Genomic DNA, 72,089 nt, shown 5'->3' with positions numbered 1-72,089 from the left:
CTGTGCCCTGGCAAGGCTTCACCCCACAGGGAGAGGTGATCAGAGAGCCAGCCACTGAGTTCATGCCAGAGAAAGCCCCTGCTCCCCTTAATAGAGACCCCACTTAGAGACTGAGTCTATGGGCTATATCTGAGCAGGGATTTTAGGTCCTCTCCATTCATTGTCCTTGGTTAGGGTATCAGTCTCTTCAGGGTCCCCAGGGACCAGTTTTTTTTTTTTTTTTTTTACTCTATTGGTCTCCTTTTGGAGCTCCTGTCCCCTCCAAGTCTTTCTATCTTCCCCTTCTTTCATAACATTCCATGCACTCTGTCTCAGCCTCTGCTTTGATACCTCGATCAGCAGAGTCTTTCAGAGGCCATCTGTGCAGCAGGACAGGAGCCTACCACAGAGGGCCTTTTGGTTTTCTTAATGGGAGTTTCCTGACTGATTCAGCTAGAGTTATGTCATTATTAGGTAAATGAAATAAGGGCCATAGTGTGAAATTATTATTGGTAAAGGTCCAAAGATATGTTGGAGGATATTCTAGAAAAAAAGAGATTCTTCTTAAAGAACCCACCTCCTTGAGTTTAGTTAATATTCTCAGAAATCCATCACTTCAGTATGATCCTTGTCTGTTTCCTGAGGTCTCAGTTAATCATTAGTGTATGTGCTCACAGATATAAGAGAAAAACAACAAAGCCTCACTGGCTGGGGGTTGAGAGAAAATGAAGAATGTCTTGGTCTTCTGAAGAGTCTTTCCCTTCATCTCCAAATACAGGAATGTCTTTTTTCTTCAGGGATTGTAGTTGGGAAAGAAAATGAGCAGTTCTGGCCCTAGAATGGAATCACCTGGTAGAATGGCTTGTCATCAATGGCCGAGGCCCTGGGTTCTCCTGTTTAACCTCGCTGGCACCAACACCTGACAAGGTCACTCTGTGACTAAAAGAAGAGATAAACCAAGATCAGTACCCGATCATGCTTGTAAATGTTTACAAACCTCAGAACTGAATGGACAGATCTCTGCACAGCCAGCTAGCAAATACATCTTGAGGTTCACATTTGGTCCTTCAAAGAGAAGGGCTACTACTTAAAATTTGAATTACCAACACTTTTTGTTTGACATGCATCTAATATGTTTTAGTCAAATCCATCCCACATTTCTTCACCTTCAGGCTCCCTCTTGAATATTCTCTTGAAATTTCATTTTTCTCTTTCTTTCTCTCTCTTCTCTGTCTCTATCTTTATATGTCTCTTAATCTCTCTGTCTCTCTCTTGGTCTCTCCATCGTTCTCTGTGTGTCTCTGTCTCTTTCTTTCTCTGAGCCCAAGTATATGTGAGTACAGAACATTCTTTTGGACTATGGGTAGCCTTTCAAAGGCTGAAGCAGCCGACTCTTTTTTTTTTTTTTTTTTTTTTGATCCCTCCTTAGCCAGGAGTGAGATGCTAACCACTCTCCCATCCACACAGGGATTTTTGTCTGGCCTGATTTTTGCACTGGTTTTGCACATGTCACAGGTCTTGTGCGTGTAGTCACAGCTGCTGTGAGTACTTGTGTGCAACCACCCTGTTGTGTCCAGGAAAGAGTGTTAAACTGTACCTGTCTACCACCTCTGGCTCTTAAAATCTTTCTTCCTTCTTTCTCTTGATGACACCGAAGCCTTGGGAGGAGGGGGTGTGTTGATTCAGGTGTCCCATTCAGGGCTGATTACTCACTTCCACTAAGTCGCATTCCTTTGGCGTCATAGTTAGAGGTCTCTGCATCTAGCAATGCCCACTGCCTGAAGAAGCTACTCAGTGGTACTAAGTGTGGGTCAGGCTAGTGTTCTGACTTGTATAAACCATAACTAAACAAACACATTATAACTTGAACACCTCCATTGTTCATTGCGAAAAAAAAATGTAGTTACAGCTATTGCCCTAAAAAACAAAACAAAACAAAAACCTTAGTTCTTAAAAATTATTTAATATTTGGAAAAAATCTTGCATAAAGTTCATTATTATTTACTGCATTAAAACAACAATGAGAATATAGTAGTTTAAACTGTTAGAACTCTTTTCATCATATTGGATATTTAAAGTTGATCAGGCAATTTAAGTTGAGAAATTGTATATTTTTTTACCTTTATTGGCTATATCCCGCCTTACCGATTGGTTCTTCCTGTGAAAGCCTGGACCAGCTAGCTCCTACAGCAATGATTTCTGGAGCATGCATTATTCATTAACTATATGTGTCTGTTTGTATGCCTCTGTAATTCACATGGATTGTAAATGACTAGAGGGTTTGAATCATGTAACAGGTTTTTTTTTTTTTTTTTTTTTCAAGCCTCCTACAGGGTTGATACTCCATACAACGAAATTGTTTTTAAAATGAATGGCTGCCCTCTGGAGGGGGAAAATTCGGTGACAGCCCAGAAGGGACACTGACTGCTGGCTTATATCTCCAGTTGATGCGATAGTGCGTTGGGGGCACTCAATAAATATTTCTTGGGTAATAAAAAGGTCGAAGTGCCAGGGCCGCCAGAATGCAGAGCACCTGCAGAAGGCTCTGAATGGGAACAGAGATAGAGAATAGTTTTCATCTGCCTTATTACTTCAGCTCTAAGCCCCACCTGTGGACTGTTAGATGGATTTAAGAAGTGTGTTTGTGTCTGTCCTGGAGTCTTGTGTAGTGCTGCCCTTCTGGATTGTTGCTTTGCTTATATAGAGTATCTCTTTCTGTGTTATTAATTTTAAGGTAATGCTTTGAAAGTATGTAGACTTTGTCCATAGAAGGAGCTTCGAATTTGATACAGAACCTGTTACTTACGTGGGTTTATCCTAGGCTTCCTCAACAGTACTGAAGGAGTGTTCTGGGAGGGAGTTACTAGAGAGGCAAACTGATCAAAATGGGTTAGTAATTCTGTGGTATACTAACAGAACATACACACACACGTATGTACGTGTGTGCGTGTATGAATTGGCCCTCCTCTCTAGCAGAGACTGTTCAGTTATAGGATCTAATCAAGGGGTAGTGAGCTACTTTCCCTGCCTGATCCATGACTCCCATCTTTTTCCCTTTGCACTATGTTTACTTAGTAAATTTGCCTCTTTTCCTGTGGTTCCTGGTTCTTTGTCTCGGTCGTTCTCACCACATTGTTTAAACAGGCATGGCTTTCTAGCACTCTTTTACCTCTCACGGCGAGATTAGCGGGTCCTCTTCCCAAGCCATCTGCTGCACCTAACTTGCTATGCTTATGTTTCTAGAACAGTCGCTCCATTGCTTCAAGTCGGGCATAAAATGCCCTTGCATAAAGTACTCCTGCAGATTCTGTTTGGACCATCACCCCTTGGATCTTTTTTGACCTAGTGCTGCTGAGACCCTGGGACCCTCACCCCATACAGCTAGCTGGCTCCTACCTTTGCTTTAGGCATGCTCTAAAGCCTATCTGCCTCTTCTCACCTGGAGAGTGCCCTGTGGCCTCTCATTTGCCTTCCATCACCTGCCCGCTTCTGCACTTCTTCAGTGTTTTGGTGTGTGTGTGTCTACTACTAGCTTCATATCCTGTATAAAACCTTCCTAATAGGGTGAAAATATCCACAATGTATTAACTCAGTTGTTGCTAAGACTCCATAATTTATCATTAAAGTGTTTTCTAGTGGTTCCTTAACATAGAAATGACTTTCCTCACCTGGATTATAAACTAAAGAAATGTAAGATTCGGCGATTTAAGCTTTATTTAAAAATTAGCTTTATTCTTGACACGATAAATAATAAAAATAAGACACTGGTGGGATGAAAGATGCTCTTTAATCAAAGGACTCTGAAAGGGAAGAGGCTCTCAACGAAGGAGGCTTGTTGAAAGGCCAGGACGGGTTGGGAAGCTGTGAGAAAGGCCCATTGTTCCTGCACAGGGCGGTGAATGGAGGCTTCAACTCTGGTTGGACGCTGCCATTGTTCCTGGATGCCCGCATTAACTCGGAGTAAGAGAGGATTCATCAGAAGGCTCTTGGATTTTATTTCTTCCCTTGCTCTGGGGCAGAAACTGTTGTACTTCACAGGGTGAACTTGTTACCTCTTGCCCTGAGAGGCAGAGCCGCACTGCCTGAGCTCTCCCATTTTGAGACACCTTGCAGGGATCCTCCAATTTCTTTAGAGGAGGAAGCTCTCAGCAGTCAGCCGCGCGCACCGTCGCCACAGAAGCCGGAGGACGCTATTTTTCAGGCAGAGGTGGAACTCTTCCATACTATGGACCCAATAGGATTTTTTCTGAGGTGGGAAAAAGACAGCATTTTGCAAGCATAGCTCTCACCGAACATCCCGTGTAGCAATTATTGTATTTCAGTCTCGCAGCCTTCGCTTTTTGTGTGATTTAGGAAAGGAAACGTTAGGTGACCCTTTAAGCAACAAACCTTTAATTTATTAAAGTTCAAATTAAACAAATCTCCTGCTGTTACTAAAGTTTTCTGAGCTGTTTCATGTAAACGTTACTCATTCTTTGAAATCAGTACAATTAAAAGTTGTGTTAAGAGTAACCCCTTTCAAGGCTATGAACTTTTTCTCTAAGGATTTTTTACCTCATTTCAGCTCTTTGATTTCTTAACTGTGTCTTAGAAAAGAAGATACACATATTCTTTAATTGCTTCTTAAACCTGCAAAGTTGTACTCTGTCTCCCAGACTCTTCCCCCCCCCCCCCATATTTAAATGATCGCATTTCTCCCTAGATTAGTAGCTTGCTAATTTGGAGGTTGACATGAACTCAGGAATAAAAATTGTTTGACGAGGTATCCCAGGATTCACTTCAAAAGGAGGCAGCGGCTTCTTAACGAGGCCCTGTCTGAGACGCGCTCTTCTGTGTGACATACTGGGGACATCTAGTGGCCGGAAGTCAGAACGGGCTAGAGGAGGGTACGAACAGGCATTGTGCTTTTAATAGGTGTTCTCCGTCTCCCCAGTACCCTCACTGAGAAGCTCATGTATGTTTAAATATGGTTATCTTTTCAACTTGTTATTTTTAACTAGTTGTGAATCGTATTTTATTAAATAAACGACCTCAGCACAGTTTGCAGCAGTGTTAGCTTTTAATTAAAGACGTCCTATACAAAGTAGGAGGTATCGCGTTATCAACCGTATTGAGCAGATTTACATAGCATGAAGGAAGAATAATGTATTTAGCTAGTTATTTGAACCTGGTGAATATATTTCTAATCTCCCTTTTTTAGCATGAAAAGTTCAGGGCTATAAAAATGACAGTTCTTCATGTCTCAGAATCTAGAATCATATCTGTGATAGTATGACCATTTTCTACAGTATTTATATTATTTAAGCATTTTTCATAACTGTCATATAGAGTAATTCTTCATACAGTAGGACTTAAAATTTAGTTTATATATGAATTTATAGGAAGGTAAGATAACTTGAGAGATGAAGAAGGAGCCCAGGTTTCATTGACAGAATGCCACCCAGGCTCTAAGATCACCATCCTCTTTACCTTGTAGCTTTTCTATCATTCAGTAACCTCATATGATAGATCCTTAAACTGATCTATCTTTATGCTTGGAAACCTTAAGACTCAAGAGTTTGGATTTACTCGCTCAGGATTACAAAGACTCAGAAGCAGGGCCTATATTCACATCCAGGTCAATCTAGACTCATTTCACAAAGCTGAAAATTTTCAGTTGAGTAAGCCAGGAACCCCAGGGGGATGATGCTGTGTGATTATTTTCTTTGGGGCCAGAGAAACCCATTGGGAAGTGTCCTCTGACTACAAGACAAAACAAAACAAGACACAAAACCATAAATACAACTCAGAGTTGAATATCTCAAAAATTGTGTGTGTGTGTGTAGAGATATATTAGAATAACTGGAAAAATTCTTCAAGTTTGGAGTAACAACCATCAAGAAATTTCCTGATAATTGCTGGTCACTCTAAGGTCTGTGTTTATGAAAAATGATGTTTTAGAGGCAATACAGGCACAATAGGACATATAGTTAATCATTTTAAAGATTAAGTTAGCTAAGGACAACTTTACGGAAAAAGCAATTGTAAAGAGCAAAACCGATTAAGCTTTGATGACTATTACATGAAATTAAAAATTTTACTAATTCTAATTTGCTACTGGAGTGGATGATTGAATGAAAAAGATTAATTATTAGTGCTCTGAAACTGAGAGCTGGATCAAGTAACTACACGTAGTAGTGAGTTGAAAACTTCCACTTGACTTATTTGGCAATATTTATTGATTTTACTTGGAAAATTTTAAATTGAGTTTGCTACACTTGAATATTCATGATATCATTATATAGACGGTCTTTAGCCATTTATTTAAGCTACTGTTCAGTGTCACAAAGAAATTGAAAAGCTGCTTGAATGGGTTGTAATGTTTATGTAAAACAATGCTCAAGAATCAATTGATTTTTGAAAAGTTGACCGCTGGTGAGAAAACATTTTAAACAACTTAACATGATGTTGAAATTTCTATTAAGACTGAACACATATTAGGATTATTTAATGGGAAAGGGTTTCCATTAGTATCTTCAATATGTTTAAAAAGAAATCCAATGCATAAGTACATTCTACAAGAATAAATCATAGTGACATAAGAGCTATGACGTAAAAGCCCATTTATTAGTATATGATTGCAGATTTTTCCTTAAGTAGATATTCAGGTTGTTGCAGGTATTCTATTTATAGCTGTCCATTGGCTTCATGAAATAGCTTTATTTTATTCAGTTGTAAACATATTTTCATATATGAGTTTTCTACAACTCCAATTAACGTACATTTAAGACAATGCTTTTGAATCATTAAATTGCTGTCTTTGCTGTCATTATTGAGGTTTAAAATACCACTATTTAAGAAGTCATGACATTACCAATGTTATTTTGTTATAGTTTCCTTCCTTTTTTTCCTCACTAAATTAAATATATGTCTCCCAATAGAGACAAACTCCTACACATTGCCTGAAATATTCTCCATACACCTTAGTCATACAGAGACACCTATACAAAAGACTGGTGTCTCTGTGCCAAAAAGAATGCCACAGTGCAGAAAATAAGCCAGTGGATCGGGTAGTTATAAATAAGCTTTAAGCAAAATCTTCTAAACTTCACTGCAGGAAACTTTAAAAAAAAACTAGTTTTCCTAAGCAATATATATTTTATACGGTTTTAGTGGTCATGCCTATTACAGAAAGGTAGCAACTAAATAAATATTATTTTAGTTGAATAGGATTAAAAATTAGAAATGCAAATTGGCCTCCAACTCTATCTATAAACCCTCATCTCTGTTTTTATGGAAATACCCTTTTTAGTGGTTTAAGCCTATGAAGAAAAAACACTGAAGATTTTTAACCAGCCGCTTTTCAAGGGACAGAAAGGAGCAAAGAAGATTTAGCCGTGAAAAGAGCAAATAAATAGGTGCTCCGAGATTAAAAAGAGGGTGGAAGTACATGCTGAGCCGTTGAAAGGACTTCTCTGTGTTTAAAGGAAAATATTGTTTGGGGCTTTCACCAGCGCATGATCAAAATAAGAGGTACAAATTAGTTCATGGCTGCCGAAGCCACAAAACGTCATGCAGAGCGCTATCTTTGGGAACGTTTTAATGAGGAGAGGAGGTCATCAGAGTGTGACATTGCTTTTCAGAATTCTTCAAGAACAACACAGACTTCCTGTTCCAGATGTGGGAGAGAATAAAACAACCTTAGTAGTAATCGTACAACTTTTGAACCGTGTTCCTTGGAAATGTTGGAGCGCGTTCATTTTGTAGCTTTAGTTAGCGATCTCAAAGGAAACGCTTCCATATTTTTCCATGTGCCCTTATTTCAAACGTGCAGTGAGACGGCAGGGCTTTAACATGGATTATATTTATAAAATAAAGTTTTATTCAGGCTTCTAAAGAGATTTTAATGTTTTCATTGCTCCAGGTGAAATGGTACACCGTGCCTCCGCTCATTAACATTTCATATCAGCGAAGAGGAAAAAAAAAAAAAATCCAGGATCACCACAGACAGCATAAAAGGAGGGACAGTCTGACTTTGAAATTAAATTCACTACAATCTTAGTTTTGGTGCATTTCAAAACGTGATTTTAAAATGTATAAGTTGTTAATGACATCCTAGGTCAAATATTCACAGTCCAGCCTTGCGTCCTACAGAGACCGCCGTTATTTAAATATGCGACATATCTGAACCGGAGCGTTGAAGAGGTTCCCTGATATTTAATAAATAAGACATTTATTTTTGTTTCAGATGTCAATTTTTAGAAATGTAAGTACACATTGGTGCATTTTATCGCCACTAGACTGCAAACCAAATGCACGCCTCTGCTTTTCATTAATATAACTGCAGTTAGAGAAAATCATTATGTCCATATATTTACTGCAAGTATATTTTTCAAAAAAGCGATAAGGCTTTTAATTTTTCACATAGCAATACTTTACCGTCTTCAAGTTTACTTGTGTTTTTTTTTTTCCACTTTCGAAGAAGTGATTCACAAATAACGCACTTCCTCTTATGTGTGAAATTAATTGTCAAAGGCATGAAAATAATTCCAGAGAGCTACAGATAGAATATGAGCAGGGATTGAGATGGAAGACCTCATTTCACTGCCGCATTTACAATGACTTTGATTAACCTGTAAGAAAAAGGTGACTCAATTTGTATACACTTAATTAGCATAGAGACAGACCATACCTAGTGCATTTCTTTTCCTTCCCTCTTTTAAAAAAAAAATCTTATAATTTTTTTTATTTCTGGTATGAGAACAGTCAAGCACAGACTCCCTGCCTTACAGATGACAAAGGATAAAAGCGGTCACTCCAGTTTAAGCGCTTTTCAACTATTTAATCAAAAAAGTTCTGAACTTGCCATAGATCATTTACTTAACTCAAACCTTTATATTAATTTTATTTTTTTTCTAATCTATGCAGGCTTTGTTCTGAAATCTTCTTATTCATAAACCTGACACAGTTAAGTTGCCAGCTTGAAGATGTAGAATTTTTCTACAGAGACCTAACATGGTAGTTATTTTTAGCTTAGACTTTAGTATGGTTTGGTTTGCTACCTTTTGGGTGGGATTGCAGTCTTCTGTGAATGGTTACATATTAGTATGGTGTGTTGATTTGTTTTATTGTGGGTTTTTTTTTTACATGATTGCTGTTTATGACCTGTCTTCTTGTTCAGCTGTTCTGTGAATCTCACTGTATTCTGGTTCATAAAAATGACCCTGAAATCCCTATGATGCCTTAGGCATCTGAAAGCAGCATTCAGGCTTGAATTTTATCATAGCACCAAAAGGTAAGTCCCAGAAACTAACAGAAGAACAAAAGAATAAAAAGGTCAAAAATATCTACTTTTTCCCCTTCTCTTATTTCAAAATATACCCAGCTGAGTGGGAAAAAAGTGTACATCGTTTGGTACAGTATTAAAAAAAAAAGGCATCATGGAAAGTTCTAGTTTAAGTATAAAAAACGTATTTTTCAGCAAATATTTATTGGCAAGTAAAGTGTTTTAATTAAAGAATTGTGGTTTTTTTGGTCACTAACTAATATTTGTAGTTTTTGTTGTCAAGAGCCTAAAAATGAGTCATTGTGACTCTATCGAAAATTAAACCTCTCTTTATATCACTTTTGACAGTTGTTAAAAACTTTGAAATTATGATCACCTAAAATTTTGTGAAGATTTTGTTTTATAAATTGGTTTTCCTTTAGTTACTACAATAATGGGATTGTTTGTCTCCTAGTATAAGTTGAAAGTTTTTTGAAGAAAAGTTTAAAAAGAAAGTGGTTAAATCAGTTACATTAAAATCATAACCACAAAGATGAGATGAAAGTCAAGAAATAAAATGTTTAGTAATAGCAAATATTTGATTATTTTTATATGAACATCCATTAAATATTTACTGTAAATACATAAAAATGTAATAGTTTACCATTTAAGGAAGAATTTTCATTTTTTTTTTTTCTAGCTACTAGTATTCTGTACCTTATTTAAATGCTGACTTAATGCTATGGTCTCCTGAGTGTCTCCAAGACCATTTTAAGAGATGTACATCTCAACTTACTGTCATGTTAATTAAAAACATTTTTAGTCATTTTCACCGTCTTCGTGTTCGTGTTTGCACTGACTGTGCCAGAATAACGATGAGTAAATTGCTAATTCTATTCATGGATCGGGCAGTGGCCCAAACAGGTGGCATTGCTGCCTCCCTCCTTGCTCTGACGGACAACGGTGCAGGAAGTGCCCAGGAGGGCAGGAGGACTCAACTGTATAAAATATTGACCCTGGAGCTCTTTCAGGTTTTTGAGTGTTATTGCCAGGTGGGGTTGCAGCTTTGACCTTTTCTACATTGCATTTTTCACTCAGTGAAAGTAAGAATGAGCAAGTACTTCACCGGACACTCACATTGAAGCAACAAAAATTCACTCAAATACTTTTAAAAAAGCATAGATGTATAGTAATTTCTAAATGACACTAAGGAATGTATGTTACGGATGATTTAAGTCATGAGTAGTTTTGGTTATGTGCAATGTTTTGATCGACGCACCAGTTTTATGTACTAACTTAGAAATGACGGCCTCAGCCTCTCCGCGATGCATCGTTAGCACCTGTTTTCCACGCTCTCCTGATGCATACTGAACAATGCCAACAACTTTTAAAGTTTTTTTTTCTTTTTGGTTCTCTAGTCTCTCTCTCTCTCTCCCTTCTCCCCCTCTCCTCTTCCCCCTCCTCTGTGTGTATGTGCACGCACTCACATTTATGTGTGGACACTCACAGAGACCAGAAGAGGGTGTCGGATCCCCCTCAAGTTATAATGACAGGCAGCTGGGAGCTTCCTTAGCATAAGGAAGTATGGTAACCGAACTTGGGTATTTTCCAAGAGCAATACATGCTCTTAACTGTTGGCTCACCTCTGTAGCCCCAGCAATATTAATTTTTATTTAAATTATATTATAATCTAAACATAAAGAAATTATTTAAAAAATGAAGATCAACTCTTTTCACATACCCATTAATGAAGCATGGTGATCATGCATGATTATAGGCAAGAGTAAGAGTGAAAAAGCACAATTCATGGTTGAATTACCATCATTTATTTTGTCCACATAGAGAGAAGCTTTTCCACTTATTTCATGTTTAACATGTCCATGGTCTTAGACACTGTAAATTAGCATTAACACTAAACGCCTCTCAGAACAGAATGTAGTTCAGAGCAAGATCTTAGTGGAAGATTGACGTAAAGTTACTGACAGAAGAAACAATGTATGTAGATATCTTTAAAAAAGGTTATCACGAATTGTTAGAAAAGCATTTTAAACTATAATATTTAAATTCCTAATTAGGATTTTTTTGCATCTTTTTTTATTTTATTTTTTATTTTTTTTTATTAATTACACTTTATTCATTTTGTATCCCCCCATAAGCCCCTCCTTCCTCCCCTCCTGATCCCACCCTCCCTCCCCTTTCTGCATGCATGCCACTCCCCAAGTCCACTGATAGGGGAGGTTCTCCTCTCCTTTCTGGTGTTAGTCTATCAGTTCTCATCAAAAGTGGCTGCATTGTCCTCTACCATGGCCTGTTAAGGCTGCTCCCCCCTCAGGGGGAGGTGATCAACGAGCAGGCCAATCAGATTATGGCAGAGGCAGTCCCTCTTCCCATTACTATGTAACCCACTTGGACACTGAACTGCCATGGGCTACATCTGTGCAGGGGTTCTAGGTTATCTCCACGAATAGTCCTTGGTTGGAGTATGAGTCTCTGGGAAGTTTCCTAATTAAAATAATTAATATTTTTATACTTTGGGTGGGCTTTTTCTATTAGGGAGCATTTTGTATGCAATTAGTTAAAATGGTATTAAATACACTTACTGTTGTGATTGTGTACATGCATGTATACATATATGAATGATACACGTATGTATTGGGTTGTGAAAGGGGAAGCCTATTGTAGAGTTTCTTTTCATAATATGTTTGTGACCAAAGTAATGATCTGATTTCAGAATAGTGGGATTTTCAGTGAATCTTAACTGATTAACAGGAAAATCCCAACAAATGGGTCCAGGTTACTGATTCCAGACTGAAATCTGTAGTGGATGTAACTCATGCATTGTTCTTATTGTTACTCTATTTGCATGAGAATGTGAATGAAGCTAACGACATATTGACGCATTTTGCAAATAGAGCCACAATGGACTTGGCGTCTAGATTGTATATTTAAGATTTTTAAAAAACAAATCAACTTGTTTTTTTAAAACTGTTCTCAAATTGTGGCCATTAATATGCTATGTACAATTTGGTGTTTGTGTTCACTCATGGAAACTGTAAAAATAGATAAAACAAAAGAAAATTCATTGCTATAATGATATACAAATAAGTTTGTGAGAAGCACCACCTAATTTACAAATAAAGATGAGATGCTTCAAGAGCAAAACTATTTTGAGCACAGATATGAAGTGGAAAATTCCACATGTGACTTTTTGGAGTGGATCATAGTAAATGCAGACATTTATAAAATGCTAGTTAGCTCTGTGCTTAAATTTTTTATCTCTGAAGTATATTTATGTGTATGTGTGGGTGTTTCAAAATGTAATACATTAAACTCCCAAACACTGTTATTTCCAGGTACTTCAGAAGTTGGACACTTCCTGAAGTACAATTTGAGAAGTTATGGTCTAGGCAAATGGTTTGCGATAGGCATGAAAGTGACGTAACATCCTTGAACGTAATATGCTGAGTGAGAACAGCAGGACTAGAGTAGCCCTGATGTACAGTTGCTAGAATGTCAAGCCTAGCACCTGCATTGCACAGGTGGGGTTAGTCTCCATTTAGTTGGAAAGATGGCTTCAGAGAGTCAATTACAGCTCGCCTGAAAATTATTTCCCTTATCTCCCATATATCATTACACGATATTAACTCTTTGGTTAAGTACTCATTCTTATGTTATAAGTCTATTTATTAATTTATGTGACAAGTGTTTATTAAAAGTCTATCTATGATAAATCGGTTGTATGGTATTTGAGGGGAAGGAGAGGAGAAAAAAAGGATAAGGAAGAACAAGAAGAGATAGGAAGAGAAAGGGAGGGAGAAAGAGAGGGGAAAGGGAGGGAGAAGAGAAGAAGGTTAGAGAGAAAGGAGAGAAGGTTAGGGTTAGAGAGAAAGAAAGGGGAAGAAGAGGATGAAGGAGAGGGAAGAAATTGCATCATTAATAATTTTCATATTAATGTATGTGATATATAGAATTAGAGAAAGCTAGGAATGGTGATACACTCATGCTAATATCAGCACTTGGAGGGCACGGACAGAAAAGCCAGCTTGGTCTACATAGCAAGGGAATTCTAGTCTAGCCAGAGCCACACAATGAGACTCTGCTTAAAATAAAAGCAGCAGGGACAGTGGAGGAGAGTTGCGTATTTACTACAATTAAAGCAGGTTCCTGCATGTTGAACATATGATATTAAATTCTGAGCAGTACAATGATTCTTATGAAGTTTCTAGAAAAGATACTGTGTATAACAAACACAAAGAACTAAGGCCACACATGAAGAATGGTTTGGACTTTACATGGAGAAACACACACATAAGAAAGCCTTGGTGACTGATTTTATGTGGGTTTGTAAAGGATCATGATTGACCTGAGAGCAGTATGAATATGGAGATGGGTTTTACATGATGACACTTCCCAAGCTTTTTTTTTTTTGTGTGAAAATGTTGCTTGATTGTATGAGTCTCACCTGGGCTTCTGAGCCTCAGTCTCATGTATGAAATCTTCAGTGACACGAGAACTCAAATATACTTGTTTCTTTATGGCTTTCCATTGTGTTCCATCGTAAGTTAAAATTGGCCATGTAGACTTTTCAGTGACAGAGATTTACAAGCACTCTGTTTCTGCCTTCTCTAAGTATCAGCTTAGACTTCCTGGGCCGGTACTGTCTCAAGATGCTTATGCCTCACTAATTTAAATTGACAAAAATTTCATAACTTCGTGTTATACAACAGATGTTTTGATACATGTGTATATTGTAGACTAAATACAGCCACCAACATATCCAATGTCTTACATACTTTTTCTCTCATGATGAACACATTCAAATATATTGTATGTGTTTAAATCTAGCTTATTATAGCTTGTATGTGTGTTCATGTCTGTTGGTGTGCACATGTATGCTGATGCTCGTGGAGACAGGAGAATAAACTCAGGTGGCAGTCAAAGGGCATCGTGACACTGTTTTCAAGACAGTCACTTTCCCTGACCTGGAACTCACAGAATAGGCTATGCAGGCTGGCCAGCAGATCCCAGGGACCCTCCTGTCCCTGCTCCCCAGAGCCATCCTTGTTTTGTTTTTAATGGGAATTTTTGGAGTTGAACACAAGTCCTTGTTTTCTGACTAGGTATCCTGGCCCTTACTGTTGCTTTTTTATTTACTTTGTTATGTGGAAATGAATATGAATAAAATGTATGATCAATTTGAGATCGTTTCCTGGAAATTTAAATATTTGACATTTGGTATTCTAACCTCCTTTCTCTCACGCGATTCTCTACCAGGCCTTCAGGAAGGCCTTCCCCGTGTAGTTTACCATTTTCAGTTCTTTTCCTCTGCTTTAGAGACAATCCTTTTCCTTCACTTTCACATTTGCCCACATATTCCTGCGCTGTCTTAGAAAGCTGTCTAGAGCATCAAGGAAAAAAGAAAGTTCAGTCTTCTGGAATGCACAGACCAGCTAGTGAGGAGGTAAGAAAAGAGACTGCTAGCAACATGTGTTAAGTGTGGCCTCAATGAAGTGACAGGAAACACACACACACACACATACACACACATGCACACACACACAATGATACAATACAAATGCATGGTTTGACACAGTAGGTATGTGGCAAGTGAATGCGCCTGTGAGGTAGCAGGAATACTGTGCCAGAGGCAGAAAGGCAGGAAAAACTGAGACAGTAACTTCATGCCTATGATGCTGGAAAGAACTGCACGGGAAGAGGAAAGGAAATGCTAGTGGAGGGAAGGGAACATTAGCTGAGGTCAAGGTAATGGTGGGGGAGGGGAGGGGAGGGGCATGCCCTTTGAATTTAGCTAAGACCTTGCCTCAGAAATTATGAAATGTAGGAATATTAGGAACCACAACATAACAGGAAAACAATCATTCGAGGAGATCATTCATTCAGTCTTCAAGACCGGTCTTGGTCCTTTACCACTGTATTGATGAGTTATGAGAAAAAAATTTCTTTTCTTAATCTTTCCGCGTCTGCGTGTTTGCGTGGGCACATGCCCATGTATGAACACGGGTTCACACATGTCATGGCACACAAGAGGAGGTTAGAGAACAACTTTGTGTGCCAGCCTTCACTTTCCATCTTGTTTGAGATGTGGTCTTGGTGGATGCCATTGCACGCCATCTCACTAGGAGCTTTCCCCATTGCCACCTCCTGTCTTGGTGTGGGGTGCTGGGAGTAAGGATTCATGCTGTTACACATCTGTTGGTTTGGGGCATCTAAACTGGGCTCTTCATGCTGGTGGAGTCAGTGGTTTGCTGGCTGAGCCACCCCCTCAGCCTAGTTTCTATTATCGTTACTTACATTATTCACACTCGGCGTTCTCAGCTGCTGAAATGGGGTGATGTGTCCTCATAAAGGCAACCGCGAAGAATCTGAGCTAGGCCTGTTCCACTTCTGACTCTCCAGGGCCTAATACATACATGTCCACGGCACACTGTGGCTTGCGTACATACAACTGTTTCTTCACCCCAACATATTTTTCTGTTATCATTTACCCACTCAAGAAGTCTTTTAACAGAATGCCAGTGCTTATCCGAACAGTCAGGATTTATCCAACCTCCCTAAATAAAATCAAAGCCAGCCAGAGCCACACAAAAATCAGTACGTTAACTACTGAAAACGAAGTAACTCAGAGGATGTAAGTTCTCTTAAGCACAAGCTACGCATGTGCTTTTAACACGCAAAGTCAATACAACTAAAGCGCACGCTGGCTCATTTGTAGTCACAGTCCACAAACCTAGGATGTTAAACCATGTCAAATCCATACCCCGCAGCACATCACATATGCGGCAAAATATTGAAAGCTCATAGAGAGGAAATGGTGATGAGATTAAAAGGTTTGAACCTATGAAGAGCTGAAGACATCTCACGCGACAAGGCGTGATGGAGTAGCCAAAGGAAAATAACTATTAGTCCAGAATTTTATACCCACCTAAACAATTACTTCAGGGGTGAGGCAAAATAAATTCACTTTAAAAATATAAAATGACTAATTTTTTTTTAATAATGCAATGCAAAAATCTAAAATTCCAGATCAATGCTGTAAAAAGAGGAGCATCTGAGCTCTATTACTGTTTGAACTTCTTGTAATGGGCACACAGTAAAAACCTGAGAGTAATCGTGGAAATTGATTTAGACAGTGGTCTTTGCCTGAGCACTACAGACTGGGGAAAACCAAAGTTTTACTAGTGCTAGTTTGAGAGGCACTTCTGTGTGCTAACAGAGGAATGAGACCAGAAGGGAATGAGGCTGAAGGCGTAGTTGGATATGCAATAGTCTTAAGTACTAGAAGGGAAGGCAAGAACAATGAGAGCGACAGAGATCTGTGAGCAACGCCATCGAGAAATACTTTTATTAAACACAGAAAACCGCAGTAGGATTCTTAAGCTTCTAATTCAGCTGATGAGAAATGTTGTAGCTTAGGAAATAATAATACCTGGCAGGATGTTGAAAAGAAGAGAAGAAGAAGAGGGGGAGGAGAAGGGAGGGGAGGAGGAGGAGGAGGAGGAGGAGGAGGAGGAGGAGGAGGAGGAGGAGGAGACAAAGAGGCAGGTAGGGAATGCAGCAGAGACAGTAGGAGTAATTGAAGATTTACCAATACAGCGACAGTATCTGCTGACATAGTGGTAGCTAATCTTTGGGGGGTAGGCAATGTTCGAGTGATCTTTTCAGGTCTGTCTCCCTCTAGGCTGATGCTGCCATGTCCCAGTTGGAATGCCTCTGTCTAGAGTCTTGGTCGTTTGCTTGCTGAAGTCACAGTTTGAATCCCACACACCTCTCTTTTTGAGTTTTAATTTCCACACTTGACCAAGTACAGTATGAAGTAGTGGATCAGAGGGATATGACAGGAAGATAACTTTCTAATGCTCAGCTGCTTAAATGTCTTTTTTTTTTTCACCTTACAACTCTTTTTGCCTCATAATTAATCTGATAAGAATCCTATGTCAAAAACAATGTTTCTCAGTTTTTCCACTGTGGTCCAGGCTCCAGGATTGGAGCATTATTGTCACTTTGTTGTTGTTGTTTTTTTTTTTTTTTTTTTTTTTTTTTTTTAAAGACAGGTTCTTCTTATATAGTCCAGACTAACCTCATTCTTGACTTTCCTAGTGCTGGAATTACTTGCCTGCAGCATCACAGCTAGCCCACCCAGAGCTCGGACCCTGTAATAACATGCCTTTGATACTTCTTGGTACCTGGTAGACTTTCAGTGTGGAAATTCGTACTTGAGTTCTAGAAAATTTTACAAATGAATTCTGTAACCATTCTCTTCATTTACTTTCTGGCTTCCTAATTTGCTTAATTGTTATCCTATAAATGAACACTTGTTCATGTTTTCCTTCCTTCCATTTCTGCCACTCTGTTTAACTTTTGCATTTTGAAATAACCTTCATGCTTTCTTTCTTGCTCTTTTCTTATTTCAGTGTATCCTGATGTTGGTCTCTTCAAACACAGCCTTTCCTATCTGAATACATTCATCCTACCTGAATAAATTTCTGTAGGGTACACATCCCTCTTGTGAGGAAGAGGTGTAAATGCTAAGGAGCATCAAGGGACTTCTGACAACACCGAAGTGTGTCTTCAGCTCTGCCCCGAGGCTATACAGTGGTTCTTGTTCTGCATCAGCCCCAGGAGTCCATTTTCCTTAAGTTTATTTGTGCTCACTTTAGGTAGTTTCCAAAGCTACAGCCTTAGGTTTGGTGGTAATCGCTCCATCTTGTTAAGGGCCAACTGACTGTTTAGTTCTGAAAAGTATCGATGACATCACCAATACCCTGAAGACATGTCTTTTATCTTTGGCTTCTCTAGATAGGATCATCTTTGAGTTTGTCTTGGTTTCATTTTACATTTCATAACACCCAACAAATCTCAGCCATTCTTTTTCTTTACAGGATCTTCTGGAATTGTCTTTTCTATTATGTCCTGGACACTCACTTGTGTAAATCCCACTCTTGGTATAACGTGCTTTCTTAATAGACCCAAACCCCTCCATTAACCATGCCATGCCATGCACTCCACCTAAATAACTGTCACAAAGCACACTTACAATTACACTACTCAGCCACTCAAAAAATGTCAGGTCCGTCCTTCCTTCTTTCCTTCCTTCTTTCTTTCTTTCTTTCTTTCTTTCTTTCTTTCTTTCTTTCTTTCTTTCCTTCCTTCCTTCCTTCCTTCCTTCCTTCCTTCCTTCCCCCCTTTTTTCTCTTTTGTTCTAAATTAAAGACAATTTGTTCAGTTTGGTATTTCATATCCTTTCCTGTCTGGTCCCAGTCTAGCTTTCTAATATCATTCCCAATGGTCTTTTTTTTTTTTTTTTTGCATATTCCACTGGAAAGAATTTTCATATTTATTTTTTCTTTAATAGCTTTATATCAAAATTATAGCTCTTCAATCAAGAAACCTTGGGCTATTGAATCGGTTTTTCTTACATTTTGTGGACTTGTTCCCTTTTTATCTTTTAAATTATGGGCATGCATTGTGTAGGCCTATGTGCACACAAGGAAGAGCAGTTTCCCTTGGAGGCCAGTGTCTGGCATTACATCCTCTGCAGCTGGAGTTGCAGGCACTTGTGGTGAACTGAATGGAGTGGGTGCTGAGAGCCAAACATAAACAGTGTGCAGGAGCAGTACAAACTCTCACCACTGAGCCATTTCTCTAGCCCTAGGGCTTGCTGCTCTTTAGCGCAGCCAAGTAATTGACTTATCTGTATTCCCAACATGTCTGGAATAACGTCTTTGCCATTGTGGGCCTTCAGTATTCCTCAAGGTGTGACACTAAGAATGAACTGCATAATGCCCAGTATACATATTTAGGAATTACCACAAGATCCTCGATTATTTGCTGTTCACATTCCTGTTTGTATTCCTGTATACAACAAACAGTGATTAATATCTGGTATATCTCATCTTTGTTTACCTCCACAAGGCCTTGCAGATATCCTGCTCTTCTGTTGTGAAACAGTAATATATGTACATATATATTATATAAATTAATAATTATTCTTCTATGACTCCCTTAAAAATGTCAGAAAAGTCGGGGAAAACTTTTCCATTGGTAATAGATCTTTTCTCTCCTCAAGACAGAATCAGTTGCTCCCCTTAAAAATAGTCTAATTATTTTACTGGAGACATACTTATAAAGCTACTTACAGTTGCACTAGAAATAGAATTCTGGCGTCACTTAATGAGACTTTTTTCCCAAATTCACATTACTTATTCTGCAGACTTTTTCACTTAAGCAGATTATTTAATATTTTATTTGTTTTATTATTCACATTTTGGGGGTAAAATATTTCCATTCATATTCCAAGTTGCCTGACTTATATAGCAGAGTTGGAGTGCACAGACGTTTCTGAGAGGGCAGCTGCCTAATGTGTGTGTAATTCACAGCGCTCACCGTGCTTGCGGCTGCTTCCCAGGAAGGCAAGTTAACAACTCACCAGTTGTCTAGTGACAAGGCCAAAGCCCAACCAGCTTCCCCCCCACCCCCGTCTCTGCACCTAAAGCAAATATATCCCTTGAAAGCTTTTCTAATTGTGTTCTATGATACATTCTGAAATTCACTTAAATGTATCTTAGCACTTGGGAGATGCTTTTCTATTTAATTTGCCAAAAGTATCTTACATGGTACTGTACTTTACCATTTCCATAGTTTTCTTCTTTCCTTGTTAGTCACCAATCTGAACTGGAGAATAGTTATGGTTAAGAGCAGTGAGACGGCAATTAAAAAACTAGTAATAGAGTTGGTCAATATACTAGCAACTGTGAAGCATGGGGTTATATCAGCTAAGAGCAGGCTTAAGGCAGGTGATGCAGGCTTTCCACTTAAGCCTTCACGGGGAATTGATATAATGAAAATGATGCTTGAAAACACTTATGTCAGGCAAGACACATAAAGGCTATTCTAAAAGATGAATAAACTCAGAATGGCCGAGCAGACAGCCAATTGAAAGCATTAAAATAAAGGTAAGTACAGACAAAATGCATTTGTGAAAATTTGAAAATAGAAAGGAGGAGACACTAAGATTAAAGGCAAAAGAAAGGAGAACTTGAAACCAAGGGATGAAAATAGAAGCTTTACCTTCCTTTTTGTGGAACAAGCCCCAACTCTGAATTTTAATACTCGGTCAAGTGCAGTTCTCCTGCCGAGACCACTAGGTGGGGATCTTCGTCAGTCATTAATGTGAATTTTTCAAAGATAAATTCAGCAATAGTAAAGGGGGAAAAACTCCTTAAGTTTTTGTTTCATGCAATCCTGGAAATTTAACATCCAGGGCTATGGCTATGTATCTGTAAACATTTCCCCATCTCTTTTTTTATTCCTTAGGGTAGGACTCACAGGTAAGAGAGAAGAAGAAGAGAAACACCCAGACATTTAGATGTTAGTTATTGCGTTTTTTTTTTTTTTTTTTTTCTCATTGACATTTCCAAGCCTGGTCAAGGCTGGCCTTAATACATGATATTGACTAGGAATACCCTGTACTCGCTCCAGTGTTGACCATGATGAGCTGACTAGGAGAGAGGGCCACAGGCAGTGTGGCTGAAGGATCAGTAAGTGCAGTCACCTGAGATTACTGAGGCACCGAGTACCTCAGCCACACTCCAGGACAGGCTATGTGCTCCCGTAGTTGATCAACACAAAATGGACCCTACAATATTCTGTGCGCCCTTTGCTGTTGTTTTGTATTGTTGGCTTTTAGAGAGAGAGAGAGAGAGAGACAGAGAAAGGGAGAGAGAGAGATGGAGAGACAGAGGGAGGAAGGGAGAGAAAGAGAGAGAACATGAAGGTGGGCAGAGAGATGGGGAGGAGGACCTGGGAGGACTTGGAGGGGAAAGAATAGGATTAAAATATATTGTATGAAAAAATAAAAAATGTAGAAAGCATAACTGGAATGCTATACTTTTTAAAGAGTTTTATTTGTGCTTACTCCTGCTTTCAGTGCTGTTGCTTATGTCTCCCATCTCTTGCCACACATTATTGATCTCATGTACTTGTCACTTCCCTTCGCCCCAGAACTGCGTCTTCTACTTTGAGCTGTACTGAGTACAAAGCAAAGCCTCAAATTACTTCCTTTGCATTCAGCAAACCTACCTGGCAGATGGGAAGGGAAAATTCATGAAAGGACCTGCCTACAAATATTTGAAGAAATGACTAAGGAATAAATGAGTGAGCATCTTACTTTAATTCAGGTCTTTGTCCCAGAATATTGAACGACTGTTTCCATAGCAATGTTTTAAACATATAGCAGGCATGCTGGCTCATATGGTCCCTTGAGCCCCATTGGGAAGAAATAAAAGACACCTCAACCAACTTGGCTCAGGATGATCTGTAGAGAAATGCTTTCTGAGTTCCAAACATTTAACTTACCAATGAACTTTTGTTAACCTGTGATGTTAGGAAAAGTTCTTTTAACGTGAACTAATAGCAAGTTCATAAAAGTCATCTTTGAGGTGCCTAGTCACACAACATGTAATTAACAGCAGAAGCTTACAGCACAAACAGGGTTCTGATCTATCCAAATAGTTTTTAATGCTAAGCTTCTTAATGATCTTTAATAAACCCCTGCAATTGTAACAACAATTACAACTTCAAGGGCTTCAGCAAGGCTGGAGGTTCCTTCTTAATTTATTTCCAACAGCTCCCTTTAGAGAAGAAATTGTGAGTACCTTGATATAGCTATACATTTGTTACCTGTTCGGAAAATTAGATTGTCAATTCTTTCTTTAATAGAAGAAAGGGAGGTTATTTCCTTTCCTCCCAATAGCTACATTTTAATGAATTTTTTATTTTACTGATTTATTCTTGACTGTCTTTTCCTTTCCATTTGACCTTTTGGGCCAATCAGGGCTTTTAGCCAAGGATCAAAGAAATCTGAGTCCTGGCTTAGGCAAATCCCAGACTCATTTCTTTTACCTGATTTCCCTGCCTTATCTTTGCCTGACAAAGATAATCATCACATAATATTAATCATTTGGAACCCTGACCTCTGAAATAGTTTGTAAAGCAAAATTTCTCAGCAGCAAGTCAATACATTTTAATGCTGAATGCTACTACCTCCTAAAACAGCAAAGTGCTTTTATTTATTTTCTTAAAGTGAAATCCACATAACGTGAAATGTCACAATCTTAATCATCCTAAATTGTGTAATTCATTCACTTCCAGCACATTCATATGGAAGCACAACTATGAAATAGGATCACTATCTATCTATATGTCTGCCTATCCATCTATCTATCTATCTATCTATCTATCTATCTATCTATCTATCTATCTATCTATCTATCTCTATTTCACCTATATTTATAATATGTATTAATTATGTATTGATTATGGATGAGTGATGAGAAGTGTATCTTTAGGCAATCTTGTTATTGTGTGAACATTACAATGTATACTCTCCCAAAATAAGATTTCTATATAGGCTTCTAGTTGGATTATTATCATATAAGTGGTCCACCACTGACTGAGACATCAGTGTGCAACATACACTATAATTCTAGAGCATTTCCATCACCAGAAAAGGAACCTGTGTGCCCATTAGCAGACATTCCCCATTTCTCCCTCCTCCTGGCTCCTGACAATTACTAACCTGATCTTTTCCTCTGTGTTTGCATATTCTCATTATTTTGGATATGTGGTGTTTTTTGCAATATGAGGTCACAGATGGCTTCTGTGTCTGGTTTCTTTCACTTCATATAATCTCTTCAAGCTCCATTTATGGTACAACATATGTCCTTACTTTGTTCTTTGTTATATTTAATAATAGCCATTACAAGTATACACTATATTTGCTTGTCTGTCCATCTGTTGCTGGAGCTTCTGGGATTATTTCAACTGTTGGCCATTATGAATATTGTTGCTATGAACATTTGCATCTGAGCTCTTGTTTGAATACTTAGTGCCAATTTTATTTGTTATACACCTCAAAAGGGAATTTTTGAGTCATATGGTAATTCTCTCAGTTTTTGAGAAAACATGTTTTCACATTTGCTAATATGGAAAAATGGCATCATCATGAAGCTTATTTATTAGGTAAGAGCGAACAATTTAACGATATTTGTATGAAATACATTGGAGTGATACAGTAATCTATTATCTTATTTTCTTTTCATCAGCATTTACAGACCCTAAATAAGTTACTTAGACAATGCAGATAACATCAGTAGCGTTTCTTTAATCAAATTTATTAAAGCATGTCTCTCTACTCTGTGCTTACCTTTAAAATTATTCCTTGGACTCCAACCATGCATCAAGACTTATTATGGGGCCAGAAATATAGAGAAAAAGACAAAAAGGATTTTGCCAGAGTAAGACTGCATTTAGGAAAGGAAATTATTTTACATAGTGACAAAGCTGTGAAAAAAGGCACAAAAAGTTGGTGGATGGTTTTATCCTAGGGTAAAAGAGAATGCTCAAATTCTAGTGTGTGTATGTGATAAATACTGTTAAAATGAAGATTTGAATAAAAGCTCATGAGATTCATAAACATGAACATTCAGGAATGTGAGCTTCCATCTCACACAGAGCCATATTCCTCTTCCTGCTAAGGAGCCCCTACCTTGGCAAGGCTCACCCACTGTATCATGGTGCTCTGTGTGAGATGCAAGGAAATGTCCAAATAAGAAAGGTCCACAGAGGGAAAACAGAGGTTGTCAGGATTCTGTCGGAGACAAAGGTTTGATAATGGAAAAGCCATTGAATAGGAACTTGCTTTCCCTGACATTCAAGGTCATACGAATACAGCCCAAGGGAGACCTCCTTTGACTTCCCACCAGAACAAATGAGAGTTCATTTCTAGACCAGGCCCTTCACAGCCACACTTTTCCCACAAATAAATAGATGAATGTCATTTTTCAGAGCTCCATTTTTCCTTTAAGCTTTAGCTTCTTTTGTTTGTGAGCCTTACGGTTTTCACTTAACATTTGGAACATTTCTTATGGATTTAACCATGTTGAAAGCCAGAATAATATATCAACTTGTACTTAGAAGTTCCTGCATTTATATAATGCCTATTGTTTAAATTATTTGGAGGTAGCTTCTGTAAACAAGTCATAGATGTCTTTTCACAAATCTAATGTTAAAACACCAATTAACTCTTAAAAATAAAATTCAAAATATAGTGACATGGTTTGGATGACCAAACTTAAATTAACCTCTGGAAACATAAAATTGTATTTTAATTTGCATTAATACAATCAAGAAATAGCCCATATTTTCACCATTTTTTTCTTGCATCAACTGTACAATCATCAGTATTATTAGTTTTTAATTTTTAATGAAGTACATTTTAAATACCACATAATTCATTTGTAAAATGGACAATTGGCTGTTTTAAGAATAAAACACACTTTTAAGTTTCTTATGATTAAAATTTTTCAATCTTTCCTTAGTTTCAATCCTCTCTGTTTTTCTTATGCTATTGTTTGAATAATTTACAATCAATAATTGTATCCTTTTAATTTTTTCTCTATTTTAAACTAGTTTTAATTACTATTATTTTCCCTTACCTATTGCATTTTCCAAATTCATATTGCTTTTTTATGTTTGCTAATATTAATTTGCTATATTATTTAGAACATGTTTTGAGGTCAAGTTGCTCTGGATTTACTATTTCTATCTAATAAGTTAACTTTGATTATCGATTTTTTTTTTAGCTTTTTCACTTCATAACAATGAGAAGCATTAACATGCAGGATTTTTGAAGACGATAATACATGAAGTGCAGAGCAAAGTGTTCTATGTGTGGAAAATGTTGATGCTTTCCCACCACGCTCTGAAGCCCTGTGCTCGTCAGAAAGTAATAATGAGTTTTTCTGAAAGGAGATGGACAAATGGTGGCTCTGGGGGAAAGGGGATGTGTGTGGGGAGGGGAAGTGGTGGGGAACACTGGGATAAATGTAGGTACTGTGAGGGATAGAGGGAAGGGAAACTGTTCCGGGTGTATTCAACACAAAACGGAAAAGGAGTAATACATAGTAGTATACTTGTCCTGCTGTTTAGTTATTGTAGATAGTTTTCATTAAGCATTCTTTTCTAGAATCCTTGAACTAGATTTTACCTACCTTTCTTATACAAATTATTATTTTTTTTTGTGCTGTCTTCTGTACCTGACATCCCATTCATGTCAGCCCAGAAGTAAAGCTGTAGTATTAAGAACCTCCAGAGAATCTTTCTGAGTCTTCTCTGACATTCCCAACAATACTCCTTTTATTATATGGAGCCATAAATTCTTAATTTCAAATTAAGTTCCTCTTACAGTAGCTTTGGACATGAGGGCACTGCAGTCTTTTGGACTTGTGTTTGTTGGAGGAGAGTGCATACCTAATTTATTTTAGTCAAAACAGTAGAAAAACACTGGATAGTTATGGGCCAAATGTAGGCAGTAAACCCTGATGGTTTAAAGTAAACACAAAACAAACTCCATGTTTGTTGATGTTTTATATGTGTATGTGTGTATAACTTTTTTCATTTTGTTTTTTTTGACATATTTTATATTTTTTTGTTTGTTTGTTTTGGGTTTTGTAGAGGAATTTTAATCCAGCAACATGGCTACTCTAATCACATCCAGAGACTTTCTAGGTCTTTGTGATCTGATTGAAATGCCAACATGCCACAAACCTTGAATCCCTCTGGCTGGAATACAGACACACCCTTAGTATAAACCTTTAATCTCAAACAATGACACCTAAATGAGAGACAACGTGGCAAATCACAGAAAGATTTGAAAGAATGAGTCAGAGATAGGATACACCCAGCTCTTATAAGAACAAACAGGAAAGAGAGTCTACTTAAGCTCAGCAAGGAAGAGAAAATAAGTTCAGTCGGTTGGAAGTCAGTGCAGTGGAGTTGAATTCCTTCCTGAGTTCAGTTCAGAGAGGAGGCAGTTTTTTACCAGAACAGGTTTACAGACACAGGTTGCAGAAAGAACAAGCTAGACACAGGTGAAAACAGAATGAGCTAGAGAATGAGAAGGAGCCAGAAGCTTACAACAAATTGCCAGAATTAGTTTGAGGCCAACCAGAGCAATTCAGTCAGAAACTGAGAGAATCCATTTTGAATTAATCAGCTTGGCGAGGAGTTTAGGTCAGAATAGTTGAGTTGAACCAGCCAGCCAAAGTTCAGAAAGAGCTCGTTGATGACAATTTTATCAGGTGAATAAAAGTTACTTTTATAGGTTCCAGATGTGGAGATTGGGGGGGGGGGGGGGGGAGAAAAATGATCAAAATAAATTATATGAAAAAGAAATTAAAAAAAATTAAATACTTCATTAGGAAAATAAGCCAGCATGAAATTGATTGATCAAAGCAAATTCTTCTTGATGCATGCAAAATTCTATTTTTACAGATAAAATGGAGTACAGATGTTGAGCTGAAGACCTTAATAAAAACTGTGAGGGATCAGTTTAATTATTTTGATATTTGCAAACATTATACAGTTCGAAAAATTGAACACAAGGAAAAAATAATACAAAGGAAACTTTCAGTGTTTTAAAATATGTATACTTCTCTGTTAGAATAACCATCTGTACTGCCATAAAATGACTGCGTGGACTGGGTAAGCGAGATGTCTCTTTTTGTCCAAAATCTAAGCATTTGTTAAGTTTTTTCCCTTGGAGCTATGACTGGCATGCCATAGGTTAAAGTTCAGCTCCAAATAAAAAATAAAAATCAGTTGATCTTTTAGTGTTAAAGGGGCAAAATACTTATAATTTTAGATGCTTTTAGTACTCCAATAACTTTTTTTTTTTTTTTTTTTTTTTAGTTTTCTCTCAACTGAGAATTTTCATACCAGTGGTTCCCATAATATATACGAATGGCTTGGGGGCATTTTGAAGGGGAAAGGAAGAAAATTTAATGTATTTTAAGATACAACCTTGCCTTTATTGGGTCTTTCATGGTTCTTAGCAAAGGAGTGGTGTGGCTAACCACAAGATTGAGTTTTTCACATTTAATTTTTCAGCAGTCAGTTGTAGCAAAGTTTTCCTGCAAAGTAGGCCCTGATTCCGATGTTGGTTCATTCTTCACTTCGGTCTGAAAAACACAGACTTGTGATTATTTTACAGCATTCTTCTTTCTTCTTTCCTGGGGAAGGGTTAAAAGCTACCAAGACAGTTTGTCGGTCAGTTTGAGTTCAAGAGCTCCACATCTCTGGGAACCACCAACTTCTTTAGGTGGCTTCAAGGAGTGTTGGTTGAAAGGCTTGCCTGTGATGGTTGAGGCACTCAGTTCAATTCATACTTGAGCTGTTGCTACTCATGGTAAACATCTTCTGAGTTAAAAAGTATCACAAGCACCAACAATAAAACAGAAGATCACCCAATTAACTCAAACAAATATTAACAGGGGTGTAAAAAATATCATTGTTGGTTGAGTGATGAGATGGTATTATACCTGTGGGTGGTATAAACACTGGCTATGTTCTGTTAAGGGTGGAGACTCTTTTGAACATCCTGTGTAATTCTCCAAAAAACAATCTCCCATAGTCAAGAAGATTAGGTAAAGAGTAGGTGGACAACCTCTCAATAGTTCCTGGAACAAATTATATCCAACAGATTTCTTTGACATGTAATTTATTTATGGGTCCAAAAGGAAGGTAATTTCCTGCATACATTTTTGTCTTAGTTACTATTCTATCTCTGTGAAGAGACACTATGACTAAGGCTACTCTTAGAAAAGAATGCATTTAGTTGGGGGCTTGCTTACAGGTTTAGAGGGTTAGTCCAATTCATCATGGCAGCAAACAAACAGGTATGGTACTGAAGCAGAAATTAAGAGCTTTAGCTTTTGATCTGCAGGCAGCAGGAGAGAGACATACACACACAGGGTCTACCTTGGGCTTTTGAAAGCTCAAAGCTAGCCCCAGTGGCACACATCCTCCAACAAGGCCACACCTCCTAATCCTTCCCAAACAGTTCCATTAACTGGGGATCAAGTATTCAAATAGGTAAGCTTATAGAGACCATTCTCATGCAAACTACCACATCTTTGCTAGAGACAATAAAAGGCATAGATACCTCATGAAGTGCCATGTACTCCAGATTATGAAAAGGTGCTCATCTCCCTCCTCTTTGCATGAAAAGATGCCAATTGTATTTATTTGCATAGGCCAGAAAGAAACATTTTTTTACCATTGTGGTACGCAATTCTCTATTTTTAAGGAAACATGTTTCTTTGTGAATATATTAGTGGACAATTTTCCCCTGAGTTACAGAATCTTACTGGCAGAAAAATCTTCCTGTGATGAATGATAAACCTTTGTAAAAACAAAAGCTTATTGTCATCTGTACTGACCAAGCCAAAGGGCCTGGAGGGTGAAGAGTCAGTAGACCTTTCCAGTGCGATTCTGCCTGAGATTCCATACATTTGGAGGTATGTTCTTACTTGCTCGTCTATAGGATAGTGCATTCTGTTATTTTAGAGCTGTAAGGAGCCTTACTTACTACACAGGAAACAGTGAACTCTAAGGCCCCTTTCACTGTTGAAATTCTGTCTCTGCTTTACGTGCTTCAAAGTCACTGAGGCTGTGCTTGAACACTCCAACTTACCAAAAGCGTGCAGTCTGCATCAGCAACTTCCATTGGTGGATGACTCTAATTGTTAGATCTTTCTGCCTTTTCTCCAGTCTGAATTTTATCACCCTGTGATTTCTGCTCTTAGGTTTTAGGTTGGTTTTGTGGGGAAACGTTAAAATAAATCTACTTCCTCTTCATATAAAAGCTCACTATGTATTTCAAGACAGCTGTTACATCTCCCATCCAGTTCTTCTGTGCCATTTTCTAAGTGATGCTATTCTTAGTCTGCCCAGCTTGGTTCTCCTTTCCCATTTGTTTAACCAAATCTCTAGCATGTTTATTTCACAATCCTGAACGAGGAACTGAAATATTTTAAACATATTATTTTATTTAAATCCTAATGCTGACCTTGAAACATCCATTTTTTCCTTACTTGAAATATGGTGTCAATATCATGTTGTTGATAATTAATATTTATTATTGATTTATCTTTTAAACAGTGGTTATTCCTAAACCAGCTGTATACCCAAATCACTACACAGAGACTAGGATTTATTTGATTAACATACAGCTCAATGTTGGAAAATAGTTATTCCATCCTAAACCTCCAAGCCTATATAGTTTTCTCCCACTCAGATTTCCCACATTATACTTGCTTCTAGTCATATCTTAGGTCCGGTTCATCTTTCCTCTTGGTTCTAAGTCCTCTCCTGTCCATCTCCCTCTCAGACTCCTCCCACTCCCTTCCTTCTCCTCCCCTCTGGACAAGGATGTCCCACCCTAGTCTCTCCATTGCTTAGCTTTCATTGGTTGTTCTATTGACAATACAGAGAACAAATAGTAGCATGTTTACACAAACTTGAGACAGGTGATACTTAGAATAAACATCACAATGCAGTGTCTGGATGGAAACCGGATAGTGAGTAGAGAAATCAGCATTTGAATGAACAAGGGTAAATTGTATACATTCCACAAGAACATTATACCAATAATGCCACATAAGTGATAATCATAATTTATGTTCATCATGGCTCTAAATAATTGCAAATCTGTTTGAGTTACCCACCCAATGCTTCCCATGCCTGAGTTTTCCCAGTAAAATGGGAGATTTTAATTTGCTCTACCATTCAGGACTGTTGTCAGTGTTGAATAAATTAATGTATGTAAAGCCCCCAGCCAACCATCTGCCTAAGAAAGAGCATGATAGTTGTGTCTGAAGTGAACAAACCTGTGCCTGCTCTCACCTTGCTCTTTACTCCCTCCTTGTGATGTCTCCTTTAAGATGGAAGTGATGCTGAATAGCCTTATGTCTTTCTCATGTCTCAGTGAAGTTAAGACAACGGTGTGTGAGTGTTTTTCTTTTCTGATACATCTGCCTTTATCCCATTTCAAATATCCTTTCCCCCATTACATTTAGGTCCTCCTTAGGATCTTTGAAAGTGAGGACCTTAGTGTCTTCAACTCTGGCTATTTTGCCTATCACATAATTAACAGCAACTTACGGAGCATGTACTAAGTATCAAATATGATTGTGGGATTACAATATTCAAATGCTTTAAGAACAGGGATAGCCACATTGTGCTGGTATGATAATTCTTATTACGATAATAGGAATTCCCTATTTACATGTGTGAACTTTATTTTTCCAACTTTGTTTTGCCCTGTATTTTTGGATAGCATGTTCTACATATACTCTTCAGAGACCTTTGAACATGCTGAACAACACATGGTTGTTGAAACTTTGACTTCGTGTCCACACTTGGCAGGTACTAACTTCTTCAAGTCAGTTTTCCAACTTGGTGTACTTCAGGCAATTTTAAAAGACAAAAGGTTTGAGGCTGAGAATTGCTTTCAATATACCAATAAGTGAATTGTGAGAAAGATTGTGTTAAACTCTTTTTTCTTTTTCCATTATTATTATTTATTATAATTTATTCAATTTGTGTCCTGGCTGTAGCCCCCTCCCTCAGCTCCTCCCAATTCTACCCTCTCTCCCTCTTCTTCTTCTATGCCCCTCCCCTAGTCCATTGATAGGGGCGGTTCTCTTCCCCTTTTATTTGACCCTAGCCTATCAGATCTCATTAGGACTGGTTGCATCATCTTTCTCTGTGGACTGGTAAGGCTGCATCCCCCAGGGGTAGGTGATCAGACTCTTAATCTACTCTTTATGAGAATCAGTTTTAGCAACTTTGAACCTATTAGTTAATTTCACAAGAAGTTTTGAGAATTGCCTTTCAGTTCAATATTTCTGAAGACCATGTGAAGAAAATACACAACATACTCCACCTTATAAAATGATGCTCTAATGTTCTAATCAACTATCACAAACTGGGTGATTTAATGCAAAAGAAACACATTCTTTCTAGTTCTAAAGTCCAGAAATAAAAATCAAATAACTGAGGGTTTAGAGAGAGAAATGCAGACGTTTCTCCTAGAATAACTCTAATTTCCTACCTCAGGGGGGTTTTGTCAGTATCTGTGTTCTCTGCCTCCTCTTTTCCAGCAACAGAGGTTAAGGACTCTAGTATTCTAATACAACCCGATCTGAATCTGTGTAAATAGTACACTGAAAGGCTCTGTTTCAAAGAAGATAACATCTACAGCTATCAGGAGATAGGGCTTCCACATTCTTTGGGGGACAGGTAGGGAGGGTACAATTCAATCCACAAAAATACAGGAGAAAACATTAAAGTAAAAGGAAGTAAGCATTCAGAATGTAAACTTGGGACTTCCTGTATTTACATACTGTCCACTCCATTCACTCTTTTTTTTTTTTAAATTGAATTCTGTTCTGTTTTCATCCAGTCTTTTTCTGCCTTCCCCTCCTCCCACATAATCTCACTATGTAGTTTTGACTAGCCTGAAATTTAGTATACAGTCCAGGCTGCCCTGGAACTTGGGGATCTGCTGGAAATAAAGGAATGTCTCACCATTGTGTGGCCAGAATTCATTTTTAAAAATCTATCCATCTATTTGTCTGTCTATCCGTGGTCTGTCTTTGTATGTGCGTGCAGACATGCCATGGTACCTGTGTGGAGGTCAGGGGACCACGTGTGGGAGTAAGTTCTCTGTTTTTCAGCATGTGGGGCTGAGGAATGGAGTGTACTGTGAGCAGCACAGGCCCACATATGCAGATACACACCTCTGTACAAATAAATGTAATAAAAAATAAAGCTCTTTTTTTTTCTTGTAGTCTGCTTGGGGGAGGGGGATTGCAAAAGAGTAAACAGATCTGTAATGTGTTATGAGTGCTTATTGTTATGAGAATAACTTAACAAAGATGTCGCTAGTAACCAGACAGAAATATTTATTAGTACCTCACTGATAATTTCCATCTCTTGTTCCCTTACTATCTCACTCCCAGTTGGTTTTTCTCTGTTCTGTAGACCAGGGTGGCCTGGAACACATAAAGATCCACCTGCCTTTGTCTTGAAAGTGTCCTGGGATTAAAGATGTGTACCACCACTGCCCGGCTCATTTCTCTTTGAAGGTACATTTTTATTGTATAGATTGTGCTGAGTTTGGGTACAATCCCTGCCACAATGAGCATCTAATACAGTGCAGCCTTCTAATGATGCATCATGAGTTGAACAGCAATGACTTTTTCTCTTTTTTTTTTTTTTTTGTCTTTGCAGAGTCCTAATGGTGAAATAAATTTCTAGAGAAAAAAATTAGAAAAGGTGGAAAGGTGGGTACGACATATATAAAGCAGAGTTTAAACGTGAAGGGTTATTCAAAGATAGAACTTAACAGCATTCTGAATTCCCTAGGGTGTTGGATTAATCTGGTCACTTCACACTGTTACAGTGTCTTACATGGCCCAAGTTTATAAAGACCAGAAGGAAAAAGACGCCTTCTGTATGGAGTGGGGCTTGAATGGCGGTTCGCTAGACACAGTCCTCCAGCGATCCTCATTTCACTTTCATTGCCATTTAAGAGGTTACCCCGAGGACAGCGCTCCTCGGTCTGGGGGAGATGCGCTGTCCATTGTGGGCTGTTGTTCCTATTTTGTGTTTGTTTCTCCTTTAATGAGGACACAACTTTCATCCGGGGAGCTGTGCGGGTCACTTGTCAGTGTGCTGAAACGCGCCAAGGCACTCCACCAGCTGGAGGTTGTGACTGGTCGTTGAATTATTTTTTGCACAGCGAATGGTTTTCCTTTTGACATATTTTAATATACTTGCACACAGAGAGCAAGGGTGGGTGAACAGAAAACAGACTGTTTTATTAACCCAGCAGTCACCTTTGAGGCTTGTGCATGTCCACTTTTTTCCTTGCCTTTGTACATAATCCCAAGAGACTGGTACCCTGGCTTTGCTCAGAATAACAAAGTCAGGCACAAATCTCCAAACACAATTGTTAGCCGAATGCCAACTGTTTCTTCTCATCTTTTTTTTTTTTTAACCTAAGCATTAAGAATTGTGTCTTCATGGGCCAACTATAACCACTAACGAACGAGTCTGTTTTTTATAGATGCCTTCCTACTATTTGGGGCATTTATTTTTTTTTTATCATGTAACGTGAGGTGCTAAAAGATAATAATTTCTTTGCACGTATTTTGCAGAGCACCCTCCGCACACTCAAATCTACTAACAGTAAGAAGAAAAGAAGAAAAAAAATATGCTAAAAGCTTTAACTGGACTGCAATTTCAGCCAAAAGCACAATTAAGAGAAAGTGAGCTGAGACTTCCACTCGGTCTGGAATCCAGGGCCCAGCAGACTAAATTTCACATGCGGTTTTCATACAAATCCATGCTGCACAGTCTTTTCCCAGGAAGATCTGAAATTTCTTCAAGTCAGTTACCTTCACTTTCCAAGGTATATATCTATCTACTTTTAGAGCTATACTTTCTAAACAAGCACAGTAGGTAAGTGCCTCTAAAAACCCACACATTTTAAATGCATTCAAAAGCTGATGAAAAATAGGAATAAACATCCAGGGCCCTGCCCTGGTTTCTTGTAGCTCTCTGCAATCCCCATTAAGTATCTCACGGAGTAGCGCGGAGGTATGAGGGTGAGGATGCATCTCTACGTGTCTCCCCTGTTCTCACCGTCTCCACTCTCAGCATGCTAACAGTATGACACACCACCACGTGATGCTTCCAAGCTTTCTATACTGTACTAGTGAGTTCCATGTCACCTTGTTCAATTCTCCAAAGCAATCAATGATGCCTTGTAGAGGTGGGAAGATCCTTGACCACAGGAACTTTTGAAAAGCCTTCTCTGATGAAACAAGTGGTATTTAGGAGGAATATGTTCTGTAGAATTCTTGGCCTGTGTATACTGGTTTTGTGTCACTGGACTGGATCAAGGATTCTTTGGCTGAGCTATTAAAGGTGAAAGATAATTATGCTGAAAAAGAGTTGCGTTTCGGGGCTGTCTTTTGTAGTCTCTGTCTTTGCAGGCAGCGAACATATTGGAAGCAGAATGTTTTGCAGTAGGGCGGGAGGTGAGAGGGGTTAGCTTGAGGATGATCCCAGGATTAGTGGTGAGTAGACCACCTGCCAGATGACAGAAGCTAGTGTGTAGCTCACCTCTTCTGCTCTTGGAAGAACTTCTAGAGTTCAGGTTATTTCTGACCTACGACTTTTGAACATAAACATTTGATCATAGTGTTGACCTGTAATTCTAGGGTAAAAGAAGGAAAAGAGAACTTGCAAATGTACAGGAAAATAAATACTCCGAAAGGATGATGGTTGGGATGGTGACACTGCTGTGTACTGTGTGTGAGTTGGGTGGTGTCAGAGAAGGCTTAACAGACCCATTTTTAGAAAATACCCAATTAAATTGTCTTTGAGACACTTTTTGTGTACTTTATATCTAGTCTTAAACTTTTACTATGCCATTAACTTTTTAATACATTTTGAATGAAATTTATTTTAATCAAACATCCAAAAGCCATTGCTTGGAGGATAACCCGTATGTTTGGTTTACAGTTCTTTCTGACCTTCAGTTTAGACCTTTCTGCTTAGTCTTTATGATTTCTTTCTAAAGCTGTGTTTGAAGTAGGCAAACTTCTGATGGAGAAAGCACATCCTTAAGTCCATAAAACGTGTCCTTAGGAATTCATTACTGTCTCCACACCCTTACTATGAAAAGGACCCTTCTTTTTAAGCACCAATTAAGCAAGTACTATGAAATGGCATTGGGTTAAGCACTCTACATCCATTACTGAAATGTTCAGTATCCCAGCAAAGTAACAAGTCCCATTTTATGGATAATGAACTGAGGCCTGGAGATACTGAGAATTGCTTGACTAGCAAAGAGCATCACTATGTCATGGCCAGGGCAATGATGAGTGAGTGTAGTTACTCACCTGCTCTTCACTGGCTTTATTAGTAAGGTCCACCATGATTTATAAAATGAACAGTCCAATCTGAAGTAGATTAAGCCAAGGACATAATTTATTGGCTCCAATAACCAGGAAGGAAAGCTGAGACGAGGCCAGGACTGGAACCAGAATTTCAAGTATCTCGAAGGTCTCATCTGTGCGTCTCCTTTCTGTATTGCACCTTTGTTCCTAAGCCGATTCCTCTCTGCAGCCTTCAGCTCCTCGAGGTCCACTTTCTCACAGCTGGCGGCAAATGGAATGGGGGCTGCAGTTAGTTGAGCTCCATCATGAAAGTTCTAACCAGGACTTTCTGGAATCACATGTCTACCCCTTGACCTGGTCGGTGTGACCAAGGCGGTAAGTGCTACGCTCAGCTCACAGTGGTTGGGCAGTCTGTGTTGTAGCTATAAGCAGTGACACTGGGAAGAGTCAGATTATCAGAACTAGAGGTGGGTTGGGGATATCTGGTTTGTAAGCTATTAACAGGAAATCACCAAGACGCCTGATTTCGTTGCTTGTTACTGTTCTGTTAGGTCTCAGTGTAGGAGATGAGATCTATTGCTGCAGGGTGGAAGAATTTAGGCTATTTTTTTTTTTTTTGTGCATTAAGCTAAACTTTGTCAAGTTTGTTATGAACACTTGAAGTTGATTTGATCCAGATATAATCTCCATTTGTGACGTTTTGTTATTTATCTAAAATGGAAAAATCTGTCTCACGTACAGAGCAGAATCCGTTTTTCAAAACTGGCAGACCTCAAGTTAGTGTTGAGCCTACAGGTTGCACAGTGTGGACCAGAGATGTTGACAGACACCACAGATGCTCTTTCTTAATTCTCTTTTGTTAGCATATGCCAGTATCTTTTGAGTCCCGACGAAACACCTATGATGTAGTGAGACTTAGATTTCTGTATTTAAAGAGCTTCTTCATCTATCTTGACTGTACAAAAGTGTGTCCCGCCATGAAGCTGTATTTGAAGTCATCAACCGACCAATACTGTTGACTTTCAAACCTTCGGTCACATTGCTGTAGGAGACTCAGATTCTTAGAGACCTGTACTGTCACAGCTAATTAAAATGAAATTATGAAAATTTCCATTAAAGAAGGAACCTGGAAATACTGTATTGAATGAGAGAAAAACACAGCTCCCTTCCTCCAAAGAAGTTCAGGCGTTCCTTAAACAACAAAAGAATATTTCTTTCTAAGTCTGTATTATAAGCCAGCCCAGTGCCGAATGTGACTAGAGGTACCAAGATGGCGAATTCCTCTTACAGAGTCTGGTTTAATTTTGTTGATTATGTGTAGACAAGCAAAATTTAGAAGAAAAAATATGTATGTTTCTCGTGTATAACAATATTAGTTTTCATGAATTTCCCCACCATCTTTGCAGCACTTACAAATGTCACTGGGAATGGCAAGCAGTAAGAGGTCGGGAGGAAACGGAAGTAAACATTTATCTGTACAGTTAAAAGAGCCACAGTTTGCCTTTCTGGGCAAACTCTCAGAGACAGTGATGGCTATGAAGAAAGTATTCATGTCCTGGGTACTTTCTGAAAAGGTCCCTTTTCTGATGCTTGGCTGTCCCACTTCCAGCCTAAGCTCTAGCTAACAGGGCCAGGAGCTTTTTACTTTTTGGAAATGGATTAGCATATGAGCATTACCATTTTTGTAGCAGGGTTTATTTTATTATTATTTCGTTTTGCTTTTCTTCCACCTGCTCATTCACATCCCCTCTCCTCCTTGTGCACCCTCCTTTGTTCCTCTCTTGTGGTCTTTTATCTAGTTGCACAAGCTATACTCGCTTGAATGCCCCTTATTTACATACATAAAAACATCGAGGCTGGTTTCAGTTCCTTGTCAGAGCCCGTTTTAACGGCGGCAGTGCCACTGTTTGGTGCTGAGCAACCTCAGAGGCCGGATGAGAGTCTCCTTGCCCTCAGAGGCCTGGAAGATTATCTGTAAACCACTGGTTCTTCTATTCTGCTGTACTCAGTGCTGGCAGAGCTCTGTGTGGGACAGACAAAAGTCTCTCTTGCTTATGCCTTTTCTACAGCCATTTACAGACTTCTGCAAATTGTGTAACTACATTCGATTATGTAACTAATGACTTGTCTCAGAATAGGGAATCAGGATCTGCTTGTGTGTTTCATTTTGCCTTTAGTTTCTCCTGCCGGTATGTCTTTCTGCCTATTTATCTAACTGTGTGTGCTTTTTCTTTTGAGAAAACATTTTACTTCTGCTTGGCCTGCTAAGAACTTCTTCACATTTTTTTTTCAGTGTTGACTTTTGTCTTACGTTTCTTGGTGCCCTGGGTTAAGAGAGCTGCTGGGAATGGAGTTGGATGCAGAAAAAGAAAAAGGGAAAAACAAAAAAAAAAAAGAAACACTAGAAGTTGTTTGTTAAAGATATTAACCCAGATACACAGTTAAAACTGAAAAACAAGAGCAAACAATGGAAAACCTTGAACCACAAGATTAGCCGCTAAGTCTTCCACGCTTAGATCCCATTTTCCATTTGTACTTTGAATGTTCTAAAGTTGTTAAATAGCCTGTAAGATCTGGTTATCTTAGATATGGATCTCATTTAAATTTATGCTGGACACTCTTTAGAAGTTACCTATTTCAAAGAATTCTTGAAGCCACACTTTTAAAATAAAGCTCAGACTTACAGAGAGAGAGAGAGAGCAAGAGAGAGAGAAAGAGAGAGATTATGTCAAGTCGGCCTATATTTTATACCTTAAGCTTTACATACTTGAAAAGTCCTTCTGCCTTTAGTGTTGATAAAAGAGACAGAAATTACAGAAGATAAAATCTGGAATGCAGAATCACAAATACACTTTGTCTGTAATTCTTGATCATAACAGACATATGTTTTGTTGTTGTTGTTTTTCCGTAAGTTCTTTGGCTAGGAGGATGGGACACACACAGTTCAGACTCAAGCAAATGTAGCTCCTGATACCTAATAGTGAGCAGTAGATGAGCTAAGGGGCAGCTTTGCTGGGTTACATCTGGCTTAATAGCAACCCCACATTCAAGCAGTCTGGAAACCTCCTTGATTTTCATGGTACTGTCTATGCAAGATGTGTTATACACCCACGACCTTGTGAAAAAAAAATATAACCCAAGTGTGGGGAGGAGAGGAAGCTCTGGGTGAATGAAGTCCTGAGTAATATGGGTTGTTGATATGGGCACAGCCATGTCTCAGCACCAAGGTGACTGCCACCAGGTGGCTGCAGCAGGTGGCTGAGATGGACCATGGGTAAGAAGGTATCCAAAAGGCATGGAGCTGGACCCTGTGGACTGAGGAGATACACAGCCAAAAGGAAAATCCTGGCAGCTTTAAATGCTAGAGAATTTGTGTCTGGTAATCTTATCCATTTGTATTCATGCATGCAAGTGAGAAGAGGGGACAAGCCTACTGGGCCTGTGCCTTTTCATCCAGTGCCTTGGTCACATCCTTTGATACCTGTTTACACTAACAAGTTCTTCCATTTTGGGGATTACCGCTCTAACTGCCTGATTCCATTCAATTCCTCAGTTCAACTATTTGACATGGGTTACAGTTCTGCAATTTAGACGGGAGAAGTGTGACTTAATTGGGATCCAGTTGAGATCTAGAGTGTTTGAGGCCCCAATAATGATAGTGTGGATGTGGCCCAATCATGTCAGCACATCCCAGAGGAGACTGGATTGGCTTCTCCTGCTACTATTGCCAAAAAAAAAAAAAAAAAAAAAAAAAAAAAACACCCAAATTTCTTAACGAGCTTCAAGACTTCAATCCCTTTAACCTGCTAAATCCTTCCTTCTGCTTTTGTTGGGCAATCAACTGTTAGGGCCTTCCCTTTCCTCCTCTTTTCAGTTGAGCATTGCTGTGAACGGCCCCTGGTCTAAGCCTCACAATCCATTCTGGACATCTAAGGAATAAGAAAAGTGGAGATGTGGGGAGCCAACGGGGCTCTGAGTGAGTGAAGTCCAAAGAGAATGTGCGCTGTTGACCGAGGCTTGAACATAGCAGGAAATCCAATGCCTCATCTCCGTGGGAGCTGCAAAGCCTGATCCGTGTGCAGATTCTGATAGTATGCGCAGAAAATGTCCACCACAGCTTTCCGCTTCTTGGATATTAATGGCCTGAAGATTGTTCTACAGAGACTCCTTTACTGAGATTAGCTAAACCTGTCTCCCACGTACAATCAGCCCTGGCTCCTTATTTATCTGCCTCATGATCCAGCTCAAAGCAACAACTCAGCACAAACCCTGCCTCCCTGGTCAACTGTATACCTGAGAGCCGAGGATTCTCCATCAGAGAGGGTAGTCCACTGGGGCCACCTTTGCTGGGTGTGTGTGTTTGTTTTTCCTTTATTCCCCCACATCCCCATAAGATCTGTTCCTGAAGCTACACAGTACACGGCACCCAAGAGCTTAGGCTCGGAACAAATGGTTCACCCAAGAGCGGTGACTAGTCAGTGGGGGAGTTACCTGTTCAGTTAGAGTCCTTGGGTCTAGACGGACTGTGACGATTCCTACTAAGCAACAGCAGCATCGAGGCGTCAGCTAGTGAAGCAGAGAAAATGACACAGGTCTTCCTGATGTGTTGCAGCAACCAGAGAACCTAGAAAATCAAGAGTTTCCCTTCCCAATTATTGCCTTGCTTTTACCCTAATTTCCTTTTACTCTCTTTGAACTATGGAAGACTTTTTAAACTTTAGCTTTATAATCACCTCCATAAAAGCAGAGATTGCTGCTCATTTTCAACTTTTCCTTGACTGACCACTTTTTTTTTTTTTTTTTTTTTTTAGCTGTTAGTGTATCATGATGAACTCTCATTTATACAAGAGGCTCTAGAAAATGCATCACCAGGTTCAACAAAATAAGTTTTGTTAGAATAAGATAATGGACAGAGAAGATACAATGAATTTGTCCATTTTTGTTGTGAACAATTCTCACTTCTAATTATTTTATTCCAATGTATTATTTATTTCTATTTAATTTTTTGTGTCAGTGTATGTGGATATTTGTTGCATTTTTGATTGACATGTATTGTTGACTCCATTGATTCTTTACTGACAAAAAAAGTAAGGACTAGCTGAATCTGAATTATTTCTAGTTTATAATAATACTTATAAAAGATCCTTGACCCAGAGAGTCAAGTTTCAAGCAAAGATAGTTGAAAAAGAGGGAAATGGCATTATTTTCTTTCCACATGCATCCTTACTATTAACATACAACCACATGCAAGACGCAAGGAACTAACGTGTTGCTTGGTTGTTAATTGTTTTTAACGACCGGGTTTTTAAGAGTTTCCACTTTTTCAGCTCCTCCTTGAATTTTCTAGAGTTTAGATATGAGGCATTGATGTTCTGCAAGTTTTTTGAGATGCCCGTTCTGACCACTGCATCCTCTGTGTCAGCAGCAGCTTTGGCAGAATCAGTTTTCACTTGCTGGCTATCTTAGGAAGAAAACACACTTTCCATTTTCTGTGTTTTCATTGCCTCCAATTTACAGTAGTGTTGTAGGTGATGATTAATATTTACTATTTGTTTATCTTCTAGTAATGCTGCTGTTAATCCTCAGCAACTGTATAACTAAATCACCACACAGAGGCTGGGTTTTTAGTTAACCTAGAACATAATGCTGGGCAATATTTACTCCCTCCTAAACCTCCAAGCCCTCAGTTTCCTAACATTTAGATTTCCCACATTATACTTGCTTTTTGTGAAATCTTAGGTCTGGTTCATGCTCCAGGTCCTCCAAGATCTCTCCTCCAGCTTTGCTCCAGCTCCCTCTTCCTTGCCCCTTCTCCTCCCACTGCTTTCCTGCTCTCTAGCTCCTCCCCTCTTTCCTGTCCTCTGGCTCCTCCCATTACACAACATTGTATCTAGTTGCTTTATTTTGTCCTGTTTACACAAGAGTTGAGACAGGATGCTTATCATGAGTATCACAATGCAATATCCGGATTGAAACCAGAGAGTTGGGGGTGGGGAAATCAGCATTTGAATTAACAAGGGTAAGGTTTATACATTAAAAAAAAACCATTATACCAACACAGTAGCTCCTGTTTGTGGGTCAGGGAGAGACATTCTCATTCTCTGCTCCTCTTCCACTGAGCTCTCTGTACTTCCTCCCACTCTCCACACCTATTGAACCTCTCATGTTTTCCAGGAATTTATTCTCAGGTCATACTGTCTATTTTCCATGCAGTTTTTCAAAGTGTTGGAAAATATTTAGCCTATTATACTGGGGATCCTGCTGCTGTTCATGGTTTTCTAGCTAAAAGAAGTATATCCATTTTGACATACCCACTGGAAATAGAAGTTGCTTTAAAAAATACTTCGTCCCATTTATAGGTGGGGCCTTGGTGAATTGAAGCCAATGGGAGTCTATAAAATATTTAATAAACAAACAACTTTTCTAACCATTCTATTCTGGAATCTCTCTGTTTTTGGCTTTTCACACTATTGTAGACAAATCTATACATTATCATGGTTTAAATGAAAATGCTCCCAGATTACATATAATTTTGATTTAGGTGCAAACTCAATGGAGTCCAAGGTAGCAATGTGGTCTGTATCCAGTAATTTGTTCTTTTCTGTGTTGTACTTCAGAACCGCCTTCTTAGCTGTGTATTTGCTCAAACCTTGAAACTGGCGTCATTCTTTCCTTTATTTCTCTCCTCCATCCCTGTTGGTGTAATATAACATCCCCTACCCTTTGCAAATTGTTTTCAATTCTGTCCAGCTCTCTCTAGGGGTACTGCCATCTGCCCAGTCTAGGTCATCATAATTTCTCAGATGTATTACCATAGTGCTTCACATTAATGTCCTTGTTTCCAGTTTCGCTCCTATTCAATCTGTCCTGCCACATGCTCCCAGAGACAAATCACGAAGTAAATGTGACATGACTGTGGTGCCCTTCTCCCCAGTGAACAAGCACAGCTCCTGGAGTTCTTTCGTGTCCTTTCATTTCCGTGTCCTTATGCTGATTGAAGAAGGGTTGTGAATCTTTAATCTCCTGCGTTTCTTGATATGAGGATTGGGAAGAGTGAGTAAAATGACAAGACTGCTCCTTAGGCGATCTCTTCTACATTATACTTTTCTCAGCTGCATAATAGCTGCGATTCAGATAGGAACATTTGAGATAGTCTCCAAAAGTACCCTGTAGAGTGTTTTTCATATTAAGGATTAAGCATGGATTCTGAAAACTTTCTTAAACAGAGGAAAATGGAATAGTATTACTACGATAAAAATGGATGACCGAGCTCTTTCACTGTCCCTTAAGATTAAAATATCTTACCAAGGAATAGCAGGCAGCCAAGCCTAGAGTTTTCCTGAAGAATCATGTTTGGCTGTGCTCCAGAGCCTGAGCAGTGCTCATTGGAAACAGTTCTCAGACATTACTGAATGCTGCAATTATTTTTGTCTAGAAAACTTTCAAAGCAGTTATGACACGTATCTTCTTACAGTCAAAGACACGTGTCAGTAAGGTCTTTGAGCTTTTTCTGATTCTGATAGAGAGCTTAACTCTTTTCAAAAAGTGGTGTAAAATATATTCACTACTATCTCTCTCCATTCTCCTACATTTAGAACTATTTTAGAAAGGAACCCTCCCTTCCTGATTGTTGTGATCAAAAACACCTTCCCTGTGTTTCCAGCTAAGTACTTATTGGAAGCAAAAAGGTCTATCTAGTGCTCAAGATCCAGTTAGGCCGTTAATGCAGCAAACAGTTTAAATATTACAAAAAAAAATTAATCTAGGAAATGAATAATTAGTGGCAGTAAAATAGATGTTAAACTTATTAAAAATTGTTACTTTCTGATTCTACCTTTATCTCCTTTTCTTCCCTTGCCATGGGAGCAGATTGCCTTCTCTTTCTTCACTCTTATTAACTTTTCCCCTTTTAACAGAAAAAGAATCTTGCCTTCTTTGATTCTCTTATTGATATTTTAAAAGGACATTTTCTCCTGTCTTGCTGTCTATCTCCGGCAGGTCTCCCCTCAATTGTCCTTTGTCATTCATTGTCAGACTCTGTGCCCATCCTCTTATCCCAACCTAGGTTCTTTTTGTTCCCCCCACCTCTCTTTCTCTTTTTCTCTCTTTCTTTTCTGGTGTGGTGGTTGTGGCTGTGGTTTGTGGGAAGGGAGGCATTAGTGTTGATAGTTTCAGGTCAGTTTTAGTCATTAAGTAAAAAGGCAATCATGTTCATGGAAGAATTGTTGCATGTAACAAAAAAACAGGGTTTCTTTGTTTCCATAAACTGAACTCTCAGACTCGTTTAAGCAAATTTTAACGCAGAACTTCTAAACGGCGGATGACTGTAGCATCCTGACTCGGGGCTTCACTGATGGAAGCTGAGGAGAGACATCTGCTTCAGACATCCCGCCTGGCCTTCACACGTGTGCTGCAGGCTTCATGTACTCGTGCTTGGATTCTCTCTCTCTCTCTCTCTCTTTTTCTGTGCCCATCTGCTTGTCTGGTGTGCTCTCACCATAACACATTTTCAGACCCTTGCCATAGGGCAGAAGTGCCAAGCAATTATTTGTTGAGATAGATAGCCCCCATAATACTGTAAGTGACATCTGTTCATAGGAAATCCCTCCCTAGTGGCAGGAGTGTCATCCTGGCAGCTCATAGGAATATCAAAATTGACACACAAGGACAATTGCCTGTTTCATCTTACCCTGGATTCTCACTCCGAAAGCATCCAATACCAGATGCTTCAGAGAGCCACGTAACCCCCTGACTCACTCTCTTGCTCTCTCTATTCCTATAGTAATTGCCAATATGGCACTATGGGGAAAATTTCTCCCTGACCCCAGCTGGTAACCAAATTACGCCCTAAAGCATGAACATTGACGTACTTTATATTAAATTATAGTTAATATGGTAAAAAGAAAATGTTTTTCATGATAGTGTGCTTACTAGATTGTTTGACCTAAATAGAGGCTCAGATAGTAAATTCCACAAATTATGTTTAATAACTCACTGTTTGGTGAAATTATGCTAGTCATATATCTTATTCCTTTTAGAGTTATGAGTCTTGTGTTTGATACTTTTTCTCTTAAAGTATTATAAATAGATGGAAAGACAAATAGTACATAGTCTATATGATCTAAGGACTGAAACTTTACATAAGACAAGTTTAGAAAAATACATCAAATGGTTCTCAGAAAAAATGAATTTGTTGAATTTAGGTGTAAAGAAAATGTGAAGGATTTGAAGCCATAATCTTTATTGATGAATGAAAATTTTAGTATGTCCGTACATCTTATATAAGCTTACAATTAATACAAATTCTATATCAGCTACATAGACGTTGATGATCTCTCCAATGATTCTACCAGACACTGTATGAAATGAAGATTTCAACAGAAGTTAGAATGGAACAATTATGAAAGGCTTTGACATTAAGCACTAAGGGAGCAAGTACAGGTGAGCTATGCATCTTATTTGATAGAGTGCTTGCCTAGCATGCACAAAGCCCTAGATTTGAGCCCGGACCATGTAAACCAGGCACAGGCCCCATGCTTCCTGTCCCAGCACAGGGGAGCTGAAGGTAAGAAGATCAAAAGTTCAAGCTCATTTTCAGCTACTTAGAAAGTTTCAGACTAGTCTGAGCTAGACAAGACCCAATATCAAAATACCTACCTACCTACCTCCATACAGACACATACACAGACACAAACGTACATTCACGAACACATAAAATAAAATTAAGTGAAAGATTAAAATTAAAGTAATGAGCCATCTAATCTGTTTAGTTTGTACTTGAGTAAACTTTGAACACTTAATAACCTAAGTCAAAAATCAGTGACCCTGCCAGGGAACTTTTGCCTCTTATGATTCTATGTGTTCACAGTATGGGTCTTTCCTGTCCATTCTATATATCACTGGGTGAGTAGGCTAGGGTCTCGTAGTTTCAATTTCATAGGTCACCAAAGGAAGGCGGAACATGGAAGAAATGGTCCCTCCCAGGGAACAGCCCCATAGTTGATATCCAGTACCAAGTAGTAGTCATCCCTGAGATTATACACACACACAACATTATACAAGCTCAGCAATATATAGTCCTATATATACAAATATTATATCGCTTTCTATACTTTAATTAAAGACTACATAGTCCATAACAATAGATGTATATTATAACATGTAAAACAACATTTTAAAAAGCCTGATTTATTTCCAGAAAACACTATAAACAAATCAAAATGAAACTCCAGCGACTGACAGAAAGAAAAGAAAAACTGAAGAATGAGAGCATGAATAAATAAAAAACAATAGATAGTGTAGCTGACTTAACCCTACAAAGCCGTATGTAGCATTAGTTGTAGTTGTTCTAAATAAGCTAGTTACAGCACAGAGGCTGAAGGGACAAAATATTTCCACAGTATTTTGTTCACAAGAAATTTAACTTGAACATAATAATAACAGCAAGTTGAAAATATGAAAAAGGTACACTATTCAATCTTTTAAAATTTATTTATTTTTATTAATTACAGTTTATTCACTTTGTATCCCAGCTGTAGCCCCCTTTGTCATCCCCTCCCAATTCCACTCTCCTTTCCTCTTCGTCTCCCATGCCCCTCCTCCAGTCTACTGATAGGGGAGATCCTTCACCCCTTCCCTCTGACCCTAGCTTATCAGGTCTCATCAGAACTGGCTGCATTGTCTTTCTTTGTGAACTGGTAAGGCTGCTCTCCCCTCAGGGGCATGTGAGCAAAGAGCCAGCCACTGAGTTCATGTCAGAGACAGCCCTTGTTCCCATTACTGGAGTACCTACTTGGACACTGAGCTGCCATGGGCTACATCTGTGCAGGGGTTCTAGGTTATATCCATGAGTGGTCCTTGGTTGGAATATCAGTCTCAGAAAAGACCCCTAGGCCAAGATTTTTTGGTTCTGTTGCTCTCCTTGTGGAGCTCCTGTCCCCTCCAGGTCTTTCTGTCTCCCTCTTCTTTCATAAGATTCCCTGTACTCTGCCCAAAGTTCACAATATTTTCATGTGTCACATTTTGGATCTTATTAGGTATTATTTATAAACCTTAGGGTTCAAGGTATGCTTGTGTTTACATGTATGTGTCCAAATGTCCACTTTTTAGGTAAAATGTCACCTTTCTGTCCATGCCTGTTTTAACTCCCAAACACTTTTAGTTTTATAGCTGATATAGATGTATTCATGAAAATAAGTTTTCACTTTCAGTAAAACAGAGAAACACCCAGTGAAAAAAGGTATTAAGATGAGTTAAAGCAATAAAGTTTTGAAAATTCAGTGGTTTTGTGGCCAAATATTAGAGTACAATTTGAAAAGGTCAGACTCTGAAAGGGATATTAAGTAACCAACTCTGTGTTATAATTTCTGTAAATCTTGGATACCATTTTAATGATACCTTTGCAAGTGAGTGTTACACCTGTTAATTAGGGTTGAGAAAATAACCAGCATCCTCATCATTTGTGTCTATAAGTAGCAATTCACCTGCTGGATATCCCAGGCATATATTTTTAAAACACAATGTGCTACATGAAATCAGTGATCCTACATTTAATTACCTTCTGATGGGAGTTAGCAATTTAACTTCAATTTATCGCGCAAAGGTTAGGTATGGGGAGCTCATTCTCCTTGACTTGTGCTATTATAATAATGAACACTAAATTGACCACTGAATTAAAAAAAAAATAACAGTTGAGGAAATCTATCCACAAGCTGGGCAATTTTTAAAGCTACTACATCCCAAAGAAAATGTAGACTTATTTTAAACTTTTAAATACGTTTATCGTTACATGGTAGCGCTTACGGGAAACTAACACCTGAATTCTAGTCTAGACCTAGGCATAATGAGAGAGAAAAAAAAAGTAATCACATTAACAGCAGTTGGTCTGATCCACATGACTTCAAACCAACTCTGACATTCAGAAAGCTGTTCATGGTACCAGCTGCTGGGGGCAAATTCTCTGTAGTGTTTATGGTCTCACACTCAGGAATCAAGATTATTTATGTCCATTCAACTGCCTTTAAATACTCACAACTACCCCATAAATTATTTCGTTGCTGCCCAACTTCTGTGTTGTCCCTGTTACTCTTACATGCTCCAGAGCTTTCCTATAGCTTCTGTTTTTGTAAACTCACTCAATTTGCTTTTCAAATAAACTTTGTCAAATTTGGAAGGCCTGGGGACAAACGGAAAATGAAACCACAAGAAACTTCAGAATAAGTGCTCTTTGGAAGGCAACATAAGTAAAAGCAAACAAAACTTTTATTGATTTCAATGGTGTGGGTGGACTTACACCTTTGCAACCTTTAGTGCCTGCATTTCATATAAAAAATATCTACCAATATATAGTCTAACACATATTTTCCCCCTAACAGAGCTTAGTGAGTCTATTTCGGTTTAAAAATAACATAGAAGCTTTTCTATGAAAATGAGAAATTATTTCAGGCATATAACAGTTGTAAATAAAAAGTATGGAATCTAAAGTTAGAAAGAGAAAATGCACTTGATAAGAATATGGTTAAAAAGTGATGAGTTGAACAAAGAAAAGTAAGCAAATTTGAACTCATTCTAGAATCAATTAACAGAGACTTATATATGAAGCTCCTGATTAATAAATAAACCCTTCAGGATTCAGTTACAAATCTTGCTTTTTTTTTATACTTTTATTTTCAGTATTCATTCTTGTCCATTTTATTGACATAGAACTTTGTGTCCCCTAATCCTCACATGTTCCCTGGGAGGGCTTGCTCAAAGGTAGGGGTACATGGGAAAAATTGAGGGAAGAAAGGGAAAATGATTGCAATTATATTTAGTTTCAAAAGAATTTAAAAAGATAAAACACTACAGAAGTACAAAGACTAACATTAAAATACTATTATTAGAGGGAAAAAAAATGAAGAATGAAAGCCTTTCCCAAGAACTGGTCTCCATAGAATTTTAGTTTGGAGGTTTTCTTTTTCCTTTTTTCCAAGCATACATATTCTGTAGGTTACACGACAGAGTTTATGTGTTATCTTAGTATAGTTTCTTAAATGTCATGTCTTGCCTCTTAACTAAAAAAATTTCCCTTGATGACAAAGCTACTGCATTTGCCGAGACTTCAAAGAACTGCTTTATGAGTGCACCCAGTAGGTACTCACAACACTTTAACTGGTTGAATAAATATGTCAATAAAACAGATGCAATTCTTTTTAAAGGATGAACGCATTGATTATTTCTTAGGGCTGCTTTAAGTGACCACTAGGCATTTACTGGGGGTTCTAGTTAGTTTGATTTGTATTTTGTTGTCAAATGTATGGAAAGCGGTGATTTTATTTTTTTATTTTTTGTAATGGCCACACTTGTTTTTGAAGTATGCTTTTGAATATAGTATTTGAAGTCTAACTTGGCTAGTGGTCAGTTACTCAATGACTGTTGAGGTGACTCATATTTTCTTAGTTTATACAATATATATAAAGGAAGAAGGAATGGCTTTTATGGAAATTTGCCTCATAAGTTGGTGGAATTGTCCAACCAACAAAAGCTCATTACTTTTACTAACATCGTTAAGTTTCTTATTTAGCATTGTCTTTGACTTTCAGTCATTTTGGAAGATTGGTACCAGAGGACACAATGAGTTAATTTTAATTCATATACAGATTATTAATTCTTCTTTTCAAACTTTAGGTAAACAATACTACTGGGAAAAATACTTTAAAAGCAAAATACTGAGATATCTGATTGTGCTTGCTTTGAGTTAGGTAATATATTTATTGTAGAGTTAACAGGATACATGAAAGACATATTTGCCAAGATTTTTTTGTCTATTTAAGTATGCAGTTCCAAAGCAATGATTTAATCCTATTAAAGGTAATTGAGTGGATCATCTACAGGCTTTGTCAGTGAAGCTCACATTCTAACTAGTATTAAAAGAATAGAAACCTATCAGTAACATCTAACTTGTGTCAGTTATGCTTTGCAGTTGAACCTTAAAACATCATGAAAGGAGTGCTTTCTGAGTTAACAGAGCAAGCCACTGGAGAAATTAGCATGAGAGTTGGTCTCTGAGAGGAAAACTCTTAAAAGAATTGTATGTTTACAAGCTAAATTCCTTCTTTATGGGTGATAGTAAGTAGCTTTACTATTCAAACACAGATCTGGCAAGTTTGTATTAAACCACCACTTTCCAGAGAAAAAAAATCACTATAAAAATTTATTCTGGGTTAAAACTGGCATCAAGGCCATACTAGTGATGGAAGCTCTTTTGTTTTAGAGATTAAATTTGGTCTTAATGTAAAGGTTTGAGCTTAACCAAATAGCTAAAGGGGATGAGGAAATATATATAATATAATATAATATAATATAATATAATATAATATAATATAATATAATATAATATAATATAATATAATATAATATAATATTACATATAATATATATGATGTATATATGTTATATAATATATATTATGTGGCAATATATATGTATTTGTATATAATGACACTTTTGGTGTTATTACACTGCTGTTTTTGAATAGTGCTTTTCTTTAGATATTTCTCTAAACTTTTAAATAAAAATAAAGTTATAAGGAAAAGATTTTGGAACAACAGACAGACTTTTTCATTGCAAATTTGGTTAATGCATTTTTATTAATATTTATTTTTTAAATAAGCATTCATGTGAGATGAGTGGTGAGAGTACAACTTACTCAATAGGTAAGTAAGGTAAAAAAAATGTCTTTGTTCATATAAGACACTGAGGATCTGTTTGACCCATTATCTTTTATAATGTGACATATTATATTTCTGAAGCAGATCTTTAATTATGTCATCCATTTTCCAAAACATTCCATAGCCTGTTCTTTAAAACAACTGTGATTTTCCTCCTTTAATTCAGGGCCTTAACTAATCTGGTTCTTTCTGACTTTAGATTTATTTATTATTTATACAACATTCTGCCTGAACACCAGATCTTACTATAGATGGTTCTGAGCCACCATGTGGTTGCTGGGAATTGAATTCAGGACCTTCAGAAGAACAGCGAGTGTTCTTAATCTCTGAGCCATCTCTCCCGTCCCCATCTTTCTGACTTTTTAATATTACTTCTTTTCTACTTTTTAAAATCACATTTTCAAGGGGAACCCTCCTCCATTGCTGGTAGGAGTGTAAACTTGTACAATCACTTTGGAAATCAATCTGGTGCTTTCTCAGAAAACAGCACTTCCTCAAGAACCAGCTATACCACTCCTGGGCATATACCAAAAAGATGCCCCATCATTCAACAAGGACATTTGCTTAACTATGTTCAAAGCAGCTTTATTCATAATAACCAGAATCTGGAAAAAATCTAGATGTCTGTCAACAGAGGAATGGATACAGAAATTATGCTACATTTACACAATAGAACACTACTCAGCAATTAAAAACAAGGAAATCATGAAAATTTCAGGCAAATGTTAGGAACTAGAAAAGATCATCTTGAGTGAGGTAACCCAGAAACAGAAAGACACTCATGGTATATACTCACTTATAAGTGGGTATTAGTCATATAATATAGGATAGACATACTAAAATATACAGACCTAAAGAAGCAAAACAACAAGGAGGACCCTCAGGAGGATGCTTAAATCTCATTCAGAATGGCAAACAAGATAGACACCATAGAGGTGGATGAGAGGGGACAGGATGGGAGCCTACTATGGAGGGTTCTCTGAAAGACTACACAGCAGAGGATCAAAGCAGATGTTGAGACTCATAACCAAAGTTTGGGCAGAGTGAAGGGAATCTTATGGAAGAAAGGAGGCATAGAAGGACATGGAGGGCACAGAAACCACACAGGAGACCAACAAAGCTAAAACATCTGAGCCCAGAGGTCTTGCAGAGACAGATACACCAATCAAGGACCATGCATGGAGAGGACCCTGCTCAGATGTAGCTCATTGGTAGCTCAATCTCTATGTGTGTTCCAGAGTAAGGGGAGCAGGGGCTGACTCTATCATGAACTCTGTTGCCTGATCTTTGATTACTTGCCTCTGGAGATGCGGTCTTCCCAGGCCACAGAGGAGAGGATCCAGGCAGTGTTGATGAGACTTGATAGGCTATGGAGAGATGACAGGGGAGGAAAACTCCCCCTTTCACTGGACAAAGGGAAAAGGATAGGGAAGAAGTTCAAGGGAGGGTGGGACTGGGAGGAATTGAGGGAGGTGGCTACAATAGGGATATACAATGAATAAATTGTAAAACAAAACAAAACAAAAAGAATAATAAAAGAAAATAGAATAGTATCAACTCATCAAGCATATACAGGCTTCTTTGGATATAGATTGCTTCTAGTTTCTGTAGATTTACACAAAGATTGCACAAAGCAACACTGAACTATCTGTAAGCTGACCACCTGCAGCTGTGTTCACACCTGCACACGAGAGATTTAACAGAGGGAAATACACAGCTTTCCTTGGTTTCTATAGTTGTTCGGTACACAACTTAAGAGCTAGACCTAGGCTGAGTATGTCTAAAGTGGTTGAACTTAACTAGTGAATTTTGTTCTCTATCTTAATTGGCCTGCTCTACCACCATCTCTGTGGGGGTGTATACATATTCATATAATAAATGTGTATGCATATATTATTTGTATATTAGATAACCACCATCTCTGTGGGGGTGTATACATATTCATATAGTAAATGTGTATGCATATATTATTTGTATATTAGGTAACGAAACTGAGGAATGCAGGCTATTTTCATTTTGTTTTTAACTTCTGGTTTTCCAAAAATTTTACAAATATCTACCTGATTTTTACTCAGTTTTGAATATATTAGTGCATAAGAAACAGTTCTATTGCAACATGTAGATAGAGTAGGGATATGGTATAAGGAGTTTAGCGACTGGGTCCCCCAAGAATTTATACCAAGGTTGTGTTCTGGGGAATGCAAAACAGCAGAATAGTATGAAAGGAAAAACAAAGCAAAACAAAACAAAACAACAACTCCAGGCATAGGGAGTACTGAGTATTGCAATTCTGAGGTGAGAAATGAGAATGTGACAGAAAAATTCATATAAAAATAGTGAAATGATCAGTTACACACATATCTTAGAGATAAGCAAGGAAATTATGATACTGTTTTTGAAGGGTATGTTATTGTTACATATTTAGACTAAGCCCACCTCATATTATTTCAGAACTAAGAATGACTAGCAAAGATGAACATATCAGATGTAGTTCTCTTTAAAGTGTTTTTTATTAAGACTTTAGATAATTAGGCTCCTCAGCAGTTATTGATCCCATGAAAGAATGGGTATGAGATCTCCGCAATTGGAGACATAAAATTACCAGCTGAAATACTGTTCTTTTCCTATCCATTGAAAATAAATTTTAGTTGTTCTAAAGACAGCCTTTCACCTCGTGTACTCCTGAAACCATTATTAGAGCAGCAAAGAGCTGTAAGAGAGGAGTGCCATCGACAGACTTTATCTACTATATAGAGTCCGTAGGAAGGACTGCTAACATTTACAGTTAAGCTTGTGAGCAATCTTAAATCTCATTCTGCTAGCTGATTTTATTTTTTTGTCACTGTCATAAATACTGAAGAAAGCAACTTCAGGAGTGGTTTAATTTGGCTCAAAGTTCTCTGAGTCTCTTGCTCATGGTCACTTAATCTCATGGCTGTGAGGCCTATAGTCTTTGTTTCTGTTAAGCACCAAGTTACCATTCTTATATCCCCAGAACCCATCCAAACTCTAATATTCACATTGTCCCTTTGCACTTGCTAATTAGGGAGGAAAGGATGCGTTTGAGCACAGCAGTTTGGAAAATAGCTGGAAGTGAATTATAAAGAAACATTCGCTAGTCAAGAAGTTGCAGACTTCCAACTAACGGTCATTGAAATGAGCTCTCTCAAATTTTCTGGTCTGAGGGGTAGCGCCATTATTTTAGGGAAATGTCTGTTGTGTGACTAACCAGAAATAGAGGGATATGAATATTTAGCATGACAAACTGTCCATGGATAAAGGGAGTGAGAAAAAATGTGTTCCTAGGAGCTGAACGGCAGTCTAGAACGCCCCTTTTTGTTTCATGTACTTCCGTGTCTCAAGTTAGGACAGAAGGGAAAAGCTTTAGAGTAAAAATACCTTTAAAAACTATCATTTACCTTTGACTTTCATTTGGAAAAGTAGCTTCATATCTTAATAAATCATGTTTGAAAGAAGTTAATTTTAAAAGAGAATAATTGTCATTCTAAAAATGAGACCTAGGCAAGCCACAGGCTCTGAAAGATGTATTTTGCAGTGGTTACATAAGAGTCAATTAATTCAGGGAACTATTTTTGCCATCCTAATGCTAAGAGCATCTTATGAAAGAGAAGTTAAAGGGATATATTTAATAACTTTGGAATCATAGCTGGTTATTTTATCATAGTGGGTTAGCTTTATCAAAAGGTCAATCTGAGAAGTTGTCATTGATAATACTGTGAGTGAACTAACCAAATACACACGTGGTTCCATCTAAAGGTGAAACCTATGTAACTTTGAATGAATGATTGGTCTGATCTCAGTGGATCTAATAATTTCATTTTAGCTTCATCTTGGACTTATTTCATCCTTGTGACATTTAGTGAAATCTACAAACAAACTTTAAAATCATCTTATTCGACAATTTTATACTTGGGTTTCTAAGTATATTTCCATATGGCTTGCTCTTCTGACAAAGATGCTTGGAGGAGGAGGATAGTTTGGACATCTATTTAGCAGAAATTAGCAAATACAATGATTTGGTCAAAACAGTTCCATAAATTAGAATTTCAAGAAAAGTTTTATGGATTCTGTGACAAATGCTCTGTATCCTAAGGGGGAAAAAATTGTAAACCTTATGGGATTTCTATTTAAAAACTTATCTGGTGCTTCATTTCTTTCTTCCTCTTAAAACTGATGTATTCTTGTCAGCTGGACAAAAATCAATCATGCTACATCATTCCTTAAATAAAATATAATTCCTTTTCCTAGTCTTAACCACCCTATATAACTTGGTTCCTATCTGTCTTTTTAACCTAATCCCAAGCCATACTTTCTTTTTCTGCTGTGTGCAAACTGGCCGCAGTTCATCTCTGCAAGCCTAGAACACTGACTTCTGATAAGTCTTTGCATATGCTGTCCTGCTGCCCTGCTCTGTGTATGGCTGCTTCTTTTTTTGTGGTTGAAGATGGTAGTTGTCTTTCTCTTTTGTCAGCTTAGGCTCTGTGCATATTAATTTATACTCGGTATTTATCTGATAAGCTTCTGATTAGCCTGGACTTGCTAGCTCAGTCTCTATACTTAGTAACTGCTTGATGTGTACAAGCTAGTCAACAATTACTGACTGATGAAATGAGTAAAATGAATAAAGTGATCAATGCTTGCACAACCCTGAACTAACTGCCTTAAAAAAACTCACTGGAAGCTTAATGAAATTAAAACACAGTAGACAGTGGAATTTTGAACATTTGGAAACTGTAAAGAAATACAAGCCACGGTATGAGACATCCAAGGAAACTTGTATACTTTTTTGAACTTCATTTTGGAATTGCTATAAACACAAAATATTGGTGAATTCTCTTTAAATAAGCTGATAAGTTTGAGGTCAGTAAGTACAGTATGGAAACCTGACTAGCATGCACATAAGAAGAATCTTCTCTCTTTGGAGCTTGACTGGCAAATGTGGAAAAGGAATTTTTGTTAGGTTGGAGAGCGAGCCGGTAAAGGAGGGTAGCACAAGTACTGCTAAAAATATCAAGTTATCAATGTGTATGTATTGATCATGAGAACATGCTTGTCACATGGGCATAGAGCAGATTTCATGTTAACGCGCGAGTTAGCAAAGACTGCATCCCAACAGAAGCGTGAATCAAATCTGGAGTTGGTTTGATTTATTCTCTAGGCAACCTAGAGTAAACACTCTAGGCAAAGCCTGAAAAGATGCAGGAAGACCAAGCAAACATTTCAAGAATTAGGTAATTGGCACAATGCAAGGTGGCTGGGCACAGTTGGGGAAAGTGTCAGAGACGGAGAATCCCTACCAAGAAGGACGGTTCCTGCAATTAGCTCTCTGAACTTTAACCCTTCCAGAATAATTAATGAGTAACAGAGGGATCAAGACAAAGACACAAAGTGATATGGTGGATGCTGGCAAGTAATACATCAAAGAATGCCCGTAATTGGCCCTGTGGCTTTCATTCTTTGCCCTATTTCTTTCAATTCATTGACTCAAAATAATGGGTTCAGGTTCATTATCAACAGGTTTTAGCTGTAAGAGCACAACATTGCAACAAAGCGTGGATTGTGGCAGTGTTAAAGCTAAGTACAAAGTTACAGTTAATAACCAGTTCGAAGAAGAAAAATCGTAGAGTCCTAAATGAACCAACAGCCGTTGTGCTCATATTTTCCATCTTGAAAACTTTCTGTTCTCCAACTCTACCATGCTGGAATTTGGCTGGTGTGGGCAGGTATGTATATTTGCAATTCAATGATATTTGAAGTCCGTGTGAGGATCTTTATGACACACTCGCTTTAAATGGAGTTGAGTCGCTGACACTACATGTAAGAACATCAAGTGTTTGGTCTTTTTAAGCATACAGCTCCATGTTCTTCTTAGGTTTTTGAGTAATATAGTTCACAGAAATTTTGATTCACTTTGATTACTCACTTTTAAGATTATAATAGGAGACCAGTGGGAAGTTTCCTTAGAAATTTCTATAGCAAGTGTTTTGGATTCTAATTTGTTTTCTATATAGTTCATATTTTAGTGACAACTTATATTGTGCAAAAAAGCAGTTTATTTCAACATTTAGGCTTTAGCACTTAATTTTATGTGTTAGTTATGAAAGGCAGTATCAATTTTAATTTTTACTTGGAAAATATTTTTAAAAATCACTTGTCTTTAGATATTATCATTATAATCCATTTTTATTTTTATACTATTTTATCCATTTTTAGTTTTAGAAACTTAGATACTGTTATGAAATTCCAACCATCAGTTTAAAAATAATTAATGTTGATTTTATCATTTAAAATTTTAAATATTTCTGTAATATGAAATATTACATTTTCTAAATATATACACATATAAACATTTTATTAAATATGTCTGTATTTTAGTTATTATATTATTTTTCAAAATTATACAACCTATTGGTAAAATATAATTTTTATTGATATTTTAATAAAAATGCATAGCACCTTCAAGAGAAATTTGCCTGAAATACCAAATAAGGGACTGAGTTACAAGCTTAGCTGTGCAATTCCTGGTGGATCTGTAAGATGTGCTGAAGATGACAGACGAGACATTCAAACAGGCTCACATTGTTGGGGGATATATCTGAATATTTATATAATAATGAAATCTGCATTAATTGCATAAAATATATCTGCAAAGCATTAGGTATCTGCTGATCAATATTTTGTGGCATCACTCAAGTTCTTCGCCACATATTGTCAGAAAATAATTGACTGATGCTTTATAAAAATGTTGTGAGTGAAAGCTTTTGCATTTCTGAAAAGCTTAGTTTTTCCTTTCCTTACCGCACAGTTCACCATGGTCTATTCCCTTTGCCGTAGGTGAGAATCTGCCTTAGATTTAAAATGAAGCAGTTATTTCTCAGGCTAAATATAGTTTAGGGTCAGATTGAAAAGCACCTCATCTCTCTACTACGGGGGTGTTTCCAAAGCTTATGTATGAAGCCTTGGAAAGAATGTTGACTGTACTTTAGGAAGACAGCTGTGTAGACTGTACATTGCTGGAATGGAAAAAATATAGTCTAGTGGCAACAGCAAGAACTACAGGGAAGCTGTTATAGGTTTTTTTTTTCCTTGAACAATCAACCATGTTTAACTGAGTTTTGAGTCCTGTGTATGTATGTGTATGTTTCTATACATTCTTAATCAATCTCCCCATGCATAACATATATATGTGTGTATGTATATATATATTTCTCTTTTAAGAAAGACTCCATCCAGCAGGGTATCAAAACATATGCTGAGATTCATAACCAAACTTTGGGCACAGTGCAGGGAATCTTATAAAAGAAGGGGGAGATAGAAAGACCTGGAGGGAACAGGAGCTCTACTAGGAGAGCAACAGAACCAAGAAATTTGGGCACAGGGGTCTTTTCTGAGACTGATTCTCCAATCAAGGACCATGCATGGAGATAACCTAGAACCCATGCACAGATGTAGCCCATGGAAGCTCAGTGTCCAAGTGGGTACCCTACTAATGGGAACAGAGCCCGTCTCTGACAAGAACTCAGCGGCTGGCTCTTTGATCATCTCCACTGGAGTGGGGAGCAGCCTTACCAGTCCACAGGGGAACACAAAGAAGCCAGTCCTGGTGAGACCTGGTAGATTAGGGACAGATGGAAAGGAAGGAGGTCCTCCCCTATCATTGGACTGGGGGAGAAGCATAGGAGAAGAAGAGGAAGGGAGGGTGGGATTGGAAGGGGAGGGGGGAGAGGGCTACAGCTGGGATACAAAGTAAATAAACTATAATTAATAAAAATAAAAATAAATAAAAAGAGTCCCATAGTTTCAGTGCTTATGTTTAGTACTGTTATCTACGTGCTATCATCATGTACACTGGTGTAAAGGAATTCAGTTCATCTTTTTGCATGGGACCATGTACTTGTTTTAGTCTCAGTGAAAGGTGTTATTTCCTCCCACTTTTTAGTCTGAACTCTCTTGTTGAAAAATGAATTGATTGTAAATGTAAGGTTTATTTATGAACTTTCAAGTCTATTGCATTGATCCAAAATTTTCTGACCATTTCAACCTAGCATTAATTATTCTAGATTGATTGGAATTATTTTTCTTTTTGATATTTGAGAATTTTCTGCCTGAGTAGTCTGTATTTTGATCAAGTCCACCTCCAATATTTCTCCTCCGACTCTTCCCCTACATTCCTCAACATTTTTCCATTCCTACTTTATGGGCTCCTTTATTTTAAAACGACTGAGTTCCTGCAGTGCTGTCTGTATTGCAGCTCACAGGATTCATAGCTGGGTAAGACTGGAGAACCCACAGCACTGCGAAATCTGCCTGGCGGTGCTGAGGCTCCCGAGCCGGTAACAGCTTGCTTTCTCCATGGCTACGAGTCAACTATGTGGTGTCTTGAGCAGTATAGCTTTACCATCAAGTTCTGTAAGATGACTGATAACAATGACAACAGTCTGTAAGGTCTCGGAGCATTTATGGGACTCTATTGGCCAATAACTCAAAAAACCGATACTGATTCTAAAAAAAGAAAAAAAAGAAATCAAGCAACTGTAAAGTACTCCATTCGTTTATTTAAAATGTGTTAAAGGAGTTTGCATTATTTATATTTTTATGCATTTTGAATAAATGTGGTAGTTTCTAAAGAAAAAAAAGCCAAAATTTTAGTTATCGTATTAAATATACAGAAAAATGTGTGAGAGTTGGTATAAAAAATGGAAGCTGTATAAAGTTTATGTATCCATCCATTTTGACACCTTTTAATTTTCTTCACCAGATTTTTTAAATATTTGCAATACATAATCTGTAAAATTTTGTTTAAATACCATGCTTCACAAAGAAAAAAAAAAGGCAATCTACATCTAGTGCTGGGCTTTTTATCTGACAGCTGGGTGTTGTCTCGGAGAGCCATTGCCCTACCCGTTATAGGCTGACTCCATTAGACTTGTGCATATGTACCTGATGGGTATATTCTAGGAAAAGTCTATAGTAGTAGGTTTCTATGTGGCATTTTCAAAAGTCTTCAGGGTCAGTTACCTCTCTCTTTGCTTTCTCTTCTACACCACTCTGTCACCTCCTACCCTTTCTATTTCATCATCCCCCCTTTCCTCTTTTTATTACTCTATCAAACTTTATTATTCTATCAAACTTCTCTTGAAATGCACCCATTGGCGCCTTACTAGGTTTTCAGCGTCCACCTTCTAACCTAGTTCTTTGTCATTTTCTCTTCATCAATGCATCATTTTGTATTCCATCCTCTAACTTTTTTTTTATCATTTCTTTTTAAGACCTCCTGACTATTCTCTGACCATTGGCTTTCCAAAATCACCTTGCCAAGTCCTATAAAATAAAGGAATAGAGACTTTAATAGAGTCTTGTTGAACCTATAGATCGATTGAGGGAATATTGCAATCTCAACAAAAAAATATCTTTTTATGTATAACTATGAACTATCTTGTCATTATTTAGACCTTTTAGAGCTTTAAGATACACTTTTTACACTATTTCATCCGAAATATATTATTTGACATATTATAAATAATTTTTTTTTCTTATTGTAAATTTTGGATTGCTTGTCTGTAGACATACTTCCTTTTTCATTAATCTTATATCTTTCAGCCTTTCTGAACTTGTTTCTTCTTTTCTCTAATAGTTTCCCAGTGCATTTATTAGGGTTTTCTTCGCTGAAAATCAAGCCAGCTGCAAAACAGAGATTATTTTATTTTTTCTTTTAAAAATATTTATGCATTTTAAAAATTATTCTCCAGTTGGCCTTGATCGACTTTCTTTTTTTGTGTGTGTTTTTTTTCTTTATAAATTTTATTATTTTTTTATTAATTACACTTTATTCATTTTGTATCCCCCCATAAGCCCCTCCCTCCTCCCCTCCCGATCCCACCCTCCCTCCCCTTTCTGCATGCATGCCCCTCCCCAAGTCCACTGATGGGGGAGGTTCTCCTCTCCTTTCTGATCTTAGTCTATCAGTTCTCATCAAAAGTGGCTGCAATGTCCTCTACTGTGGCCTGGTAAGGCTGCTCCCCCTCAGGGGGATGTGACTTGATCAACTTTCTTAAAAAGTGTAGAACAGAAGTGACAAAGACAGACATCCATGTCTTCTTCTTGGTCTTGAAGAACAAACCATCCATCACTAAGTGAAATGTCACATATGCTTTAAATAATTAACCTTAATCAGGTTGGTCACTTTCATTCCTGATTAGTTGAGTTATTTACTATTAAAAATATGTTAGATTTGCCCAGTACTTTCTTTGCCTTTAGGGATATAGTTTGTATAAGATGAATTTTAAATAATTTTTAATGCAATAGTTCCTAGATAAATCAATACAATATTCAATGCTCATTTTGACAAATGTGTAAATATACCTTTGTTTTTGACAATTTGTTTGTAAGAAAACTGAGCCCAAATTCCAGAATCTAATCTGTATTCCAATATACTCAGTCTTTTTATATCAACTGTATCTTTTATAAGATTTAAAGAGATTTTTATTCATAAACAAGTAGTTAGCTATGAAGTACAATTATTATGTCTTTTCAGTGAAGACAAATTAGTCTTTTTTCTTTAGAAATAAATATGTCCTCTTTTGTCTCATAGATATTTTGTTAGGCATAACACACATTTCCTAGTTTAAATAATATATATGAGTTTCTGTTTATTTAAGCTGAGGAAAAAGAAAACACATCCTTATAGATAGCGAAGCATCACGATGACAGACAATGTTTAGATCTAGAAAGACATTAGCATCCATAAGAGAATTCTTAAGAGTACGAATTGTGCTTTATGTGGTAATTTCCGAACTTCTTGAACTGTGTGCTTTACATAAGCTTTACTATGATCACAAATGACTGAAGGAATGTCTGCAGATCTAGTCAAGCATACATTTTTTAAAGAAAAAGTAGGGATAGCTTTCAAATTTGGTATTCTTAAAATAGTAAATCATCTCTTTAAAATATCTTTGTTTATACAGACTATTAAAATGTCAGTCAGGATAAATATTCTGTATTGCTGTGTACCTGAGTTGCCCTTTAAATACCTAATACCTTGATCCATATTCAGTTTTTTTTTTAACTTTAGTCTGCCTGCTGTGATGAAAGAGTCATCTCATCTTGTATTAATTTCATTTGATATATAGAATATCATTAAGTGGTAGCTGTTGGGGTAAGCTTGAATTCAGAAAATCTCTAAATTTTAAAAGTCAGAGATGTAATGGAATTTTAATTTTCATTTAGGGTTCTACTTTCTATTGAATACAGATAGTGAAACTGTTACTTATCCTATTGTAAAGTGGTATTAGGATAAACACCTCATTTGAAAATTAATTTTCTTACATAAAAATCAAATAAAGTAGATTAAAATGTTGTATGAATATATTTTGTTGCTAAGCTTTGCCCTTCTTCTAGTCATTCTGCAGAGAAGACAGAGACTGTTCAATGTTTCTAATTTAGTGACACATTTTAAGCGAATCTGTTCTTCATTACTAGTGTGTTTGCTGTGTGAGCATTTTCCTTTGGAGTTAGGGGGTCGAATTTTCCACTTTATGTTGCTTTGCTATGAGAATGTTTTCAGACACATTCAGAAGAATTTTGTTTCCTATTTCCCTGAGTAAAAGTGAGACGCCCAATGTTAACACATTTGCTGTAGCTGTCCCTTTGTTTCATTTGAAGCTTTAACGCGGGGCAATATTTTTTTGTCCACTTGACACAAGCTAGAGACATCCTGGAAGAGGGAACCTCTGCTGAGAAATAACTTCAAATTGGCGTGCTGGCAAGACTTTGGGGCATTTTTCTTGACTAATGATTAATGTAAGAGGGCGCAGCCCACTACGCAGGAGGACCTGGGTTGTTTAAGAAAGCAAACTGAGCAAGCCTTCCCTGACCTTTCCCCTGGGCAACTTGCTTTTTATCAGAGGATCCTCTTTTTGGGCAGGTGGGGAAGTGACAGACATTTACATATTCTCAGGACCTGGAGCTGCTGGCCCAGTAATTAACAATGGAGACTACAGGGACCCTCTTTCATGGCCAGTTGACACAATATGTATGTGGGTAGGTTACCCAGCACTGAGTCCTCTGAGTGATGGATTGTGATGTGATGGTGATGTAAGCCAAATAAATCCTTTCCTCCCCAGGCTGGTTTTGTCATAGTGTGTATCACAATAGAAAACAAACTAGGACACTCTCCCACTATTCCACTTTTCTCATTTATTACCTTTTTCTATTATACCCCATCCACTTAGATCCTTTTTATGCTCTCTACCAATTGTTCTTTTCCGGTTTTCTATATTCTATGAGTATTCCAAGTCAAACCCAAATCTAAAGATTTGACAGAAGAACCCATATATGAGTAAGAACCTGTAATGTTTGTCTTTTAGGGTCTGGGTTCTTCACTCAGCATAATGTAATCTACTCCTATTCACTTAATTTCAGTTTTGTTTTTTTTTTTTTTGCAATGGGTTAAATTTACATTATATAATATTTTCATTATGCATTTAGCAGTTGATGGACATTTTGGCTAATTTTATGTCCAGGATCTTCTGAATAGAGCAGCTATCAACATAGATTGGGGTGTGTTCCTGCTTTAGGAAATAGTCTCTGGGACTATTGGGTCACAGGGTAGGTATAGCTCTAGTTTTCCTAAGGAACGGCTAAATTGGTATCCACAATGGTTCGACAAGTTTGTGCTTCCATCAGCGATGCTGGAGGCCCCCGTTCTCTGCATCCTCAGCAGCAACTGTTGCGCTTTGTTTTCTTAGTGTTAGTTGTTTTGTCTACAATAAGTAGCTTTAGTTTGCATATCCTTGGTGGCTAAGGACGGTAAACATTTAAAAAATATTTCTTAGTTACTTGTGTGTCTTAGAAGAACTCGGTTCAGTGCAGTTCCATAAGCCACTTTTTAATTAGGTTGTTTGATTTCCTGGTGTCTCTTTCACTGACTTCTTTTATATACTGGACATGAACCCTCAAAAAAGATATATAGATGTAAAGCTGGCAATCTTCCCCACTGTGTAGGCTGCTTTGCCAATTGATCAACAGTTTCCTTTGCAGTACAGACCATTATGCTTTTATGAAGTCCCAGCTGTTGATTGTTGGTTGGGTGACTGGAGTTTTATTTAGAAAGTTCTTACCTAAGCCTATGTTCTGAAGTGTCGCCTCTATTCTTTTCTTCTACAAGTTTCAAGTTGCAGGTTAGACACGCAGATCTTTGAACTACTTGGAACTATTTGTGTTCAAGAAGGGAAAGATCAAGTTTCATTCTTGTACAAGTAGATGCCAGCTTTTGCAACATCTTTTTAAAATGATGTTGTCATTTTAATGTGTTCTTTTGGTGTTTGCGTCAGTAATCAAATGGCTGTGGGTTTAGATTAATTTGACCTTTGGTTTCTCTGAGTCCAAAGAAGTGATGAATGAGCATGTTTTAAATATTTATACAAGAAAAGATGTTGAGTCAAGAAAATTTTATTGAGAAGAAGATTGGCTTTATTTGGGCATTGTGAAATGTTTTCATACTTACTTATATATAAATATTCACATGTTTGTATTGCTTTAAGTTATATTCTTTTATTATTATTATTATTATTATTATTATTAATTACACTTTATTCATATTCATAAGCCCCTCCCTCCTCCCCTCCCGATCCTACCCCACCTCCCCTTTCTTCATGCATGCTCCTCCCCACATCCACTGATAGGGGAGGTCCTTAAAAATTTTATTTATTTATTACAATTTATTCACTTTGTGTCTCCTCTGCAGGCCCCTCACTGTTTTCTATAGAAAATAATTGTATGTATAGACTTGTGTTACTTTTAAATTTTAGAAATGAGTTTATCCCTAATGTAAATCAGTGATTCTCAACCATGACCTCCTCTGGAGGGTGGAATTATCTTTTTACATTGGCCACCTAAGACCATTAGAAAACATGGACATTTATGTTATGCTTCCTAACAGTAACAAAATTACAGTTATAAAGTAGCAACCTAAATAATTTCATAGTTGGAGGTTACCACAACATGAGGAACTATATTAAAGGGTTGCAGCGCCATGAAGGTAGAGAACCACTAGTATAAATGAGTTTGTGTATGTTTATGGGTTTAGACTTTTCAAAAAATAAGTCAGTATGGAAAAATCATCATGAACTACTAGATGCTAAAGTGCTCACCTGTCTTGACTATATTAATGTTATGCTAGACCAGTATTTTGTGGTGAGCATCTAAAATAATTTTAAAACCTAATTAGTAGAACAATGGTTGGTAAAAGAGAATTTAAGTCGTTTTTGTATGGCTTCAGCCCAGAACTCAAAAATCTGACAGCTAAGACAGGGATGGTAGGAGAGGTAAATTAGAGAGATTGTTTAAAAGTATTAACACATTTTCCAGTGTAAGATTAATCTGGTGGTGAAGGTGACTTAAAATGTTAAATCATATCAGCCTAGTGTTATAGTTTACATTACCATAAAAAAAACCTTTAAATTTCAAATAATGATGCTAGAGGTCAAATAATGAAGCCAGAGGTAAGTTTCTCTGGGCGTTTCAGAAGATGCAACCTTCATCATCTCCCCCTCCATGTCTTTATCGTCAACGTGAAAAACAGCATGTGCCAAGCACACTGCCCTGCTGGAGCTCTTCCCTTATCAACAACTCGAGGAGACAACTTTCAGAGTTCGTAAGTGTTGTTTTCAGAACACTCGTTTACTATCTTCTTTATCTTTAGTTATCCTCCTAATTCATCCTACTGTTTATGGATTTTCCTGCCTTTCAGTCAAAATTTCCAAAAGATTTACCCATTTTTATTGGCTCTCCTCACACATAAGAATCAATCGGAGTATTGTTGCTTTAGCGTGTATGTATGTGAACGCACATGTCTGTGTGTGTCTGTGTACGCGTGTGAATGTGTGTGATGGTGGGAAGTGAAACCAGGGCCTTGCACAGGCTAGGCAGACACTCTACTGCTGAGCTACCACCTCATTTCTCTTCTTCCTCTTTATATCTTTTGTTTCTATTTTACTCAAGTTGAGAGATAATGACTGTATGTGAGAGCTCACAATATTAGCTCCACGAATCAAAGGATGGGAACTCTGAAACACAAACATCAGTTAGCATCCCTCATTTTCTTAAAGTTGCATTTCTATGAGCTCATTAGATCCATGATTGACTTTAATATATATGTTTATATTTACTGCATGTTCAGTATGCTGGAAAACATGTGTTTGTATGAAAAGTAAGTCTACTTTTACAGTAAAGACGTGGCTCTATCTGATGACTGTGTGAATGCTTAAGGCAGTATGCTCACATACAAGAGCTAAATCTATGTGCTAGATTGCCAACAGTTTCCTTCTCACTTTGCAGTGTGTTTTTTTTTTCTGTTTACTTTAAAGTTTATCATTTATGATTAAGACTTATGAGGACAAAGCCTATATTGATAGTATTGTTCAAGTAACCATTCAGATTTTATTTCGCAGATAATCTGCTTATATATATAAAAAAAACTACTTTCTTTCTTATGTTTAAGAAAATCCAGTTAAGTCATTAAAACCGTATTAAAATACATTGCACGTATAATTTAGAGTATTAAAACTCTTTAGAATCAGGAACATAACTTGAATTTTAGACACACATAACTGCTCCAAGTCTTTAATGTCTCGTTTATCCGCGTACCTACTCCTTCCACATACAACTTGCATTCATATCACTTCAAGTTTTTCAAGCCAAATTTTCTTTATATTGTACTTAATGTGCAAATCAATCAGACTATGTAGTAACAGAATTATTAACACTGATATAATTTGTCTAGAAGTTGTGGGATCAGGGCTAGACTTTAAGCAAAAAAGAAAAATCTTCCATTTATTCAATATAAGGGGAGCAAGTTGCTCTCTCTCCTCATCCATCTTCAAAGAACAGACAAAAAATAGCTCCAGTCTTGTTTGAAATCCTCATTTCATTTTGTGACAATTCACAAAATTAGGCATTCATTTGAGATACAGATACTAACCTCCTTCAAAGCAAACAAGAAAAAAGACCCCATGGTGCACATCTGAATTGATATATTCTTTTTTAAGTCTCTTTGGTTCTTTACACAGGAAGAGTAGGATTTTTGAAGGTGAAAATGGTGAGAAAACAGGTTCAAGATTATGAGTGAAGGATTGGTACAGGAGACACGTGGCATCTTAAGTTAGAAATGAGTTTGCCATGTCTTCCTTCCCATGCTTCAGCAGGGCACTGATTGTATCAGTGAGCAAACTGCAAGCTGAATGCTGTATCCTAAGGGCAAACACGGTAGTCACGGAAGAGTAAAGAGGACTTAGTTGAGGGCTCGGTTCATTTTGACTGAAGTAGATTAGGTAAAAGTGGCTTTGGCAAGATCTGCGATTACTACACAGCAGATCTCACAGGAACTGATAAGCTGACAAATGGATGCATGCCTACAGAGAGTAGAAGCGTCTGTCAACATCCTGTGTCACAAAGCAATGTTGGCCAGTTGAGGCAAAACTGATCGGTCCATAGGACGGAAAATTCCCCTGCGTACTTGGTCTTAGCAACACAAAGTGAAGTCAGCCGAGCGACAATGCTTGTGGTCATGGATTTCCAGAAATTTTGGCTGAGTAACTGTAGCTTGTTTTACATCTATCTATATATGTATGCATATATTTATATACATATATATCTATAGATACATGTATACATATATATATGTATATAGATATATAGAGATATATATTTGTATTCATTTCCTGTTCATCTTTTATACTCCAGAGTTGGTGACAGTGCACTGAGGCGGGCATCATTGTGCTATGCAGGCTTTGTAGATCTTTTCAAAAATCAGCACGCGACATCACCCACCAATTCCTTTCTCGCTTCAGGCACAGAAACAACTAGGGAAGTTAGGTCGCCTCTGATCATCTTGAAGAGAGTAAGGCAAAATTTGTGGGAAACGACAGAATCCTGAGCAGCTTAAATGGTGAAAGACAAGTTGCTCCATCCTCGCCCCATCTCTGATGGCCTTCTGCCTCTGGCCTGTCAGGTTGTCCCTGGGTTTTTTCTAATTGTCCTTTGTAAGATTCTCCATGCAGGAATGACTGGGGCTGGTAAATAAGCAAGAACTGAGTGTAAGTGTTCATTGAAATTCATTTTCACACTTTAACGTTTTTCTCATTATGAGTATGTGTCCATATAACGTGTGTGTGAGTGCCAGATTGCAGGTTCCACGGCAGGCATGGGGAGAGCTCCTGCCCACCTTTGTCTGCCTTCCAGACATCAAACTCTTGTCATCAGGCCTGTACAGCACGTGCTTTTACCTGCTCAACTATCTTTCTGACTGCATTTTTACCACTCATAAACTTTATCTTGTAACATATTCAGTTTTTCCTACTTAAATACAATAATTTTTAGATGAGAAACTGAGTGGACTTTAAGTATTTCGCTTGAAATTACTACTTGGCAAATATATGTTATCGGTCTTATATAATTGTACTTTTACTTATTGAATTTTGTATTATCTGTGTATGAACTGTCCCTAGAGAAATAATCTAAGCCTCTTGCAATTGGCTTATCCTTTGAAAACCACCGAGGTACCCTTTCCATCATTGACATAGCTGTGTTCACAGATATAATCCACATTCTACATTGAAGTTGTAGAGTTAAAAAATTAAAGTTGTAAATGCATCAAAAAATTGCACAAAACAATTACAATTTAGTTAAATTGCTTCATCCGAGCTAGTTTATACTTCCCCAGTGAAGTTCAAAGCTCTAAAGCATTTTGCACTTTTCCCCAGGCTTATTACAACTTGAAGAAAGAAAATTTTTATTCCCAAATGTACTTTGACATTTAAAAATTAGAAGAAATATTGCTCTCTAGATTTAGCTCCTGTGTGTGTGTGTGTATTCCCCAGCAGTTTTGAAAACACAATATACTCTGTTTCATCTCCACTAACCCATAATTGCAAACTACAGAAAAAAAATCTTATTTTCTAACATATTAAATGTTGATTAATCTCTCAGGGATAGGCTTAAATTAACCTAGATCAAAAGAAACAGAGAAATTATATTAATTTCCAATGAGATATTTCACAATCATAAGTACTCGGCAAGGAGCACATTTGATCTTTATAGACGAGCTTTGTGATGGACATAGGATAAGAGTGAAGGGGCTCTGGGTAAGTGCTTCTGAAGGTCACTATGGTGGGGTGAATCCTGACTTCAAGAGGGGTAGAATGCCCCGGGATCACAGGGCGTTTTTCTTGGCCAGTTTAAAAAGAGACATTAACAACACAATTCACACTTTACTTTTCGTGCCCATGTAGGCATTTTTTTCTTTTCTGTTTTTGTCTCCTTAAAACCTTAATTTTTAAAATTTTTATATGAAATGATCATGTTTATTTATTTTAGTATACTTTCAGATGAATTAGTTATATCACTTTCCTTTCCTCTCCTCCTCCCTCCAGCCCCTCTGACTTACCATCCTTCTAACCCCTCCAATGTCTCCTCCCACTCCGGAGTTGGTAACCTCTTTTTCTTTGATTATTTGTGTTGTATGTAGGTATGTATGTATGCATGGATATATGTACGTATATGTACATGTACATGTTGAGTATGTTATATTTGTTGAATATATACAAATGTATTTGTTGACTATATATATATGCAACAGATGAATTTGTTTTTGTTTTATAACCATCAATTTCTCTCTCGTATGCTAGTGCTAGTGTAATCTGTTCTGTTTCTATTCTACTGCAGAGGGCAGTGTGATTCTCCTTAGGTTTACGGAGCATCGCTGATCTTTCGTATTCTCCACGGTAAATCCATACACAAACGTGCAGACTCACAGACTCACAGACCCCTTTGCATTATCCATTTATACACAATGAAGATCAGGGCATCTTCAAATGATGATGTATTCTTTATGAGTTACTTTATAATTTATACCCTTCTGTGTGAGGAGGCTATATTTAAATATTGGTAATAGAGCTAAAGTCTCTTTTAGCTGGTTGCCATTTCCATAGAAGCTACATGTTTAAATAGTTCACTAAGACTTTAGGAAAACCAGCAGCCCACTTCCCTCGGTCCTTGCCCTCCCCTGTTCTTTCTGCCTCTGGGCAATTTTATTCATGTAACTGTGGCTGATTTGTTTGGTTCACATAAAGTCTCTAGACCATGGGTAGAACTTTTCAGTTTGTCAGTTTTAGCTCCTGTCAGTTAATTTCCAAGTCTAAAGAATTGAGAGTTAACTCTTTCCTTTACTCACGCCCACAATCCACTTCCCCTCATACAATTATGTTGTTATTTGGTTAGATCAGTATCATGAATTTAAATTATCATACTGTGTTCAAGGCCAGTATCACCTGGAGTTACACGTTATTATAATTTTCTATTTAATTCATTTTCTTCTGATTAGTAACTGATTCGGTGGCCGAGTCTCTTTTAGGACTGTCAGTATCTTTTCCAAAGACTTACAATCACACCCATTTAGTGTAATTTGGATTTGCAGCAGGGTTTGGGGTGAGGAACACACTACAGAACAGACTTGTTATCCTTTACCACTGGGGGAATTGTCAGTTGTAGTATCTCTCTCCATCATCAGTTGAGACTCTCATCTTCTATCGTATCTGGGATTTTTTGTCCTACCTCACGTTCCTTTAGGCCCGTTGCCTTGTCTTGTATGGTATAAATGGTTTTTTTTGATATGGTTTGGAGGTAATTCTCATTGTAGATGATAAATATGGAAAGGAACAGAAGCAGCATTAAGATTTTTGTCTCCCTTTCTCCAGGCTTGTAAGATTGACTCCCTCCCCCACTCATTGTTTTCATGTCTGATTCTTACTGGGTCATTTTAGCATTTTAACTCATATTCTTAAATTCTCAGAATAGTTCATAAACATTATTATTCTTTTACATCACAGTCTCTCTTCTCTCTCTCTTTCTGTGCGTGTGTGTGTGGGGTGTATGTGAAGGGACAGTGAGTGTGGCTGAGCGACCTCTCCAGTGGCCCCCATCCCCGCTCTCATTACCTTGCATGATCATTTCCTTTGTTGCTTGAAGAAATACCTGGAAAAATTCAGAAAGTTTTGGCTTAACACTAAGACCTTCTTGACTTGCCTTGATCCTAGCTAAGGATCTCTATTTTCTGTGCCATTTAGTCAGTTACTTTTTACTTTTCATAACTTTTTATTTTCTTGATCTATTGGTTCTGCTCATTAAAATATAGTAAGTTCATTGAAGTATTATTCACATAGTACAAACTACACACATATAAAAAGCTATAGTTTAATTTTCATTGGCAAATAAAAATTGTATATATGAAGTATAATATCTTTTGAGACATAATGGGATGACTTAGTCAAACTAACTATGAAAGTATTACGTTAGATATTTTTTGTGATAAGAACTTAAAAATCTACTCTTCTGGCAGTTTTCAAGAATATAGTTGTCAGGTTGTCCAACATGTCTGTTGAATTAGTTTCTTTTGTCTAATTGAACTTTTATGCCCTTTGATAAACATCTCCCTTTATTCTCATCCATACTCTATAATCTCTATTCTATTTTCTTGTCTTTACTAGGTCATTTTTGTATCACATATGTAAGTGAAGTCATTTAGTATTTGACTTCTGTGCCTGTTTTATTTCACCTGGGGACTGTCAAAATAAAATAAAATAAAATAGGTATGTCAAAGAGATATCTTGTGGTCATTTTAGCATTATTTAGAATAACCATGTCATGGGATCAACTTCTGTATTCATTAAGATAAAGAGACTGTAACACACATACCCAAAAGAGTACTAATCAGTCTTTGAAAATAAGGGAATGGCCACATTTCCAGCAACCTGTGTAAGCCTGGATATATTATGTGAAGAATACATTTTGAAGTTTTATATATGTATATTCCTGAAGATCTGTTACTATAGTCAATATAATGAACATATTATTCATTCATAAAAAAACCCTTTTCTCTTAACTTTTTGTTGACCTGCCATCTCCACACAACATGTGATTTGCTTTATGTAACCATGATTAGCTTACACATTTTTTGAAGCTCATATATTATACAGTATGTGTTGTTTTCATGTCTGGCTTCTTTAACTATGGATAGTTATGTCAAGAGTCATATGTAGCATATACCAACAGTACATGCTTGGCACTTGGTAAGTGATACCCTCTCATAAGCATAAATATGTTAGTTGCTATTGCACTGTTTACAACTTTGGGCTATTATCAAGAAAAAAGCTTATGGCTGTTTGTATTGGGGTCTGGAGAGAGAAAGAATTCAGTGGATATTGAGTGTCTGCTGTGCACGCATTAGGATTTGGTTTGGATCCTGGACATCTGTAGTTATGGCCATGTACCACCGTAACAGTGCTTATGGGAACAGACAAGAAATAGGGGCTGGCAGCGTAACTAAAAGACAGAGAGCTCCAGGCTCACTGACAAGACCTTGCCTCAAGGGAATAAGGCAGAGTGATGGAGGAAGACATGCGACGGCCTCTTCTGGACACTATAGAGGTATCTGAGGGATGAACATACATGAGTACACACATGTGACACACACTTTGCGTGGACATGTTTTTATTTTTCCTAAATACGTAAGAGTGGGTGATACAGTAGATAAAGATTTTATATTTAAGGAGGCAGCTATAATTATTTATAGTGGAGATACCATTCTACACTCCTCCTAGTAGAGTGAGGGGTGAGGTTGTTTCAGAGCCTTTCTGGCATTCAACATGATCTTGTTGCTGCTGTTATTTTTCTACCATGTAGTAGTATCAGTGCAATCTGAAGTGCATTTATCTAAGAGCTACTGATATTAAGCGCAGTTTTTTCCCTCGTGCAGTTTCCTTCACCTTTCTACGTCTCAGTTTTATTGTTTTGGACTCTGTTTTTTGTGTGATACCTAAGGAAAAATTTTGCCTTAACTGCAGTTTACAAATAGATGATTCTGCAAGTAAGAACTTAGATTTTTTTTTCAAATTACATCCACATTGAGTTAATTGGTGTAGATAATAGATGTCAGAGTCATTTTTCTGCACATCAAGTTTTCCAAGATAATTTATAGGAAAAGCCATCCCTTTTATACACTGGTCAAGCCTGTTATCTAGAGATATACAAGTGTATTTCTCACTCTCTTCCATCCAGTTGGGTCATGCACATTCGGTTTTGCACTAAATTCACACAGTTGCGATTACTTTACCATCCTAAGTTTGAGAGCAGACCATCTTAGTCTCTCAGATTTTCTGGAGAAGTTGATATAAAAGGGTTGCAGAATTTTCCAGAGAATACTGAACTTGTAGTTTGTTTTGGTGAGAATTTTAAACTTTCCTTACATTCCAT

Source organism: Psammomys obesus, unplaced genomic scaffold (genome assembly GCF_907164565.1).
Source record: "Psammomys obesus unplaced genomic scaffold, mPsaObe1.curated_primary_1811, whole genome shotgun sequence".
NCBI lineage: Eukaryota > Metazoa > Chordata > Mammalia > Rodentia > Muridae > Psammomys > Psammomys obesus.
Note: the sequence above shows the minus strand (reverse complement) of the source record.